The following is a 72089-nucleotide window of genomic DNA, read 5'->3' as shown; positions in this document are numbered from 1 at the left end:
GAGCTCTGCCCCCTCCCCAGCCATCCCCCTCCTCCTCTTCCTCTCCCCAGCCCCATGACAGCGCTGTGGCCAGCTCCAAAAATCTGTCAGCTGGAGTTCCTGCTCCCTGAAATGATGGGGGATGTTTTGTGGGATGGCCGAGGCCTGCTCAGTGTTACCTCCCTGTCACTTCTGGTTTGCCCTTTTTTAATCAGGGGATGAACTTGAGCAAATCCCACAAATTCCTCTGCTTTCCTCTTTTAGCCTTCCCATCTCATCTCTCTTTTGCTGCACCTCTCAACCAACCCCTTCTCTGTGGCATTCCCATTTTCTGAAAAATCCCTTTGCCCAGGATTTTTCTCCTGGGAGGCTGAGAAGCCTCAGAGAAAAGGAAAACAATTCTTATCTCATTTGCTTCTCCTGTGTTGTGCTCATGTGGAATGTGTTTGGAGATTGTTTACCCACAGGTGATTGTTTCATTGGATTCTGCTGTGAGTTGTTTTCACTCTTTGGCCAATCAGGGCCAAGCTGTGTCAGACTCTGAGGAGAGAGTCAGGAGTTTTCATTATTATCTTTTTAGCCTTCTGTAAGTATCCTTTCTGTATTCTTTAGTATAGGTTAGTTTAGTATTCTTTAATAAAATATAGTATCATAAAATAATAAATTGACCTTCTGAGAATATGGAGTCAGATCCATCATTCCTTCCTTCATAAATACAATACTCCTCTCCCATCAAACCCAAGTCAAAAATCACAATTAAAACCAGCAGTTTTAAGCAGTTTTCACGTGTCTGAAAACAACCTCAACATCAAGGTTATTCCCTGTTGCAGAAGGAGTGGAAATGTTGGGATGGAATTTATACAGCAATGGGAGCACCCTGCTGACAGTCAGTAATTTTTTTTTAATTTTGATCTGCACAATGGGATCATGAAGGCAAAACCAAGAAATCCTTGTCCCCCTTGCTGTTACCTATCTCAGGTCCAAAGCAGATGCCTGCACCAGAGAGAAGGCACAGCCTCCACGCCCAGCATTCAGAAATGGAATTTATTTTTTCTCCTTAGGGGAATTCTGCTGCTTGAAGGCACTGGATTGAATTACAGGTCACATCTTTATTTGGGGTGAAATCAGGGGTTACATGGATCCCCATGACCTGACAAGCCAATTTTCATTTATCCAGGTCATTATCCATCCATTCCCTCCCTGCCTGCCCAGCATGGTCTGGTTTGAGTAGAACATGTCTGATGTCAAAACATGGAGGGATCATTTGGAGGAGAGAAGTTGAGATCATGGATGGATCACAAGCTTGCTGCTGCATGCATGGAATATTTCAGCAGTGTGGGAAGCCAGTGTCCAGCAGTGCTGGAGTCAATGGTTTCCTGAACCCAGAAATTACAAGAAAATGTTGTATTTATTTTTATTTTAAAAAATTTAAAAATTATTAAATTTTAAAAAATTTTCGTCCCAAATGGATCCAGTAAATTGTTTGTTGTGACCCTCAGGCTTTAGACTGAGAATAAATTGACATTTTATTAAATTTAAGAACATATTAAATAAAAATAATTAAATGAAAATTTTATTAAATAAAAAATTCATGAAATAAAAAGTCCCTCACATTACCATTTTATGTTCAGCCCAATTTTTCAAGAAGCAAGGTCACCATCACCAATTATCCACCTTCTTTGCATTGACCTAAAAAAAAATATATATATAATTAACTTACACTTCATTGTTTTCTTTAGAAAAGAAACATCACCCAGCCACCAGCATCCCCATCCCTGGACGTGTCCAAGGCCAGGCTGGATGGGGATGAGATGATCTCTGAGGTCCCTTCCAACCCAAACCACTCTGGGATTCTATAAATGTGCCACTGTTAGGTTGGACACGATATATACACACATGATCAGGGTCTGAGAAGAAACAAGTTTTTATTCTGCGTGTTCTCCAGCTTATACACTCTTAACAAAGCCTGATCTTAAGTCATTAACTACATCACAATAACTTATTATATTCATTGGTGCAAAGCAATTAACATCAATATAATTGGCAAAAGTTTTACAGAAATTTAATAAGGCATGTATACACATCTACTCATGCACATAGTCTAGCTTACAAAAATTGTCATGTATTTTTTCTAATCTGTTTCCATGCTGACAGCCTTGTCTTCTTCCTTGCTATGGATACACTCAAAAATCACCAATTGTTATTTCTTCTATTAACTCAGCTTTGCTTGCAGGCCATCAAGCCCCTCCATAAAAAGGTGATTTTCAAGTGCAGCACTTGGTTCTGGATTTCTGCAGGCATGACTCATCCAGAGCTCCCATCCCATCCCATCCCATCCCATCCCATCCCATCCCATTGATCCCATCCCATCCCATCCCATCCATCCCATCCCATCCCATCCCATCCCATCCCATCCCATCCCATCCCATCGATCCCATCCCATCCCATCCATCCCATCCCATCCCATCCCATCCTCCCCTCCACATCCCATCCATCCATCCCATCCATCCCATCCCATCCCAATTGATCCATCCCATCCCATCCCATCCATCCCATCCATCCCATCCATCCACCATCCCATCCCATCCATCCATGATCCCACTCCCAATCCATCCATCCCATCCCATCCATCCATCCCATCACCATCCCATCCCATCCATCCCATCCCTTCCATATCCCATCCATCCCATCCTCCATCATCCATCCCATGTTCCCATCCCATCCATCCCATCCCATCCCATCCCATCCCATCCCCATCCCATCCGTCCATCCCATGATCCATCCCATCCATCCTCATCCCAATCCCATCCATCCTCGATCCCATCCCATCCCATTCATCCATCCATGATCCATCCCATCATCCCTCCCATCCCATCCCATCTCCATCCCATCCCATCCCATCCCATCCCATCCCTCCCGTCCCGTCCCTCCCATCCCATCCGATCCCATCCCATCCCATCCCATCCATCCCATCCCATTCCCATCCACCATCCCATCCCACCCCATCCCATTCCATCCCATCCATCCCATCCCATTGATCCCATCCCATCCCATCCCATCCCATCCCATCTCCACCCATCCCATCCCAGTCCCATCCCAGTCCCGTCCCATCCCATGGATCCCATCCCATCCCATCCCATCCCATCCCACCCCATCCCATCCCACCCCCTCCCATTCCATCCCATTGATCCCATCCCATTGATCCCATCCCATCCCATCCCATCCCATCCCATCCCATCCCATCCCCATCCCATCCCATCCCATTCCCATCCCATCCCATCCCATCCCATTGATTCCCATCCCATCCCATCCCATTGATCCCATCCCATTCATCCTATCCCATCTCCCATCCCATCCCATCCCACACCCATCCCATCCCATCCCATTCCCATCCCATCCATTTGATCCCATCCCATGATCCCATCCCATCCCATCCATCCAATTATCCTGGCCTCCCACCACCACCCCATCCCATCCCATCCCATCCCATCCCATCCCATCCCATCCCATCCCATCCCATCCTCCCATCCCATTAATCCCATCCCATCCCATGGATCCCATCCCATCCCATGGGAATTCAGCCCACGGCCTTTGTCCTGCTCAGCCTGTGAGAGCTTGTGGGGGTTTTTGGAATCTGAGTTTATTGGACGAGTGTGATGAAGGGCTTTAAAAATCCATTTGATCTTTGATCCAATTTATGAGGGTTTGAGAACTCACCTGGGTAAAAATCAAACCTCAGGGATCCTTGTGGGTCCCTTCCAGCTCAGGAGATTCCATGATCCAGGGATTGTCTCAACAACCTGGCTGCTAAAAATGGAATTAATTATTTCATTATCAAAACCAACCAAATGTTTCAGTTCTTTTGGCATAAAAGTGCAATTTTCTTCTGTAATTTATTCGACTTTCATATGAGCACTTTAGTGTGGGCTTAACCTGAAGCTCATTTTCAGATCCTTTGCTGAACCAAGGCTTTGATTGAAATTAATTTTCTGCTTCCCTCATATAATTTCTCATTCTCATAATTTCTCTTATCTGCTCCTTCTAATTTCACTTTGTTTTCTATAAATAAATCCTAAATCAATGCCATTTTTTCTCTATAGATAATTGTTTATGTTGAACCAGTTTTGCTGTTGTTTTAGAGTTGAAGGCATCCATAAAGATCCATGTGCAGAACCCCATAGCTCAGTGGATTAAATTCAAAATATTTGGATGGATCCAGTCAAATTTACATTAAATAACTGTGCTCCCCAACTATTCTCCTGCATTTTGTCCCTCTACCTGTTGCTCCTTTGTTAAATAAAAACATTTCTTGGTTCATGCTGCTTAAATTTGAATACAGAACTGAGGTGGGCTTTGCTTGGCAAAGGAAAATATTGCAAAGGTTGCTGAAAACTGTGATTTCTATGTGGTTTTTTTGTATTTTCCCCTCATAGGTGAATTCAACCCAGGTCTACAAATGAGGTGAGTCTAATTTAAACTCCTAACTACTTTATCAGTGAAATGATAAATTTGCTGGACCTGTTTCCTGAGGATATTTGGGTTTTTTTCCCCATTTAGGCTGAGAGTTGGGACATTATTTTTCTGTAGAAAGACCACTTCCAGCTGAAACTTTGCTAAAATATAAATTTGTTTCAATGACTTCTACAGAAAAAGAAATAATAAAAAATATCCCCTGAAAAGGGCAAGACCTTGATCAAAATTTGTTTCCATGGGCTTCATGACCAGCTTTGCCACAAATTCCCTCTGTGACTTGGGAATGTGATGTTACCTCTTTACCTTATTTATGAATTGATGGGAAATGTGAAAAATGCTCCCTTTGTCCCATCCCTGTGCACTGACTGTTTTGCACTGATTTGCACAGGTTTTATAATAACTGTGTGTAATTAAGTGTCACTTAAAGGTCCCTTTATCAAGGCAGAATAATGCACACATTTATATTTCTATTTCTATATCTATAAGAATCCAGCCTTTCATCTTTTGGCGCCTTGATCTGCAGTGACCATGATAATTGTTGCTTTGTGGCCGGGCTCTTTGATGCAGGGAGATTTCCAGCTCCATCACGGTTGGGATTCCCTGGCTGAGTGAGGACTTTGTTCTTTGTTGGGCCAACCACAGCATCCCCTAAAACACAGCAGATGTCTCAGCTCTCACTCTAAGGTAGGGCTGGAACCACCCCTGGCCCATTCACTGCCCAAAATTCAATGGGTTCCTCTTAGAAAATGGCCATTAAAGTTAAATATTATTGACACAGTTCAGGGTTTTGCCCCTGGGTAATTTTCTGAAAGCTGCTGGAGAACAGAAGAAGCCCTTTCCTTTCTGACTGCTCTGTCACACTCATATTTCACCCCAGAAACGTCTCAGCCTTTCTGCACAGATGGACACACAGAAAATTGTGAGGTTGGGACGTGCCTTCAGCAGAAAACTGAGCTCTGCTCACTTGGATCTTTTGCTGTGCACATGAACCAGAAGGAGAAACCAATTTTGCATTTTTACAGAATTTAAATTATGTTTGGGATAGAGGGAGAAGAACCCTGAATGGAGAAATGAAGGGCGGATGTCACCACAGGTCATCATGACAAAATAATAATATAAATTCAAAATTAAAAAATAATTTTTCAGCTCCAAAATCCTGGTCCAGACTCCATCAGCTCCCCTGCCTGCACTCAGATCCCTGCTGCCATCAAATCCCAAGGTTCAGATGAAGTGTTCTGGTGCAGGCCCATCTCTTTTTCACTTCTTAGTCAGTCCCATGATACTGCTGAAGTGAATTGGCAGTAATTTAAATAATAATAAAATTATTATTAAAAATAAGGATTTTCAGATCAGATTGCTTTTGGCACTAATTTAAATAATAATAAAATTATTATTATAAATAATAACTTTCAGATCAGCTTGATTTTAAAATATTTTCCTGCATTGTTCCCCTTTACCTTCAGAATATGGAATAGTAATTAAAATATGTCAAAATAAGGAAAAGAAAAGCAGCTAAGCAGAAACCACATTTAACTTCCTAATTTCTTGCTGCCCTTTGGGAAGAGAAGGAAAGGAAGGAAATTATTTTTTTTTTTCTGTGAGCTTTCACCAACTTAAACTGATTTTTTTGCGTGTAGTCGCTACCATGAGACACAGTGATCACACCGAGCATCACTTTGCTGTGCAGGTGACAGGATTTCGCCTGACCAAATAGTTAAATCCCAACACCCTGATACAAACCCTAAATAATTATAGGTTAAACCATATTTGAAACCTGTTTGGCCACAGACAGATGAGGATCAGGGACAGGAGTGACACCAGCCCTGTGCTGCCCCAGTTTCCACCTCTGAGTGATTCCCCTGCCTCACTGGGATGGTAGGGGCAGCTCAGCAATCCCAGACTTTTGACAGCTCCTCTTTCTCCTGAACTCAGCAGCTTTTGGAGAGGGTTTCTCCAAATCCCTTTTTCTCCTGGGGAGGGTTTCTCCGATCCCTTTTCTCCTGGAGAGGGCTTCTCCAGCCCCTTTTCTCTCAGGGAGGTTTTCTCCAATCCCTTTTCTCCTATAGAAGTTTCTCCGGCTCCTTTTCCCCCTAAAACTCAGCATCTTTCCCAGGAAGAGTTTCTCCATCTCCTTTTTCTCCTCGACAGGGTTTCTCCAATCTCTTTTTTCCTAGGAAGAGTCTCTCCAAGCCCAATATGGTTTTCCCCCTAAAACTCATCAGTTTTCCCAGGGAGGGTTTCTCCATCCCCTTTTTCTCCTGGAGAGGGATTCTCCAATCCCTTTTCTCCCAGGGAGGGTATCTCCAGTTTCTTTTTCCCCTAAAACTCAGCAGCTTTCCCAGGGAGGATCTCTCCAATCCTTTTTCTCCTGGAGAGGGATTCTCCAACCCCTTTTCTCCTAGGGAGGATCTCTCTATCCCCTTTTTCTCCTGAGAAGTTTTCTCCAGCCCTGTTGCTCCCGGGAAGGGTCTCTCCAGCCTCTTTTCTCCTGGGGAGGGTTTATCCATCCCCTTTTTCTCCTGGAGAAGGATTCTCCAATTCCTTTTCTTCTGGGGAGAGGCTCTCCATCCCCTCTTTCCCCTGGGGATGTTTTCTCCAGCCCCTTTTCCCCCAAAAACTCAGCAACTTTTCCAGGAAGAGTTTCTCCATCCCCTTTTTCTCCTGGAGAGGGATTCTCCAATCCCTTTTCTCCTGGGGAGGGTCTCTGTAGCCCCTTTTCCCCATAAAATTCAGCAGCTTTCCTGGGGAGGGTCTCTCCAATCCCTTTTCTCCTAGGTGGGTTCTCCAGCCCTTTTTCCCCCAAAACTCAGCATCCTTCCCAGGGAGGGTCTCTCCAGCCCCTTTTTCTTCTGGGGAAGATTTCTCCAATCCCTTTTCTCCTGGAGAGAGTCTCTCCATCCCCCTTTCCTCCTAGGGTGGGTTCTCCAGCCCCTTTTCCCCCTAAAACTCAGCAGCCTTCCCATGGAGAGTTTCTCCAGCCCTTTTTTCCTGGAACTCAGCAGCTTTCCTGGGGAGGGTTTCTGCAATCCCTGTTTTCCTTAAGAGGGTTTCTCCAGCCCCTTTTTGTTCTGAAGAGGCTCTCTCCAGCCTCTTTTCTCCTGGGGAGGGTCTCTGCAGCCCCTTTACCCCTAAAACTCAGCAGCTTTCCCAGGGAGAGTTTCTCCATCCCCTTTTTCTCTCGGAGAGGGATTCTCCAATTCCTTTTCTCCTGAGGAGGGTCTCTCCATACCCTTTTTCTCCTGAGGAGGTTTTCTCCAGCCCTTCTCTCCCAGAAAGAGTCTTTCCACCCCCTTTTCTTCTGGGAAAGGTCTCTCCAGCCCCTTTTCCCCCTAAAACTCAGCAACTTTCCCAGGGAGAGTTTCTCCATCTGCTTTTTCTCCTGTAGAGGGATTCTCCAATTCCTTTTTCTGCTTGAGAAGGGTCTCTCAAGCCCCTTTTTCTCCTGGAATTCAGCAGCTTTCCTGAGGAGGGTTTCTCCAAATCCCTTTTCTCCTGGAGAGGTTTTCTCCAGCCCCTTTTTTCCTGGAACTGAGCACCTTTCCTGGAGAGGGTCTCTCCATCCCCTTTTTCTCCTGGAGAGGGTATCTCCAATCCCTTTTTCTGCTTGGGAAGGGTCTCTCCAGTCCCTCTTCCCCCTAAAACTCAGCAGCTTTCCCAGGGAGGGTCTCTCCAGACCCTTTTTCTCCTGGGGAGGTTTTCTCCAACCCCCTTTTCCCCTAAAACTAAGCATTTTTCCTGGGGAGGGTCTCTCCAGCCCCCTTTTCTTCTGAAACTCAGCAGCTTTCTTGGGGAGGGTTTCTCCAAATCCCTTTTCTCCTGGGGAGGATTTCTCCAGCCCCTTTTTCCCCTAAAACTCAGCAGATTTCCTGAGGAGAGTTTCTCCAGCCCCTTTTTCTCCTGGACAGGGTTTCTCTAATCCCTTTTCTCCTGGGGAAGTTTTCTCCAGCCCTTTTTTCTCCTAGAACTCAGCAGCTTTCCTAGGCTGGGTCTCTCCAGCCCCTTTTTCTCCTGGGGAGAATTTGTCCAATCCCTTTTCTTCTGGGCAGGGATTCTCCAGCCCCTTTTCCCCCTAAAACTCAGCAGCTTTCCCAGGGAGAGTTTCTCCATCCCCTTTTTCTCCTGCAGAGGGATTCTCCAATTCCTTTCTCCTGAGTAGGGTCTCTCCATCCCCTTTTCTCCCGGGTAGGGTCTCTCCAGGTCTGTCTCCCTGCTGTAAGCTGAGCCAGCCGGGCAGGAGGTTTTATCCCGCCTGAGGAATTTGGAGGAAGGGTTTTTAAGCTCCTCAGCACAGAAGCCGTGCGAGCATCTGGCCCTCAATCCCCTAAGCTCGGGCACTTAGCGGTGATACAATAGCCCTGGATGGGCTGCTGGCAGTGATGCTGCCCTGATGCAAGGGCTGGAGCCTCGGGGCGGCTCCTCGGGCTTTGCTGTCCCGGGAAAAGTGGCAAATGTGCGTTTTCCACACAGCAATTCCTCTGGCAGCCGCCTTTTGGAGCCCCCGAGGCACAGAGGGAACTGTCGGCATCCTGTGCCAGGAGGGTTGGGGACAGCAATGCTGGTGTCCCCAGGGCACAGCTGAGCTTTTCCCTTCTTATCCCTTGGCTGAGGATGGGGACAATCCGTCCAGCCTTTTCATCCCTCCCTGTGTGGCTCAGGGAATCAGAGGATGACAGAAAATCCTGAGCTGGAACACACAGGGATCATCCAGCCCAAATCCTGAGCTAGGACACACAGGGATCATCCAGTCCAAATCCTGACCCTGCACAGGACACACAGGGATCATCCAGTCCAAATCCTGAGCTGGAACACACAGGGATCATCCAGCCCAAATCCTGAGCAAGGATACACAGGGATCATCCAGTGCAGCTCCTGATCCTGCACAGGTCACACAACGATCATCCAGACCAAATCCTGCACAGGACAAACAGGGATCATCCAGGCAAATCCTGATCTGGAACACACAGGGATCATCCAGTCTGAGTGATGGACAGGACACACAGGGATCATCCAGCCCAAATCCTGAGCTGGGACACACAGGGATCATCCAGCCCAAATCCTGAGCTGGGACACACAGGGATCATCCAGACCGGTTCCTGAGCTGGGACACACAGGGATCATCCAGTGCAGTTCCTGAGCTGGGACACACAGGGATCATCCAGCCCAAATCCTGAGCTGGAACACACAGGGATCATCCAGTGCAGCTCCTGATCCTGCACAGGTCACACAACCATCATCCAGACCAAATCCTGCACAGGACACACAGGGATCATCCAGGCAAATCCTGAACTGAGACACACAGGGATCATCCAGTCCAAATCCTGAGCTGGGACACACAGGGATCATCCAGGCCAAATCTGGGACACACAGGGATCATCCAGTCCAAATCCTGAGCTGGATGAAACACACAGGGAACATCCAATGCAGCTCCTGCACAGGACACAAAGGGATCATCTAGTCCAACTGCTGAGCTGGATGGGACACACAGAGATCATCCAGTGCAGCTCGTGACCCTGCACAGGACACACAGGGATCATCCAAACCAAATCCTGAGCTGGACAGGACAAACAGGGATCATCCAGTCCAAATCCTGAGCTGGGACACACAGGGATCATCCAGTGCAACTCCTGAGCAGCACAGGGCACACAGGAGTCATCCAGTCCAAATCCTGAGCTGGATGGGACACACAGGGATCATCCAGTGCAGCTCCTGAGCTGGGACACACAGGGATCATCCAGTCCAATTCCTCAGCTAGGACACACAAGGATCATCCAGTCCAAATCCTGCTCAAGACACCCAGGGATCATCCAGTCCAATTCCTGAGCTGGATAAGACACACAGGGATCATCCAGACCAAATCCTGACCCTGCACAGGACACACAGGGAACATCCAGTGCAGCTCCTGAGCTGGGACACACAGGGATCATCCAGCCCAAATCCTGAGCTGGGACACACAGGGATCATGCAGTCCCATTCCTGACCCTGCACAGGACACACAGGGATCATCCAGTGCAGCTCCTGATCCTGCACAGGTCAATCCCAGGAATCCCATCCTGTTCCTGACAGTGCTGTCCAAACACTCCCGGAGCTCTGGCAGCTTTGGGAACGTTCTCATTCCCTGCAGGCCACGATGTGCAGGCTCTGTGTTTTGTGTTGGGTGCCCATCACCATCCCAAAATGCCATTCACCATCCCAAAATGCCATCCCCTCACACCAAACCCAAAACCTTTATCCCGATTCACTCCTATTTGGTGAGGAGCCCATCCTGGCATTTCCTAGCGGGGCTGGCTGAGCAGCACCACCCCCTTCCTCCCCTCTCAGATGTCCCGGGGCTGAAGGGGCTAATCCTTTACATTAACCAGCCCATTAACCATTGTGCCTGTAAAAACACCCAGCCTGTCACAAAGGCCGCTGGCTCTGCTCCCTCCTGTCCATCAAGTTGATGGAAGATAATGTGTAAGGGGATAGCCCGGCCCGCTGCGTGCTGTTGACACTGGGAAGAAAGATCCCGGGGCTGGAGTGGCACTCAGGTTACAGATGAGCTGGAAAATCCACCCACTCCTGAGAGTGGTGACAGCTTTGTACACAAACCCCTGCTGCCCGGGATCTGCAAGGGCTGGGCTGTGAGGAACCAGTGGGGACGGGCTGGGGATGCTGCTGGAGGTCAGCTGGGGCAGCTCCTGTGGAACCTGGGTGGTGGAGCACGAGTGGAGTGAGTTATCAGCTTAAGAAAAACCAAACAGGGGGATCTGCTCACTCTCCTTTCTGGGCTGGTCAGGGGAGGAGCTGGATGCACACCAACGTTGTGGTGGCTATGAGTTGCTCTTGCAAACACCCCAGGCTGTGGTGGATAATTCATAAAAGCCATCCCTCTTTGCTGCCAGAATTCTGGCATCCCAGCCATGGCATCAGGGCTAGCAGTATCCCACTGAGAAGCTCTGCACTGTCCTCCTGCTCTGACACCAGCACTTCACTCTCCACTGCTCATCTCACACCAGGAGTTTTATAAATGCTTCAATATTATGTTATTTTCAAGTTTTCCAGATGGGTCATCTCCTTTTAAACCTTGTTTGTGGAGTATGAATGGAGCAAGTCATCAGCCTGAGAAAAATCAGACTGAGGTGTTGGAGATTTTTCAGAAATGGCTTAGAAGGCAGCTGTGAGGAGCAAATTCTCACAGCCGGTTTCTGAAGTTCTCAGGTTGTTTTTAATTACTAGTAAATATCTTGTCCTTGGATAAGGTATGGGAAAGTAAAAGTGACAAACATGAAGGCCTTGAGAACATTGCATACCAGAGTTATCAGTCAGTTTTCTCATAACAGGTAGATATTCTATCTTTGGCTGTTTTGGGAAAGTAAAAGTAAGTTTTGAGAACACAAATCTTGGTATTGAAAACAAAAGGAGGGGTTGGTGTGTTATCTCTGACCTATTGTGAGCTCGGGTTTTGCAATATGCATGAAGTGAATTAACACTGTTATAAAAAGGGACTGATTGAGTCAATAAACGGAGTTGATGCTGAACCAACAAAGGTGGGTCATCTCCCTCCACTTCAATACTGAGGGATCTGCTCACTTTCCTTTTAGGGCTGGGCAGCACAAGGGGCAGGGGAGGAGTTGGATGCACACCAATGTTGTGGTGGCTCTTGCAAACACTCCAGGCTGTGGTGGGTAATTCCTAAGGGCTTCTCCAGTCTGCTGCCAGAATTTTGGCATCCCAGCCATGGCATCAGGGCCAGCAGTGTCCCATCCAGGACACCCGCACTCCACACTCCACTGCTTCATCTCACACCAGGAGTTTGATAAATGCTTCAAGGCAAGGCTTCAATATTAACTTTTTTCAACTTTGCCAGCTGGGTCATCTCCTTTTAAACCTTGATGTTGGAGCATAAGTGGAATAAATTATCAGGATATTATTATTATTAGCTTAAGAGAAATCAGACAGGGGTATCAACTCACCCTCCTTTGTGGGCTGGGCAGATGGAGGATCTGGATGCACAACAGTGTTGTGGTGGCAGTAATTCCTCTGCCAAACACTCCAGGCTGTGGTGGATAATTCCCAACAGCCATCTCTGGGATGTGTGGCACTCTGCTGCCAGAATTTTGGCATCCAACCCAAAGCACCAGGACCAGCATTGTCCCTCCCTGGGACAAGCCCTGCCTTGTCCTCCTGCTCTGACACCAACACTCCACTGCTTCCCCTCACCCCAGGAGTTCTATAAATACTTCAAGGCAAGGCTTCAATATTAACTTTTTTTTAACTTTGCCCCCCAAAAGTGTGTTTTTCTGATTTTTTTTTCTCCATGGGAAAAGGTTAAAAAGTCAGCTTCCAACCTGCGGTGGCTCAGCCCGAAGCAGAACATTTCAGTTTTATCAGCTGGCACGAAGGGATCTGTTTCAAATCATTTTTGACAGCATATTAAGCTGCATTTCTATCCCAGCTTGAAACTGGCCCGCCCATTGTCATTCCCTTTCTCTGGAAACAACTGGCTTTTCTCCCTCTGAAACCCAGGTGTCTTGGTTTGGAAAGACAGGAGTCTGGTAAGGAAGGCAGGAACCTCCCCTGAAATGGAAAATGTAAACCCTCCCCACCTCTCCGAATTGCTATAAATTTTAAATTAAGGGGCTCTCAGGCAAAAATATGGGAGCAGGAAATAACAGTTCTTTAATAGGGAAAAGAAAAGAAAAAAGGATAAAATAAGCAATGCAGTACACCAGAACAACACTGACAGAGTCAGAACCCAGCCTGACACCCTGTGGGTCAGGGTGTTGGTGGCAGTCCCATTGGAATTGTGGCTCAGCCCTCCTGCAGTGTCAGGGCTGGTTCTGCTGGAGCAGGATCCTGTAGAGAAGGATGGATTCTTCCTCTGAAGATCCAGTGGAAGGAGAGGCAGCTGCTGTTCCTCTGGGGAATCCAGTGGAGAAGCCGTGCTGGTGTCTCAAAACCTCTGGATTATATCCGGGTAGGAATGCTTGGCTCCTCCCTCTGGGCTCACATCTCCCAATGGGATGCTGTAGTTCTTATCAGCCATGCAGGGACATTCAATAGCTGTTATCAGCAATGTCCCCTCCCAAGGGAGGAGTGATTGTGGTCACTCAAAGAGAGCGATAAGGCAAACTGCCCACTTGACAAAGGTAATCTGCCATACAGATGGTAACGAAAACCAACTTGTGTGGGATCTCAGCACCTCAGGACTGAGGTGCCGAGTCACCGAGACCACCCTTGGGGGGCTCGGGAGTCCTGGAATGTTCCAGAAGTGTCTGGTGGCTGGACTTTGATCCTACACAGGAGACGACACCTGTATGAGGACAGGAGGGTTTCACCGGGGTGAATGGTGAAGGGATTGGTTAATTAGAGAGTGAGACACAGGGTTTAGGATTTCTGTACAGGGGGGTTTAGAGAAGTAAGATGGAGGAATTGGGGCGTGTCCTGTCCTTCTTCTTCTTCTTCTTCTCCTCCATCTTCTTTGGTGATGGTGACACTTTGGGATTGGTCATTACTGAAAGTGCACCGGACAATAAGAATAAAAGGTATTGGGGAAAAATGATAAATATTGTACACGTAACCATGGGTATAAAGATAGGTGACCGCCCGGAGGGCAGCACAGTGTGCTCATGGCTGGCTGCTGAGCAGAGCTCTGTCGGGCCGAAAGAAAATCTTTTAGATAAACAATTAATAAACATAGAGACCGAAAGAAGAACTGAAGCCTCTTCTCGTTCTTCGATACGCGGGCTGCCCCAAGGCCACCCCGGGCCTTTCCAGGCCCTTCAAACAGCCGAAAACCAGACAAACTTGCATTGCAATCTTCAACACCAGGTGAAAGAGCTGACTGGGGGAATCATTGGGACATGAACTTGGCTCAGAGGAGAAAAAGAGGGGCTTGGATTCTCAGAATGTGGATCCAACAAAGGAGCAGTTTGATTTGTACTTGGTCTGAGAAGACCAGCCAGGTGGGATAAACTGAAGTACAACACTGCAGAAATCCTGCATGTGCCTTGACTCAAACATTTATTCACCAGCAGGCATGGCCAGACTTCACTGCTGGCTGTGACATTCCAAGGAACCGCACAAATATGGAATAAAAGCCTCTGAGTACTCTAGGAAGGATGCAGTGTGTTGGGATTATGTGCAGTTTTTAGAATAGAAGCTCAGAGAGAAGGATTGTTTATTGGAATATTGGAAAATTATTGAAAAGGAAAATATTGACCAAAACTGTCTTTGCATTTTCTCATGCACAGCCTTTCACTGCTGATGCAGCAGCTCCTCTTACCTTAGAGAATGGAATAATAGAAAATTATCACTGGTTTTCCCAGAGAAGTTGTGACTGCTGTTTCCACAGCCCTGGAAATGCTCAAGGCCAGGTTGGAGTGGGCTTGGAGCAACCTGGAATAATGGAAGCTGTTCCTGCCCAGGGCAGGGACTGGAACAAGAGTTTTAAGGTCCCTTTCAATCCAAACCACTCCATGATCCTCATTCCAAGATTTAAAGAGTCTGGGGACTGTTGTGGCTCTGACTGTGGGCGATGGGACAGAATTTGTGTTGAGATCTAAACTTTCTCCAAGGAAATAGCTTTGTGTAATGAATACTCCCCTCAATAATTATGTTAAATTCTTTTTCCAATGGTTCATGTAGAAATAAAAGGGACTGGTGGTGGATCTCTGGTTACCTAAGCCAAGATGTCTCTGTTCAGCTCCTCCTAATTTATGTCAGGAGCAGGAGTGGTGCTTCCCTGCTCCTGCCCCATCAGCCATGAACAGTTAATGGCTTGTGATGAGATGCCAAACACTCCATTTCAGCAGTTTGGATGGGAACCAGCAGCTCAAGTCAAGAGCCCCTTAGAACCCGAGATCAGACTCGCTGGTCCTGTTTCAACCTCAGAGAAAATCTGGTTTTATTATTTCGCCTGCATGTCCAATCCCATAAAACCCTGACTCTCCCTGCTTTATCTCCTGGTTTCAACCAGATTTTCTTTCCCCAAAGGGCAGGGATGTTGCAAAGTCCATGAGGAAACATCTGGAATGTGGTCAGCAACCACAGCAAGGTGCACCCAGCTGATTTCAGCAACTTATTTCCCTCTATAACGGGCTCTGAGGGGAATTAATTTCCTAGAATGAACTTCCTGAAGCCAGAATTGCCAGTGACACCTGTCCTTATCAGTGGAAATAATAAAGCAAGGGATGCCAGGAGATCATTATTGCTCAATCCCCCTACATGGGGGTGCCCTTTTGGGGAGTGAACTGCTGATAAATCTCATTTCTTGCCCTAGGGAGGAAAGTAGGTGAAACCCATAAAAAATGACTAGGTGAAACCCATAAAAAAACCAAGCTGGTGGACTTGTTAATATTTTAATATTTTTTATATTTTAATATATTAATATTTAACACTTTAATAATTTTGTTCTAAATATTATATCACTTTAATAATTTTGTAATTTAGCTCTTTAATAATTCCGTGAGGACAGTGGGCATTACATGGATAGGTAACAACATCAGCTCAGCTCTGGAGATCTCAGTGAGAAAGGTTAGAATGAGGAAAACTGAGGGAGAGAGAGAGAGATTTATAAAAATAAAATAACACAGAAAGCAGCAGCATTGCATTACAAGCCCTTCACCCTGAAACCTGGAAAAACATGGAGACTTTTGTTTTACAGATGCAGGAATTCGACTTTATTTTTGTTCCCTTCTCCTCCTTTCGCAAGGAATCCTGAGTTGAACTCCCTGCCTGCTTACAGCGCGCTGCCTTTGGCTGGCTTTTCCCTGCAAGCCCTGCAGTGCATGGTTTAATCCCTTGGACAGGAGCTGGGGAAGCTCTGGAGCAGCTCCCTCATTCCCTGGGCCAGCCCACGCATGTTCCCGACTCCAGCGGGATCCGTTTCCGTGTGCTCCCCACATTCCTTTGGCCACAGGGGTGTAGGAAACCATCCCATTGCTCCTCTTACATAAGGAAATGCCCTGGCAGAGCCGGCCTTGGTTTTGTCACTCAGCTTCCACGCCTGCTCTCCTCTTCCCCTCTCTGAGCTGCTCGTAAAAGCAGCCACGAGGCCACCACAGGAATCACGAACCCAGCGAGGTGGGGAGGTCTCCGTGCAAATGTTGCTGACTTGGGCTTTCAGCAGAGGCTTGCAGGGCTCTTCTAGCCTGGGCTTTCCCCTCCAGGGCTTGGGGCTCAGTGCTGGTGGACACAGGAGAGGACTTGGCCTGACAAAATGTAGGAATTGGTGGTTCCAGTAACCACTGGCTCCAAGTGAAGACAGAAAGCCAGGAGGGGAGGCATCGGGAGGGAGGAATTTCCACCACAGCGTGATGTTGGCTTTGTGATTCAACACAATCAACGTGTGGGGATTTTATTTCTCCTTTTCCTTCTCCTTCTTCTCCTTCCTCTCCTTCCTCTCTTTCTCTTTTTTCTCTTCTTTCTCTTTCTTGTTCTCCTTCTTGTCCTTCTCTTTTTCCTTCTTCTTCTTCTTCTTCTTCTTCTTCTTCTTCTTCTTCTTCTTCTTCTTCTTCTTCTTCTTCTCCTTCTCCTTCTCTTTCCTTTTTCTCCTTCTCTTTTTCCTTCCTCCTTCTCCTTCTCCTTCTCCTTCTCCTTCTCCTTCTCCTTCTCCTTCTCCTTCTCCTTCTCCTTCTCCTTCTCCTTCTCCTTCTCCTTCTCCTTCTCCTTCTCCTTCTCCTTCTCCTTCTCCTTCTCCTCCTTCTTCCTCTCTCATTTTCCCCCTTTTTCTCCCTCTTCTCCTTCTCTTTCTTCTCTTTTCCTCCTTTTTGCTCCCCCTCTCCTTCTTTTCCTCTCTTGGTTGAAAGTGGATGTGGTGTCCCTACAACAGACACCAAGCTCCCTCCAAAGATCCAAGGCCAAACCTGCCACAGCAGGAAAAGCACCATGGACACCCATCCTGGTCCTTCTGAGCTTTAGGTGGCTCAAAAACCACCTCCCACTTGCACATTAGAGCAAAAAACCATCACTTTGAGGAACAGGTAAAATATTTTTCCTCCAAAGCCAAGGTGCTGGTGGTGGATGTGTCTAGAAAAGCCATGGAGAAGCTGTAGCCCCACACATTCCATTGGTTTTTCCATACTTACTCCAGGTAGCTGGAGCTCTGGAGTAATTTACACCACCCAGAACGTTACCTCATGGTGGGGTGGCTTTACAGAACAACCAGGTTTATTTTTCTGCCACTGCCTTCGCTCATGGCTGGCACTTCCTGAAGAGACAGCTCTTTCTGTGATGAAAATAGGGTTGGTATTTTGAAATGTTTTTTTTTCACTTACAGAAAAAAAAGCTGTGTCTGGAGCAGGGTGAATTTTGCAAACATATGTGAGTGTCTGAGCATATGCAAATGTAGCATTTTGTGGGATGGAAACATTCTGGGTTAACCTTTGTCAGAAAACAGAATTTTCATGTCGTCGTGACTTTCCATTTTGAGGATTGTTTTCTATGCTGTAAAAGCGATCATGATTCCTTAAATCATTACAGCAGGCCTTATCTGTTCCATACATGTGAGAGCTTTCTATTTCTATCTACGTGTTTTTATTGTGTCCTCTTCCCTCAAAAAAAAAAATCATTTTCAGGTTATTTTCATATTGCCAACAGTGATTTTCTTCTTGAATATTTTGAGCTATTTCAGAAGAGAAAAGTTCACATTTTTATGAGCACCTGGAAGTGTCTCAGAGGCAGACAAGGAAGAGGAATTACCATGGATGTCAGGAGTGTGGAGCTGTGACTGGAGGTGTCTGGTGGGCATAGGAAGGGCATCAGGAATGTGGTGGGAAGGCAACAGAGGATCTCAGAGCATGAGGATGCTGGATGGGAGGTGAAGATCATCTGCAATGTAGATGTGCAGGTCTGGGCAAAATATCCCACTTATCATGAAACATAATTATCATAATATAATCATAATAACAAGACACCCCATTTGTAATGTTCATAATGATCATGGAATGAGTCAATACTCAAGGATGTATCCAGGGTGAAACTCATCCCCCAAAATATGGCAGAAAAGATGGATGAGCACTAGAAGGGACAGGGAATCTGAAGCTGGAGTCTGTCATGCATTGGGAACCATCTCACCGGGAGGATTCCTTGGACTCACTGTCCTTAAGCTTCTCCACGTCCCTTATGATCTCCTGAGACCCTGCAGGAAATAAATATTTTATCCATACCAGCAGCTGCAGGAAAACAGCTCTTAATAACATCATGGATCATGGAATTCTGGGGTTTGGGTATGAAGGGACCTTAAACCTCAATTTTTTCCACCCAGGGACACCTTCCACTATCCCAGGCTGCTCCAAGCCCATCCAGCCTGGCCTTGGACATTTCCAGGGATGGGGAATGATGACTGAGGAATGATGGTTGCTTGTTTCACTGACAATTTCTCTCTGAGACACTTTTGCCAAATAAAATCCCATCCAACGTCTTCTATTACTCCTCATGGTGCATCACTACTCATGAGAAGTGATTCTGACCATGAAACCCATAAAAAAGTGACATTGCGGGCCAGACTGGTGACTGGTGTCAGTTGGAATCCCCAGGGAGATGCTGATTCACTCAAAGCTGGGGACACATGACTCTGTGTTCTGCTTGGAAAATCAGACAAGCCGTGTACGGGAAGGCTCAGTCTGGGATTTCCCGTCTGGAAATGCCATCTGGGAAAGGCACCTCAGTGGCACCTAATTCACTGGGCAACCACAGCCTCACGGTGATGACCGCAGGGAAAAAGATGTCCTTCCCTTTCCAAGGATCCTCTGTAGTCCTGAGACTGCTGCTGTCTCCAGAGGGAAATGACTGCGAAAGAAAACATTCCTGCATCCATCTCTGTCACAGACATCTTTTATGGAAAATCCTTTCTTTCGAATTTTTCCTCCTGAGAAGCTGAGAGGCCTCAGGAACAAAATGTGAACATTGATTATCTGCTGCTGTGGAATGCAACAGGTGCATCTGGGATTGGCCCATGTTGGACGTTTGTAATTAATGGCCAATCACAGTCAGCTGGCTTGGACAGAGAGTCCGAGCCACAAACCTTTGTTATCATTCTTTCTTATTCTATTCTTAGCCAGCCTTCTAAGGAAATCCTTTCTTCTATTCTTTTAGTACAGTTTTAATGTAATATATATCATAAAATAATAAATCAGTCTTCTGAAACATGGAGTCAGATCCTCGTCTCTTCCCTCATCCTAAGACCCCTGTGAACACTGACACACTTCCATCCATCCTAAAAATTCCCAGAGTTCCAGGATTTGCCATGTCCCAAACTGCAGGAAGTGGCCCCAAGGGGTTTGTGGTGAGCACAGCAGTGCTGGGTTGAGGTTTGGAATTTGTGAACACCATCACACATCTCCTGGCTGGCCTTTTCAGGTAAATAACCCTCTCCCCACTTCTCATCTGCAGCACAGCTCCAAATCATCCCAAGCAGTGCAAACTGCCTGTTTTTCCACCCCCTCTCCCCAGAAACACTGGCAAATCCCCCTTTCCCAAAGTGCCAGGGCCGTGATCCTGGATTGCAGCGGCGCTAAGCCTCCTGTTGGTCTCAGCACCTGACTGGGAGCCCCGGCAGCCAGAGAGCTTTGCCCGGGCTCCAGAGCCCAGCACAGCCCGAGCTGGGGCTCAGCAGTGACAGGGCCCTCCTAGCATCCCCTTCCCTACCCCCTGAGCTGCCCTGGCACAGGATTTGCCTCCTTCCCTCCCAGCAGCAATGTACAGGCTTGCACCGTCCTGCCGTGAGCTATCCCGTAAACAACAACAAAATGAGCTTATAACTTTAAGCCTCCCAATGAAATAAGAAGCTAATTTGCCCCATCACAGTGCTTGCCATCTGTAAGAATTAGTCCCAGGGGGAAATGAATAGAGCCATTATTCCTACCGGGCTCTTGGCTGTGTAATTCCTCCAGTGGTGAAACAGTAGACAGCGAGAGGAAAAACATAATACTTGTGTGACCAGGCTGCCATTGGCTAAGGGAGTTTGTGTGGATCTTGTTCATGAAATGAAGAGTGGGGCAGGCAGCTTAAGGGGTGACAGACCTCGCTGTCCCAAATGCTTCTTAGGCACCAAGTAATTAAACCACGGTGTGGGGGGATAATAGGGCCAGGAGAGAAGGTAAAGGTGCATTTATTGATGGGAATGGCTCTGCTGCAAACCATGGAAAATACCAGCCTCGCGTTGGAATTATATTTATGCTCCCTCCAAAAGCCTCTCGCTGCCTCTCTGTGCTCTCCTTTAGCTGGGGGTGATGTTAAAAGGGAAGTGTGGCAGCCCCTAAACCCTCGTGGGTCCATCTGAGCAGTTCTGGCCAGGGAGGGTTGGATTTTTCCCTGCTGGAAACTGGCCTGGTTCCTGTTTTATACTACGTGAGGATGTGGCCTCTAATGTTTTCAGCCGAGCCGAACACAAGCCATGAAGTAAAAGCTTCACGAGGATTTTCCAGCCTTGGGTAAAAGTTACTTTATCTGAGAGGAATGAACAAGGAGGAACAGGAGCACCAGGGGCAGGAGAGCAGAGAGACACTCCTGGCCAGGGGGGAAAAAACGGTGTTGGGAACTGTCCCTGGACACCACCAAATAACTGCTGTCTCCTAGAAAAGTCAGTATTATATCATTTCAGTATTATACATAACACTGAAAAGTCAGTATTATATCAGTATTATACCATTTCAGTATTATATGTAACACTGAAAAGTCAGTATTATATCAGTATTATACCAATATTATATCAGGAGAGCATCTGGGAACTCATCTGAACTCAAATCTTTCCAAACAAATAGAAATACCTTTATTCCTGATGTCTGTGTCGAGGAGTGAGCCACAATCAGAGAAACTCCTGACATGTGTCCAAGACCTGCCCAATGCCACACAAGAATTCCCAGCTCAGGGAATTTCCCCCCAGACCACAAAAGGTTTTCCTTTGTCCCATTTATTCTGATGCTTTTTTGTGCTTTGCCAGTGAAGAAATAAATGAGTCTGCTCATGACAGGACCTCCCTGGTTCGGATTAGATGCACCCATTTTGCATCCAAAATGGACAATCTTGGAGTCTGTAGGGCAAAAAATAAAAAGCATCATGGGACTGTCACCCCTTCAGCCGGGGGAAAGGCTGCTCTGGTAGGAGGGAGGGAGTCAAATTTGAGGACTTAGTAAGTGATTCCACATGATAAGCAGCTTTTCTTGTGCAGCCCAGCACCACTCCGTGCAGGCACTGGCTCCTGCCAACTTTCTGCTGCTGACACGACTTTCATAATTTTTGATTTGTTTTTCTGCCTAGAGGCAGAATAATGGGGGAAATAATGTCTCCATTGAGGCTGCTGACCTGCCCTGATACTTTTGTTTGCTCTTTTCCTTGATGTTCTGTGTGGCTTTTTAGTTTATTTGATGCTGTAGCTGGAATTGTCCTTTTCCCTTCCCTTCCCTTCCCTTCCCTTCCCTTCCCTTCCCTTCCCTTCCCTTCCCTTCCCTTCCCTTCCCTTCCCTTCCCTTCCTTCCCTTCCCTTCCCTTCCCTTCCCTTCCCTTCCCTTCCCTTCCCTTCCCTTCCCTTCCCTTCCCTTCCCTTCCCTTCCCTTCCCTTCCCTTCCCTTCCCTTCCCTTCCCTTCCCTTCCCTTCCCTTCCCTATTCCCAAATCTAGGGTGGAATCTGAGCATCATTTTAAGACTGGAGCACCTCAGACACTGAATTAAAGACAAGTCCAGCATTTGCACTGAGAACATGGAACAGGAGCACCAGAAAGGAAATGAGGAACTTTTGCTGTGTTTTCAAAAAATCCTGGAATCTCAGGCTGGTCTGGGTTGGAAAGGACCTTAAAGTTCATCCATTCCCACCCCATTCCATTGGCAGGGACACCTCCCACTATCCCAGGGTGATCCAAGCCCTGTCCGACCTGGCCTTGGACACTTCCAGAGATCCAGGGACAGCCCCAGCTTCTCTGGGAAATCCATTCCAGGCCCTCACCATCCTCACAGGGAAGATTTTCTTCCCAATATCTCATCCATCCCTGCCCTCTGGCAGTGGAAGCCATTCCCCCATGTCCTGTCCCTCCTTCCCTTGTCCAAAGGGATGTCCAAGTCCCTCTCCAGGTCTCTTGGAGATCCTCTAAGCACTGGAAGGGGCTCCAAGGTCTCTCTGGAACCTTCTGTTCTCCAGGATGAGCAATCCCAGCTCTCCCAGCCTGGTGCTGTATTTAGAGCTGATGTGTTCAGCCCCAAGAGCACCTTGATGGCCCTCAAATTTCTGACCCACAGCACATTTTGACAATTTCTTCTTCACTTTTTCCTTTGAAATAGATATTTTGAGTCTCGGTGAAAACACCAGCAGAGTTAGAGCTTCAAAGGAGAGAGTTTTGTATGTTTGAGTCTAAATGACCTGAGAATCCAAATCTTTTCCTGCTGTAATGATCAGGAATAGAAATTCCTTCAGAGCAGGAAAGGCTCCTGAGGCATGGCAGGTTCCAGAGGCTTTTCATGCCCAACAGCTGCCTTGGCTCTCCGTGTCCAGGAGCTGAGGTGCTGGAGTTCTGCACAAATGCTCTGGATGGGGAAAGAGCAGATTTCACGTCTCCTCCAAGACCAGCAACTCCCACAGCTTCAGCTCCTAAAAAAAGAAGCCTTAACCAAACTAATTGCTTATCACATTGGGAGCTGGCGAGGGCTGTTTGGGGGTGAAGCGAATATTTGATGTCGAGAAAGAAAAAGTATTGTGTTACTGACTCAAGAAAAACACTTTGCAGCCAATTTGCACAGTTTGAGCTCGTTTCCATGGAGCTCCTGCAGGAGTGGGAGTAGATAGGAACTTGCTGTGGGATTTGCAAGTGCTGAAGCCCTGAGGTCTCTTTCTCCATCCACCCCACAAATTCGTCCAGCTACGAGTTGCGCAGGCACGGCTTAGCAGAGCCACTAACTTTTGTTAGCTAATATTTAGACTAACTTTTGTTAGCCTAATATTTTTGTTTGCTCTTTTCCTTGATGTTCCGTGTGGCTTTTTAGTTTATTCAGTGCTATAGTTGGAATTGTCCTTTTACCTTGCCTTGCCTTGCCTTGCCTTGCCTTGCCTTGCCTTGCCTTGCCTTGCCTTGCCTTGCCTTCCTTCCTCTTCCTTCCCTTCCCTCCTTCCTCCTTCCCTTCCTTCCCTTCCCTTCCCTTCCTTCCCTTCCCTTCCCTTCCCTTCCCTTCCCTTCCCTTCCCTTCCCTTGCCTTGCCTTCCCTTCCCTTCCCTTCCCTTCCCTTCCCTTCCCTTCCCTTCCCTTCCCTTCCCTTCCCTTCCCTTCCCTTCCCTTCATCCCAAATCTGTGATCCACGGCTTTATTGGGAATCCCAGGACACAGCAGGGATTTCAGGAAGGGCAGCAGCAGATCCAAGGCTTTCCTGGGAATCCCAAGCAGGGATTTCAGGAGGGCCAGCACGTTGACTCGGGCGAAGCCCCACGAATTCCCACACACACAAGCAGTGGAAAAACGGAGGCTGGGTTGCTCCGAGCTGCCCATGACGTTAACAAGATGGCTCCCTGCAAACCTGTGACCCCAAACTCAGATGTTCCTACTGGGAGTATCACGGCACAGAACATTACCTCAGCCCCACGCAGTTCCCCGAGAGCGGCTCTGCCTTTCCGCTCGGCGTTCGCTGTGTGTTCCCCCTGCCTCTCATCTCCTGGAGAATTACCAGCACTGCCTGTTCCAGGCATGGAAAGCTGCCTCCAGATCCTAAAGCCACCTCACACATCCCACAGAACACTTGTGCTCACAGGGGTGGACGGCATCATAGGTCAGGGAAGCGTGTGGCTTGTGCTGCCTTCTCCGTGCCAACCTGGTGAGGTGATGGTGACCTTCTCCTGTCCCTGGACCTGCTCCAAGGGTGTGAGAAGGTCACCACCACCACCAGGGTAATGAGATGAACGGGAGGCTGAGGCAAGTGAAAGCTTGGTGTGGAGAAATCTTCCTGCAGCAGAGAAGAAATTTAGTGAAAACAGCAGAAATGTCCCTGGAGATGTGATGTAGGCAGGGTTGTATTGCCAGTGTGATTTAAAATTGGGTTTGTCTCAGTGTGCAGGGTTGGTGGGGTCAGAGAAAGGGAAGCTTGTTTCAGCCCTTTGGAGGAATAAGATCCACACGGGAGAAGGTCTCACCCTCTGTAGGAGATTCCAGATGGATGGGTGGGAGCACCCATCCCAAATATCTCAGGTTCAGTCCAGGGTAATACACTGGAGCAACAGCAGATTTGTCTCATCTCACACCCCATTTTCACAAGCCACTGTCAAACAATACGACCCTGCAGCCACATCTAGGTTCAAAATGTGACATAAAATGCTTGGCTGAACCAAGACCTGGATCTCTTTGAATCAACATCCACGTGTGGCTCAGGGTGGCTCTCAGGTCTGGATGCAAACATTGGGAATCCCTGTTCACAACTGATGCTCCTGACTCCCAGCCTGGCTGGAAATGTTCAAAGCCATGCTGGAAAGGGCTTGGAACAACCTGGTCTAGTGGAAGGTGTCCCTGCCCATGGCACAGTGTTGGAACTGTGTTGCAGACATCTTTTGTGGAAAATACTTTCTTTAGGATTTTTCTTCCTGAGAAGCTGAGAAGCCTCAGTAACAAAATGTAAACATTGATTATCTGCTGCTGTGGAATGCACCAGGGGCATCTGTGATTGGTCTCATGTGGTTGTTGCTAATTAATGGCCAATCACAGTCAGCTGGCTTGGACTCTCTGTCCGAGACTCAAGCCTTTGTTATCATTCTTTCTTCTTCTATTCTTAGCCAGCCTTCTGATGAAATCCTTTCTTCTGTTCTTTTAGTATAGTTTTAATGTAATATATATCATAAAATAATAAATCAGCCCTCTGAAACATGGAGTCAGATCCTCATCTCTTCCCTCATCCAAGAACCCCTGTGAACACCGTCACAGAACTGGATAACTTTAAGGTTCTTTCCAAGCCAAACCATTCTGTGATTCCATAAATCCCTGTCTCTTTCCACGGGAGACGTCTGGATCTGATGCCTGAAGAGTGGATTGCATTTAGCTCACCTGTTAAAGGGCACGAAGAGGATGAAGATGCTCCAGATGGGATTTCATGGTGCGACAGGGATGAATCATCCCAACCACCCACTCTGCAGAGCTCCTGGTGCCCTCCCCATGTCTGTGGAGGGAAGCAGTCACAACAAAAGGATTTGGCTCCATGAGTAGGTGGTCAAGACAGTCCCACCTTCCTCCATTCCCTGGGAAAGGAGCCAGATTCTGGGAGCCCTGACTGATGGATGGTTTGGGTTCTTACTAGACTTTTCATTACCAGATTGAACATCCCTATTTTTGCTACCTGAATCCCGCTGAGCACAGTTCAACTCCTGAAATATCTGTGTGGCTGGGTTTGTCTTTGCTGCCTGGGCCAAAGTCTGAGCTGGGTTGGACAGCACTGTTCATGCTGGAAGCAGGGAAGGTGTGCAATGATTTCCCTATAAAAGGGAAATCAGTAAGAGTAATGCTGCCTTGTGTAGCATTTTATTTATCAAAAGTCTTGCAGAGTGTGGAATGGAAGCTAAAAATTACTTTGACAGGGCCATTTTGGGTGGACATTCCAAATTGTACCAAGTCCTCAGTGGAATCAGGAGGATGTGGGTGGGACCCACTGTCCAGAAGAACAATTCCAACTGTTCTGGAATAATCTTGGGCTGAAACAAAGGATGGAACATCTCCCTTCTCAGATACAGACTCATTGTCCTTGCAAGAAGCTTCTCTGCCACTTCCAAGTTTCCCTCTTGGACTGACGAGGGAGGTGCAGCTTTTTAGCCAGCCCAGATAGAAAATCAGCCCCCACCCAGCCCATGATCAGGGCCCCTCTCATTATTTTAATTTTGGGTTTGCAGTGAGACGAGCTGGCAGCCTTGCGCCGCGCTTGGCACTGCAGAAGAGTTTAATAATCACCTAATAAAACTTTTCATCTGGCTTCCCACATCTCTCCCTTTCCCAGCTCCCTGCCCTTCCCTGCACTCCATATCAGGGATGTGGGGTTTGGAATAACACACATCACTGCTGTAGCAACCAGCTTCTCCCTCGCTGCTAACACAGGTATTTGCAGGTACCATAATTCCCAGAAATCCCAGAAATTCCAGGCAAAATTGCCTCTTGTAATCTGTCTCTGTGAGTTTCGCCATGCCCATTTTATGGGGTTCCTTGCTGTCTCTGAGGATAAAGAAAAATTTGGATCTTTATGTTTGTTTGTCAACAGCACTTGGGAGGGGTTCAGTACTGAGATGGCTCAAGGTGTCCTCATAATCCTGAGTTTTCCAATGAAACTTTGAACTTCCCAGCCTGGATTCTTCCAAGGAAGGCCTGAGAGTTCTGGCCTTGAGAAAAATGATGGATTTGGAGCCTAAAATCCTGATCAATATCAGCCTGTGACTGCAATCCTGTCCCTTAGGGGCTACAGGTTCCCTTCTCTCCCTTGCACTGGTAATGTCAGGCAGCAGCCTCTAAATAAATCCATGCAAGGGAACAGCTGGAAAATGAACTTTTTTATTTTGAAAAAAAGGGGGAATGGCACTAAAGATGTGCTAAAATTGACAGGTCTTTACAAAAATTGCAGCTGAGCAGCAGGAGACAACTCTGCTTGTTCGTCTTGTATGGGATGCTCCCCTTTGGGCCAAGGAGAGGAAATGGGAATTGCAACCCTCCTGAAAGCAGCAGAGCATTCCTAGGAAAATTTGGAGGGCAGGGAGAGAATGAGACACAGGCAGGGGCAGAAAGAGGCTGGAGGGAAAGCAGGGAGCTGGCTGGGGAGCAGAGCAGGGCTCCAGTGTGACAAAGACAAATTCCCCAGGGCGCCAGAGGGGACTGAGTGGAATAATTTGCAATCCAGGATGCTGCTGACAGTTCCTGGAATGAAAACAAGCCCCTGCAGAGAGGCTCCTCAGGCCACTGGGACCAGAGGGGGCAGGTGGAGAGTCCTGGTTACAGCTGTTGGTGTTTCTGATCCTGCTTGCTTTGAGTTTCCCCTGATAAACCCCAAATGAGGAGTTAATTCCTTTTCAGGTTCTGAGTTTTTGGTGACTTTGGGGAGAGTCAGTGGCACAGGACAGAGGAAAATAGGGCTGATTCCTTCATGATGGTTTAAAATGCCTGAGGGGCTGAGATCATGCTAAAACTGACTTCAGGCCTCCTGGAAATGCTGCAGATTCCCACAAATAAGCTTATTTATGAATTTTAAATGCATTTATTTATGAACTCTATTTTTGAATTTATTCAGCCATTTTTCTTAGCCAGTTGATGGAACAGCACTATTTTCTTCACTTTAAAGTGGCTGCATTCAGCAGATCTTGCGTCTTACATCCAAAGACTTCTTTTATTGACTCCAAGAAGAGGTGAGATTTACAAGCTCAGGTAGATTTCTACACCATAAACATCCTTATTTTTGCTACCTGAATCCCACTGAACACAGTTTAACTCCTGAAATATCTGTGTGGCTGCTGCCTGGGGCAAAGTCTGAGCTGAGTTTGACCTGGAAGCAGGGAAGTTGTGCAAGGATTTCCCTGGAAAAGGAAAATCAGTAAGAGGGATACCTTGTGTACCATTTTATTTATCAAAAATCTTGCAGAATGTGGAATGAAAGTTAAAAATTACTTTGACGGAGCCATTTTGGGTGAATATTCCAGTGTTGGGCAAACTGTACCAAATCCTCAGCGGAATCTGGGTGGAACCCACTGTGCAGAAGAACAACCCAGCTGTTCTGGAATAACCTTGGGCTGAAACAAAGCTCACTGCCAGTGGATGGAACAGCAGCACCTTTGATGGGCAGTGGGGGTTTCTCAGTGAGGAATCCCATCCAACCTCTGCCCCGGGCTGACCTTGCTCAGTTTGTGAAATCCGAGAGGATCCCGGCCCTCGGTGGCCCAGCGTGTGTCCAAGTGCACTTGAGGAATGCCAGCAGGCAGAGAGGCTGGGTAAATGTCTGAGGAGGCAAAGTTTCCTGCTCTGTTATTGTTAAAAACACTTCTGTAGGATCCTTTCTTGGAGTCTTGGAGAGGTCATTCTGATTTGTTTCCTTTTTTTTTTTTTTTGTTCAAAAGTCGCTTCGGCATCTGATACCTTGTGCAATGTATAATCCCCGTGGTCCAAAGAGCTTGAGAGCGCCAGGAAATCCAGAACTTTGGCATGGATAACACAGGGCTGCCTGGCTTCTCTGTGTTTGTGGGATGTCTGTGACACCAGGGTCCGTGGTGTGCTCGGGGATCAGCTGTGGGACCCTGGCAGGGGATCCCCCACCCCTGCAGGAGCCCTGCACAAAGGAGGTTTGTTCTTTAAATGAGGGCTGGCAGGAATACGTCGTAGGAAGGGGACCAGGACACCAGCTGGTTCATCACAGGTCCAGTTTATTGGAGAAAGTATCAAACACTTATACAGCAAATAATAAGCTTATGAATATTCTGTAAGCCAAGCAATCTATTGGTTAAACTGGAATCATCTACCCAGGGAGGTGGTAGAGTCACCATCCCTCGAAGAGTTTAAAAAAAGACTGGATGTGGCACTTGGTGCCATGATCTGGTTGAGGTGTTAGAACATGGGTTGGACTCGATGATCTTAAAGGTCTCTTCCAACCTAGAATTTCTGTGATTCTGTGATTCCATACCATGAACTCTTCCTCATTCCTTAGGGGTTACATCTCTCTTTTCCCATGTCTCTTTCACTATTTGTTATCCTACTACAGCTAGGCCCAAGGACACGCTATCTTGCCAGGTGCAGGACTTGGAATTAGCCACGGCTTTGTATTTTCCAGTCTCTTTTCAGCTAAATTCCCAACAGGAATAAAACATTGACTGCTGCCCTCCTTGAGGGGAGGGGGAGAGAGGTGGTGGCCAAAGGATTGATTGATCACAGCACTTTGGGTCCTGCAAACATCTCTGCAGTGGGAGCTGGATAAACTGGGGATGGGCAGTGCTGAAGGACGGGCCTCCTGCAGGTTGTGGAGCCATGGATAAATTACATTTATCCTTCCATTTCACCTCCATGAGCTCCATAATTCATCTCTAGGCCGACAGCAGCTCAGCCTCTGAGCAGCCTGGGAATTCCTGATTGGAATTATCAAAGGTGCTGCTCTCTGCTCTCCCAGGTAAAGTGCTCTCCCCCTTTTCCTCTCCAGAGTGGCCCAAAACTCAGGGGGATCCAAATAACATCTGTGTGAAACGGCTGCACCACACAGGGAGCGCTGAGCAGGATTATTTTGCTTTATGGAATACAGACATTTTGATGATATTAAAATTATTTCAATTGATATCCCCTTTGTGGACAGGACAAAATATTGCAAGGACTCAAACAAACATCTCCTGTTTTAAAGCAGTGAAAATGTCAACTGCCAAAATTCATTGATAAAATCAACTGTCAATAGTCAGTGATAAAATCAACTGCCAAAATTCATTGATAAAATCAACTGCCAGTGATTTTATTACAGTGATCTGGTAGGAGCAGATGGTATAAAATGGAATTTGGACACGTGGAAGAATTTCTGGTTCCCATCAGCTGAGGATCTGATCCCTGGGAGTTTCTCCTGAAGAAATCTACCTCAGCACTGTGAGTCCACAAATATCTCCTTGGTGGACCTAGAACCCCCCTTCTTCCTTCAGGAGACTTTCAGAGCTGGAATTCCACACTTGGGAGTCTTCCTTTGCCCAGGCAAATTATAGCAATTAAAAACAAAATTCAAATTATTAATTGTAGTCATGCATGGAGAACACTCACAGGAGCAATGCAATTGAAAAAAGCAAATACTGGTGCACATGGAGAAAACTCAGATTAATGGTTCCTAATTATTCAGAAATTTAGGATAATATTTTTTCTCTCCCTCTCTCTCTCTCTAACCAGAATTAGAGAGAAAGAATTTTTACAGGACAAGCCTGATGTTAAGTAAAGCTGAGATTGGCAACTTCCAGTCCTGAATAGAAACTGATAATTGATATGAAACCAAATCAGTGAATGAGAAATTATTATATTTCACTCATCTGTTAAAATGGGTAACTCAGGAAGAAATAGAAATCTAAATTCTCTCCAACTTTGGGAAAATTAAGAAGTTATTCTGGCATGATGAAACCCATTTTTCTTAAGCTAGAAAATGGTTAAAGCCAGTATTTCTACAAACATGAAGTATGTGATACTGAAATGGAAAGAAATCCTTGATTTCTGTTGGGAAATGGATCCTAAATGTCAAATTCATCTCACCTGGCTTCATTATTCATCTCACCAAGGTTCTTTTTGTCGTCCATGGAGTGGGAGATGCGTCCCTAAAAAGTGATTCTGCCTCTCTGGAGGTGCCTGGACTTTTCCTCAGAATAAAAATAAAGCCACGAGTGACCAGCTAAGACTTAAAAGTCCCATCCAGATTCCATATATAATGGTCAAAGTGACTTTGAACAGAAAAGGGCAGGAAAACCATCTTTATGCAGAGAAAATGGGAGAACCTGGTGAGTACTAAAGGCAGGGATTTTCACCAAGAGCTGAAAGAACCTCAGCTGACCCTTCCAATTCCAGTTTTGTTGTTTTTCACATTCAGGAGAGCTGAGTGCCCCTTCTACTGAGATAAGGAGAGGCAGAAGTGGAAAGATCCCGTATTTCAGCTGGAAAACCCCAGCCAGGGACGTGAGCGTGGCTCCCAGTGCATGTGCCCTGAGCCCAGGATGGGCAGGATGCATGACCATGATTTTATATTCCCTGTGCTGAGAGTTTTACCTGCAAAACTCAACCTTTCCTGATTCTGTGCATCCACAAATCACCCAGGCTCTGTTAATGTCATTTTTCCAGTGCAGCAGAGCTGGGGAATTTTTTTGTCCCAGAATTGAGAATTCTGCAGCTGCTGCTCTGGTGGGAAGTCCTGGCTAAACGGCCAAATTTTAATTTTATGTTTGATGAAATTCAGGGGGAGCTGAAGAAGACATTTCATAGAAAGTGGAAAATTTGAAAATTGATTTTTCAGGAGGCAAGGAATGGAATGGAATGGAATGGAATGGAATGGAATGGAATGGAATGGAATGGAATGGAATGGAATGGAATGGAATGGAATGGAATGGATAAGACAGGGAGTAAATGTTCTGTAAAATTGCCGCATGGGGTGAGGGTTGTGCCTTTTGACCCACCTGCATGCCTGGATCCTCTTTCAGGATACCCACTGGCCCACCTTTGTCTTTGGCTCACAAGACAAGATTACCTGGGGCTTTAAAACACTCCAGAATGCAAATCCTCACATATCCAAGGCATGGCATCCCAGGGGATCTGCAGCACGGAATTCCTGGGGCTGAAGCTTGAGTTTTGACAAGAGAAAAATTGGTGAACCTTGACCTGCTCATCTCGGGGAAGAAGTGGGAAATCTTTGGAGCTCTGCTCGGTGATTCATGGGGGTATGAATCTCCCCGTGCCTGCGAGGACCAGGCAGCTCTGTCAGCAGGAGCAGAATCAGGAGGAGCTGCAGGAAGAAGGGATAAATGTGCTTTAACCCAACCACAAGCCATTGGTTGCATTCCTGCAGGGGAACACAGGAACCAGCCCATGGCATCACCGGGAATCTGATCCCCATCATCAGTTTATTAAAGCTGCATCTTAGAAATGCACGCACATAGTGGGGATAATTCCTTCCATTCCAGGAATCCCTGGGTAAGGTTTCCAGGCTGAGTTAAGAAAGGTCAGGGTGGATGATCGTAGGGTGTCTGCTGGCTTCGATGGCTCCAAATCTCTGCAGGGATTTAGAAGGAGCCAACACATTTTCACTTGGAAGTCGGGATTTAAATAGAGATTTGTTAACGTGTTCCCCTCTCTCTTTCTCTCTCTCCTCTGTGTATCAGCTAGTCAGCATCAGCACAGAAATATTTCTTGTCTCTCCCTCACATTGCCCCACTCCTCATTTCTCCTTCCTCTGTCTTTCAGAGCCGTGACAGCAAAAAACCCCACAAAACTAAACCCCAGTCCCAGCAGGGAAAGCAATTCAATCCCACACCCCCTCTGCCTCCCTCTCTGCCCCAAATCCGCTCCTGACTCCAACTGAACGTGAAATATTCCATTATTCAGCAAAAAGCAGACAAGCTGAATATTTATTAGTGTTTCCAAGCTCAGCCTGCCCAGCAGCACTATCCCAAGGATTAGAGAAACCATGGAAAAGCTGGGCAAGGCCGGGGAGTGATGCCACCTCTTTTCCTGTGCCTTCATGAAAGAAGGGCCTTGAAGGTGCTCTGCTGTTTCCCCTCTCTTTGGAAAATGGCACCTGGCTGCGGAAAATAAGGACAAACTTTCTGTTAACTTCAATTAACGAAAAACTGAAAGGTTCTTGGGTACCTGAGAGAAGGCAAAACTGTGCAAAGCTCATTTGTGATCTTCAGCAAAGACATGGACGCATCTGGGGGAATAAATTTGGGATATCATTAAGGCTGGTGGACTCCTCAGTGATAACATAAATTCCAAGCTGTCCCTGCTGAAAACCATGAGCCTGTAAAGGAGTGGGTTTTAATTTTTTTTTTTCCTCTGAAATAATCCACATTTGTAGCTCATGCTCACATCGGGAAAAATTTAATAGCTTCGGGTTGATGCCAGTGACGGTATTGAGCAACTTGGCAAAGACCCCTGGAAAAAAGCCAAAGCCTTTAAAAATAACAGCACCACCAATAATAATGCAAGATTCCAATTAAACTGCTGTGCCACTGCATGGGAGCAATCCACTGGCCACGGGCTACTGGGAATTTAGGGAGCAACTGGTTGGTGAGCTCTGATTTATTCAGCAGATCAGCTGCAGTCACTCCGGGACTGAACACCAAGTTCTCTGCTTGCCCTCAAGTGAAATTATTATTGAGGTCAGCAGAGGTATAGAGATCCAGGCCAAGTGGGAATCTGGCACAGCAGTTCCCAGTACTACGGCTACATTTTCCATGACTTTTTAATTTTTTTTTAAATTTTTTTTTTCAGCAGAGAGTGCAAGTTTCAAGGAGAAAATGCTGCTTTCTGTGAAAAAGGAATGACTCAGCACATGGGAGGCAGACAGAAAGAAAGACAGATAATATGGGGGAAATCAGATGTGTCAGCCTTGGCTGACAGGGACTGGAACATTTCTCTGTCCTAAATCAGTCGAATTTTTGTCAGTTTGAAACAAACACGATGAGCTGACACTGATGAGCTGTTTATTGTGGAAGCCAAGGAGTCTCCAGCTCTTTCCTTGCTCTGGATTTTCAGGTGAATTCTCTCAGCATTCCATTAAAGATTCTGCCTCTTTTTTCTTGCCCCAGGCAGCTTTTCCTTCTTTTCCTTGCTCATGTATATCCCAAAATAAAGGGATAAAAAATTAGTTTGTTCCTGTGCCTTTTGTCCAGACCTGGTGTAGGACTGCAGCTCCAAATCCTCAGGACTTGGAGGTGGGAATTGAAGCCTAAAGTTTTGGTGACAAAAAAATTATTCTTTAGCATATCAGGATCATCTCCTCCAGCCAGTCCCTAAATCCCACTGGTTTATCAGTCAGGAGAAAATTCTCCAAGGGGTTTGTCCAGAGGAACAGCAACACTCCAGCCACCAGATGGGCCAAGCCCTAGGTCAGCAAGGAAGATGTTTGTGGAAGTAGGAGAAAAAATTTAATACTTTATTTTTTTTAATAGGTTTGAAAACATTTGACCCAATCAAGGGTAAGTTTTTCATTTAGTTCTTCATGGGAATGTAGTGGACCTGAATATGGGGGATAATCAAATTTTTGGGGTGTGGTTCCCTAGAGGTGAAACTGAATTTTTTGGGGTTGTTTGGGGATGGAGGAACAGAGGATGCTAAAACACCCAAAGTTTGGGTTTCCCCTTTTTTAACACATCCAAGCCTGACCTATTCTCTCTAAACCTCTACAATCAGTTCCAAACTTGGAATTCTGGGAATACAAAAATAGGGCAGGTGAATCCCAACCAGAACATCCAATATATGTATGGGATTAGCAAATATTGAAATGTGCCATCTGCTTTTTGTCTTTGGCCCTGATGTTTTTATCCCTGCATGATTTTGCAACTTGAATTTGTAACTATTGGCAGAAGGAAGGTGGATGAGGGATGGCAGGAAAAATTCATCTCTGTAAAACTTTTATAACCTTGTTAGCAATGCTATTAAAAATGTTCTCCAAGTAGTTATCAAGGTGTTTTGCTTCCTGAAATTTGGATTTATTGAAACTTCGTGACAAAAATAGTTTGGAGAAGTGAAATTAATCACTGCATTTATTAAAAAGAAAAACAGCTCCCCCCCAGAAAAAGCAAAGAAAAGAATTGTGTGAAAATATAGAAAAGAATTAAAAATAATCTATATTGAGGCCTGGGAAATGTTGGTATTTCTTCTAGAATGGTTTAAAAAATCTCCTTACAACACAAACAAGGTTTTGCTAAATGTTTAACTAAAACACCTTTTGATTTCAGGCTTCTGAAAGCTTTCAGCAGGTTTTCTGGGGGATCTGGAACCAGGACAATTCTGCAGGAGGGACTGTTTTTATAATATATTTGGGCTTGGGAAATAGAAATCTCCAAATCATGTGAGCTCATGTGGATTTCTCCTGTGGATTCCTGACCCACCTTTCAGTGCAGCTAAGCCAACTTTTCATCTGGTCTGTATCAATGTCACAGAGGCACCTCCAGCTTCTACCTGAACCAAAATACTCGCCCTCTAAAATGCAGATTAATCATGGGGAGGTGCATTAGTTGGCTACTGGTGCTTCCCAAGGAGTTCTGTGCATTTACAAGCTCAGCACGAGGATTTATTGCCTTATTTTCCGAGTCCTTTTTCTTTCCATTATCTCAGCGCCTTGCCCAAGTGACCCTCTGATGGTGATACACATAAATACAGCCCAGACATGCCCAGCCCGTGATTAAATACCCTGATAATTCTGAGGCCCTCCAAGATATAGGATTTCACACTATCACAAATCCTGCTGCAGCCAACCAGTAGCCACAATCAATTACTGGGGGCGGCCGCGCTCGCGTTCCTCCTCCGGAGTTTCTTGATTAGGTGCCAGCAGCGTTCAGCAGCGCTGCTTTCCAACGGGGAAAAGAGCAAATTCCCTCAGAGATATCCTCAGAAAGGCTCTGCCTGCAGGAGGGGCAGTGGGACAGCCCTGACCGAGGGGTGTCCCAACAAACGGTTAACCCCAAAGCCATCGCGCGTCCCGCTGACGGGCTGAGGGAGCAAACTTGGACAAAGCACCCAAGTGACTGACTGGGAGCCACGGCCAGTTCCAAGAACACTCCGGGACCAGAAAGCTTTGGCTGGGTAGGATTTCAAGGTCTTGTCCACAAGGATCCACAATTAAAATTTCTCGTGCTAAAGTTTCACGGTGAAATGAAAACCCTGAGATTCCAACGCTTCCCCGCTCTCCTCCCCCTTCCAAACACCGCTCACAATGCTCGGTGGAAGGAAAAGAAAACCTCCAGTATTTTGGCAATTGGCTCTGCCCTCTTTTACATATTTCAACTCCATCTTTTTGGAAGAGCTGTAAATCTTTCCTCCTGTTTTTTCCCCCCCTCCTTGTTCTGTCTTCAGCCTGCTTGGCCGTGTAATTGCAGTGTTCATGTTACTTGCATGCATAGGAAATGATGTTTAAAGGGAAGGGAACTAAAGGTTTTTCTCCTCCTTTCTCTCCTCAACTTTATGGATTCACTGATGAGTGCTGGGAAGTGATAATTGGCTTGTACCAGCAATTATGTGGCTAACAGGGTCGGGGAAGGGAGCATTTTCCTGTGCTGGGCACAGCTGAGGCCACACCTCAAATCTTGGGGTCACTTTGGGATCTCTCATGAGCAAAAGGACATTGAGGGCCTGGAGCATGTCCAGGGAAGGGAATAGAGCTGGGGAAGGGGCCTGAGGACAAGAAGGGAGCAGGGAAGGGGCTCAGCCTGGAGCAAAGGGGGCTCAGGGGGGACCCTGTGGCTCTGCACAGCTCCTGACAGGAGGGCACAGCCGGAGGGAAAGGGCTCTGCTCCAGGGAACAGGGACAGGAGGAGAGGAAATGACCTCAAGCTGTGCCAGGACAGGTTTAGATTGGAAATTAGGAAAGTTTTTATGGAAAGGGTTGTCAAACATTATAGGAAGCTGCCCGTGGCCAGCAGAAAAAGAAGACAATTTATTGTAATTTATTCACAACATCATTATTATAATTCCAGAGGGACTGGGAGCCCTTTGGGAGCATCCTCTGCAGTAGGGCAGCCAGCGCTTCTTTGCTCTGCAGGTGGGAAAACCAAATTATGGATCACAAGTCAAGGCTGCAAATGGCTCACGGCTGGGAATTCCAAAGGACTCCAGAAGGTGAAGGTCAGCTCTCCCTACAAGGTGACCTCAATCCTTGTCCCTTATTTGTCAGTTTATTTAAATTATTCCTCTCCCTTCCTTGGAGATGCACAGGGGGACTCTACAGGAAAACCCTGTGTAGGTTATGAGCATCAAGGAATGTTTTTAAAGTTCTATGGCTACTCACATTCAGGATCTGTGGGTCCAAAAAATTCAGGAAAAAACCCCATGCCATATTTTCAGAATAAAATATTTTTTTTCCTTCCCATTTATCAGGTGAACAAATTTGAATCCTCTCAAAACATGATGGGATTTAAAGCTGATTTTGGCCTTTTTGTATAAGACATTTAGGCAAGAGCTACTGATCAAATTCCTTGTTTTATTTCATTTAAATGTTTAACAAGGAAGATTTTTTTTTCCCTGCAGAGATGTTCCAGTCTCCACGAAACTTTCAGTGGGAAACTCTTCTGCAGTGGAGAATGAAGTGACCAAATAGAGAGAATGAGTCATGTCCCCTCTCGTGTACAAGCTGGGGTCAACACAACCCCATGGGATGCAGCAGAACCAACTTCAAATCCCTCACCGGCACAGCTTGGACTTGTTCTGCAAAAAATTCCTTTCTGCACCCCCAGAGCAGCGAATTCCTGTCAGCTGTAGCCCAAATATTCCCCAAATTCCCCCTCAACCTGCTGTGGTGGTTCTGCTGCTGTGCTTTGGGGAAGGTTCAAACAGGTCCTTTCGTAAGCGCCTTCACTCCCACGTTATCCATCTGTGGGAAGCTCATTCCATGGCCTCATCCCTCGCTGGCAACTTTGGGGAGGTTTCTGGCCAGCTCCGTGATGAAGTGGTGGATCCAAGGTGTTTGGATTTGCCCTTGGCCCCGGCTTCCCTGTGACGTCCTCTCCGCTTCCAAATTAATGTGCAATTTGGGAGGGTGAGAGAGCCTCCAGCTGCCAGGGGCTGTGGGGATGGGATAATTATCCTGAAGAAACTCCCGACAAGCCAGAGCTGGAAACTGTGGCCTCGATGGAAAGGAAAATCATTGTAGCCGTGTAAACATGTGCTGATGCCCTTCAGGACTGGCCTGTTTTTAACCTATTTTTAAGCTTGTTTAGCTTTGAAATTTGCTTTGGATTTTTGGGGCAGAAGCTCGGGGTGCAGCAGAGGGGAACCTGTCCATGTGTTTTGTGGAATGAAACATCAAATAAATGGAATGAGGAGGAAGAGATGAGGAGAAATCAGATCATAGTAAAATGACACTTTATCTGTGACAATCAGATTAATTGGGAAAATTAATGTGACTGTTTGATTGGAGCCTTGCTGTAACTCCCTGTTTATATGCAAGATCTGATGAGTTGAAGAACCAGATCCATTTTGAGTCTCTTTCTGGACAATGGAATTGGAATCCTGGATGTCAGATATGCAAATAAACAATCATCTCTTTCCTCTTGTTTTGAATTAAAAGGTCAATAACACCCAAGATTAATTGAGGGGTTCAAAACATGATGATATTGAGTACCTATAAGCAGATGAAATCCATCAGCTTGGAAGAGGAGGGAATTTTCCTGTTGGTTCCTCCACTGAGGCAAAGGCTGCAGTTCAATTTCAACCTTTTGTTGAAACCAGAGAATTCACATGTGGTGACAAAAGGACAGGAAGTAGTCCCAGATGGAGGAAAGAAAATCAACCTCCAAAAATAAATTAACTTCATCCTCAAAATCAACCAACCTGACCTTGAAAAACAAGAACAATTTGTCTGGCCTGATGGTCCTGGTGGGTCCTTTCCAAGGCACAATATTCTACAATTCCAGAACCTGAGATCTTTGTTTCAGTCTCTTTAAAATCACTCTCACCAAAGGCCTCTAGCACTGAATTAATCTCATCTTTTAATGGAATCCTGCAATAGATCCAAGGATTCATCCCCCCAAAAAAAAAAAAAAATCCTAGTGGGGATAAAGGGAATATTAAGGGAGCTGAGGACACAAATATCAAGATTTTAGCGTGAATTGAGATAAATTTCTTCTTTTGCCAAGAATGTACCAGTTTCTCCTTCTATTTCATCTTTCCCATCCTTCAAGAATGGTTTCCAGAGCTCCAGAATCAAAGGGAAGAGCTGATGTTGACAACCTTGTCCTTTGCTTTGGACCAAATTCCACGCCAGTCACAGCAGAGCTTTACCTAATCTGGATTCCTCTCGCATCAGCCACATCTGGTGTTTTCCATCCTGCTTCCCTCTGGGTGGGGTTTATTCCCAGAGGAGGATAATCACGACTTTCCAGCCTCATTTTCCAGCTGCTTTTTGGCCTTTCAGTTTAGAAGGGCTCAAAATTCTTCTTTATCAGAGCTTCCTCTTGTTTGCTGCCACTGCCCAAGGTGACAGGTCCTTCAGGTCACCCTAATACTGATTTGACTTCACAAAATTCATGTTGCCTTTCCCATAACCTTCTTCTCTTAATTCCCAGTGATCATTTGGTCTGAATTTGCAAACATGACTTTATTTGGCTGATGTCAAGTGCAAGAACCCTTCACCACACACAGGAGGGAAAATCATGAATCCTCTGCAGAGTGAATATGCAGGTCCATTGATTGCTTTGCCTTAACTTTTAATTTTCCTTAATTCTTATAACACCTCAACAAACTGTTGATGGGCCTGCTCAATGAAATGAAGAGAGTAAATATGCTAAAAAATGTAAATGTTTTTAAAAAAAATGTAAATGTTTTCAAAAAAATATAAATGTTTTCAAAATCCAATGCACGCGTGCAGGCAGAAATTAGGTTGCAGTGTTTTAGTGGGGGACGTGTCTCTCTCTGCTGTAAAAATGTGCTTTTTGTAAGCATTTTTCCTCATTTTGCTCATTTATTCAGACGCCCAGCACTGGGGGAGGGAGCACCGCATTTGCAGCATTACAATTCTGTCCAAAATCAAATGTCGGGCTGTATCTGTCAACCTTCATTTCGCACGAACCCGGCGTTGCAAGGAGAGATTTCTGCTCAGGATTTGTGGCTTGGCTGCTTTTCAGCCCATCAGGAGTGAGGAGGAACCCTCAGCACTGGCCTCAAACGGGGTTTAAACCCCCTCAAGGACCCAAGCTGTGACAGATAAACCCTTCTGTGTGGTCACAACGGTGTGGGTGAGGGCACTTTCTGGGAGGAAAGCTAAGCAGCCATGTGGGCACGGTTTGTATTCCCAGCAGAGCTGATTCCTTAATCCCCTTCTGCAGTTATGTGATGCCAGGACTCCTGTGCCTTACCTGGGACGGCAGCTACACCTGAGCCAGGTCTAAGCACGCCGCAGGCTCGGTCCAAGGCAGAAATCACATCTCCCTTCTAAGGTTTCACTCTTTGTATGGCTGGCATGGAGAACCCCTCAGGAACGGAGCCAATTGTCGTATTACATGTGCTGTTTGTCCAGGAGGAATTTTCTTTGCTTTCTCCTCTTTCTCTAGGAAGTAGCCACAAATGTCCAGTGTAGGGTTACTGGGCCCACGCAAAAAAGAAAAAAAAAAAAATTATCAGATTTTAGCAGCTATTCCTGGAATTACAATATTGTTTTGTCTTTTTTTTTTTTTTTTTTTGAACAGAAATGGCAGCAGCTCAGGTGTCAATTTTCACATCAGGGGCTGTGTTCTTTTCCCCAGGAGTTCAAATTTTACAAAGATGACAGAATTTACAGGGAAAGGTTTGGATGGTGGAGGATCAATTTTCTCTTTTTTTCTTGGCGATAGAGCTGAATATTTCTTTCTAAAAATCAAAGTTCAGTAATGATTATGGTTCTTTTTTGGGGAAAAAAATGGTTCTCCCACAAGTGTGAGCTGGAGGAAGAGATCAGGACAGACTGAGGATATTGTCAGTGTCTGTGAGGTGTTTCATGGAGAGTGAAGGCACAGAGCAGATGGGCCTCAGTTTTTCCTCACCATTTCAGGAAAAGAAAAGTTTACAGAGCCCCCAAAATACCTTTCTTTGCTGTGCCATTTCTTGCCTTAACTTTTAATTTTCCTTAATTTAATTAATTTAATTTTCCTTAATTTAATCCTTTAACATACTGTTGATGGGCCTGCCCAGTGTAATGAAGAAATTAAATATGCTAAAGGCGTTTCAAGGGTGAGATGTTTCAAGGGTGGCACTTTTGGCTGATTCCAGGATTCTACACAACCCCAGAAAATCAAATCAAATAAAATAAAATCAAAACCTCCTCTGCTTTACCCATCTTTGTAAAGAGTGTGAAATGAGAGATATTGGTCTTATTGTGGCTCACCCTTACATTTCAGATCAAATGAAGACGACACAAAGACAAATGTTGACTTTTTGGAATGAGTCCAGAGCAGGTCCAGGAGTTGCCCCAAGGGTTGGAGTCCCTTCAGCTCTGGAGCCAGTCTGAGAGAGCTGGGAATGCTCACCTGGGGAAAGGAAGGCTTGAAGGAGAGCTCAGAGTCCCTTCCAGGGCATGAAGGGGCTCCAGGAGAGCTGGAGAGGGACTGGGGACAAGGCATGGAGGGACAGGACAAGGTGGAATAACTTTAAACTGAAGGAGAGTAGGTTTAGATTAAATATTAGGCATTTTTCCCTGTGAGGGTGGGGAGACTCTGGCAGAGGGTGCCCAGAGCAGCTGTGGCTGCCCCTGGATCCCTGGATTGTCCAAGGACAGGTTGGATGGGGCTTGGAGCACCCTGGGATGGTGGCAGGGGTGGAAGAGTATCCCACTGCCATGGTAGCCCTGATTCTTCCATAGATTTCCATGTCAATATTGGCAAAAAAGCCTAATAAAGAGGTGGCTTTACCCCTGTGAATGAAAATTCTTTTAAGACAGCTCAGGAATATTTCTGAAATGCAATTTTTGCTGTTGGCTCGATTACTCTGCTTCTGGCATTCTCAGTTTGCTTTGTCACACACAGGTCACTTGAATTCATCCCTTCAGCTCCTGCCCCAAAGCTGAGATGTCCTGAGGAGAAGGGTGTTGGCTTTCCCTGCCCACACAGCCAAAAAAGCAGGAGAAACACCTGCAGCAGAGGTGAGAGCTGCCTCTGCTGAGGCCTCTTCCTCTCCAGAGGGGTTAGAACAGGACCTGAAGATGGAAAAGCTCCCAATGGAGCACCCTGAGGTTAAACTGGGATCAAACTGGGATCAAGCTGGCCCGTTTGGCACGGAGCAATCCACACTTTGGGAAATGGGAGGGAGCATGGACACAAACAATGCCCTTTGGTTTAGGGAGTAATCTCAGTGCTCTGCAGCTGGGACAGACTCCAACTGTGCGAGCTGCCCTGGTCTGTTGATTGCTGGTTTCAGTTTTTTCTCTCTTGAGCATTTTCCCCCTTCTTTTCCTTCCCACTCCGAGTGAATCTCAGCAAATGTGACAACCCCAACACGCCCCAGCCTCGCTACCCCTCCTGGTCTGATTGAAATGCCTGCCACTGCTGCTGGTACCAGCACTGAAAAAAGAACTGGCTCCTGTTCAAGCCCTTCTCCTTTCCAAATGTTTAGGGATTTGGAGCCCATACATACAATTACTGTGTGCTTCTCGGGAAGAGAAAATAGCCAGCAGCTGTTCAGTGTCTGATCAATTATGAGTTGAGGAAGAGGAGTGGAAGGGGTGGGGGGGGCTGTTGGTCAGAAATCTGCACACAATTAGGAAACAATGCTGGGAATGGGTGCTTGGGAGGTGTGGGAAGGACAGACACCCTGCGAGCGAGCGCTGAGGCCGACAGGTCTGCAGTGCTCTGCTCAACAGGGAGAGAAAATCGCCTGTTACAGGTTGTAGGCGAATTCTCTATGGATTTGGCAAGGTGAGGAGGAAGAGCAGCCAATCCTGGTGTGGGAACATGGACAATGGAGAGGGATGCTGGTGAGAGGGGGTTTTGGAGCAGATCTGCCCCAGCCAAGCTCTGCTTTGATGGCAGCTTCGACACCCAGCTCCATATTGGAGACACAAATAAATGTGGGCAGCTCGGTCTGCAGGACAATTCCTGCCCCCACACAGGTGCTCAGTGTCATCTGGGAAGGGGAAGACACACAGGGCTGGCAAATATTGTAAAGTGCCTTCAAATAAATATTGTAAAGTACCTTCAAATGCTTATTCCTTAGAAGTTTTGAAAGGGACTTTGAAAGAGAGTTAAATCCAGAGACTGGAAGGTTTTCCAAATTGCGGTAGACTCCCACCCTTGTACAAAGAAATTCAGCCCGAAATCTCCATTTCATTTGGGATAAAGAAAATATTTTATCTCATATTTTACCTGAGGTGACTTGAGATGATAATGAGGTGATAGATCCTTCACTTATCAGCATTACCCAGCACCACATCATGGAATCAGGAATGGTTTGGGTTGGAAGGGACCTTAAGGATCATCCAGTTCCACTCCTGCCATGGGCAGGGACAACTTCCACTGTCCCAGTTTGCTCCAAACCCCTTCCAACCTGGCCTTGGACACTTCCAGGGATCCAGGGGCAGCCACAACTGCTCTGGACACCCTTTTCCAATTTATATTCCCTTTAACTCACAAGTCATGGTGTGAGCAGCCTGCCCTGACTCAGATCATGACTGAATGTGTGTTTGGATGATGCTCACCTTTACCTGAGATCCTGGGGGCACCTCTTCCACAGACAATCTGTGTCTGAGAGCCAAAGGACTGTTGAACAGCATTTTATATCACAGAAATTTGGGATGAAACTGGAGGGAGCTGTTTGTTGGTGACTAAATGAGCCCATAAACCAAATTTTTACAGAGAATGTGGGCTCATCTTGAGTATGTCCAAAATTTTGATGTATTCTAAAGCATATCCTGCCCATTTTTGACTGAATCTCAGCAATGTCAGAGGAACTAAAGCTGTTTCCCCAGAATCCCAATCCCAGCATAGCTGGGATTGGAAGGGACTTTTGGAGAACATCTAGGCCAACCCTCATCCTAAAGCAAATTCACCTGGTTCCACGGGATCGTGTCCACTTGTGTTTTGACTCTCCAGAGGAGACTCCCCAATGTTTCTGTTCCAGCCTGTCCCAATGCTCTTCACCCTCCAAGTAAAGAAATTTTCCCTCATATTTGGATCAGACTTTGTGCAGCAATCAGTGATAAAATGAGCACAGGAATTTGCATCCAGTTCCAGTGAATGAGGATAAATGCAAACCATTGGTACCTTAAGGGCAAAAATGAAAACGTTTTCAAAATTAGTCATTTCTTGGGAAAAGGCTGGGTAAAACCTGACGGTTGAAAATGTGTCAGCGTGTGGTTAGGGGCACTGAGATCTCTATAGCTGATGGATTTAATTGCATCCAGCATCCAGAAACGTGATTCCAGAGTCACATGAAGCTGCAGAAAGACGGAATCTGTCCCTCCTTCCCACAGCAACAGAGGCATTTGGTAAGTTCTGCTCAGCAGTGTCATCACCATGGATACATTAAATGTTTGTGTTGTGACACGTGGAATTTTACCTGAAGTCTCCATTCCCTTGCAATTACATAAGATTATTTATCTTCATTAAGATTATTCATCTTAATTATATATAAAGTGCTTTTGATCAGGAACACCTGAAAACGTGACCAAAAACACTTTGAGGGCTTCAGAAAAAGAGATTTGTACGGCCCTAAAATAGATTTATTATCTCACCTAACTACAGTAATATAAAATTTAGATGTTTAGTCAACAGAACCCTCTGCATCACATATATTCAGTGGAAAAAGCTAAAAAGTATTAATCTGAACCTAAAATATATGGGAAGAACCTTCCTCTGGACATCCCAGCCTTTCCATTGTCTGGAGACTTGCAGATGGCTGGTTTTGAGTAGACATCCAACCCTCCGATGGATCAGGTTAGGTGAGAATCCACCTTAATTCCAATCTAATTTCTTCCCAGGCTCTTGGTGGTGGAATTCATCCCCAAGATGAGGAGGAAATCTGCTGAACCAGATGTCTCCTCGGGCTACGTGAGAGCTCCAACGCATTTTCCCCCGGAGCCCCGGCCTGGTGCTGAGCTCAGTGCAATAAAACGGGTCGGGCACGGGTTTTTTAGATTAGAGCTGCAATTGAATTCAAGCTGATTTCCCAGAACACTGATAGCCCTCCTGGCTCTGCCAAGTCAAATTCAAAGGTCGTGGCTCTCGGTGCCATTCTGATTAAACCCACTCTGTTCTAATGAGCAGGGATCCCCAAACACTCAGGGAGCTCCAGCCACTCATGGAATTTTGTCCTGGTTTCATCATGACAATGCAAAGGGGAGTCGAATATAATTTTCTGTGTTTCGGGCCTAAATAATGTGTCTGTCGGAGAAGATTTGTTTCAAAATACTTTTTTTTTTTTTTTTTTTTTGCAGAGATTTCAACTTTTTAAAACTAACTTCTGATATATTTTGGCTGAAGATGTGGTGGTAGACTCAATCAGCCTGACCAAAAAATTCTCAATTCTTTTATGTAGATGTTTCTTAGGAAAATAAAGTTGGGATTTAGATAAAGGCAAGTGAGTTAATTTCTTAGCTTTTGTTATTGAAGTTGCAAATAAATCATTTTAGCAACTTGATTCAGAAACATGCAATATCTATTTCTTCGACACCTTTTTTTGAAAGCTGATCTATCAAAGAATGAAAAAAATCCATGCCAAGTTTTTTGGGTAGCCCAGTGAGAAAAAAACACCTCTGGAAGATGATTCTTCCCAAATTCCAGTAGTTATCTAACATAACTAAAAAGAATCATCTCTTGGAGATGTGCTTGTCTCCAGTGACTTTTCAGGAACTCTGTGCCCAGACCACACAATGGGTTGACAAAAATCACATGTCGTTGATGAAATGCTCTTAACATGAATAAAATATTTTTTTTCCAATGTTTTTGGGGCTGATATCCTGTGATTGCTTCCTTAGGGAAATTATAAAAAAATGCCAAACCTTCTTCTCTGGTTGGTCAGATCCCAGATTTTCATCCCAGTCATCTTCTGCCTAAATTATTTCCCTGAGATATGTGAACCTTAGACAGGTGAAATCTTCTCACCTGAACATGAAGATATTTATCAGCCATGCCAGATTTACAGCTCAGGCAGAAAACACCCAAAGCTTTCAAATTCAGATCTTTTCTGGTTGATCCTTTTTTCCCACAGGAGAGGTTTGGGATATGTTTGGCTACAGTTGCTATCCAAAACCCATTTGATTAATTAAAATTACCCCTGTAGCTTAATTTACTTTGCACACCACTTCAGGAATTTTGCCATTTCCTCTTCCTGTCCTTGTGCTCTCCAGCAGATACTTTCACCAGGTTCTTCTTTGTCTTCCATTATTTCCAACTTTAAAGAGAAAATTCCTACATCAAACAATGATTTGGATAAGATAATTTGGATAACCATGGCAGGATAAGAAAAGTTTTGTGTACCAAGGATAACATCTGGGACTGCAGGCAAAACTTGTAGAAAATTGTGGATTTTTTGTTTCAAACCATAGAAACTTCATGTTCCTACTTAATTCTTGAGATTTCCTCTCCATCAGAGAATTCCCATCAATGCAGCTCCCATGGTTCTTGTCTCAATGGATCTTCTTCACTGAGCTTTCACCACCAATTTCTGCTTGAAAATATTTCTGCAGCTTGTTTCCTCTGCAAAATGCCTTTTTCCTTCCAAAAGAAATTAAAGATGTAGCAACAATGAATTCAGAATATTGTAGGACGTGCCCGAGCGGATTTAATTTTTTGTTTCATTATTTTATGTAAAACACATGAGGCAAAATTTCATTTCCTTGGATCACAGGAAATCCTTTGTGTTTAGAAGCAGAAACATTTCTGTCAGAATAGGCTGAATTTTGGAAAACAAGCAAACATTGATTTGTCTTCCCTGCCAAAGAGATGCAACTTCTGGCATCTTTGGCAAAAATTTCAACCTTTTTTCCTTTAAACAATTTTTTCTTGTTTTTCCTCATTTCTGCTCTTGGAATGGTTTTGGAATGAACTTCCCAGTGCCAGTGGAACTCTTGAAGTGCTCCTCATTGGAGAGTTGGTCAGACCTCAGTGGGAATTCATTGGAATCTTTACTAAGGAAGACAAGAAGGGAGCAGCTTCAAAAACATCCGCGTGGAATTACGAATTGAGAATGTGCTTGTCCGAGATAAAACCTTTCTTCCAATAAATCCTTTATTCCAATAAATGCAATATTCCAATGAAAGCTCTGCTCCCAACATTCCCTCCTTTGATCAGCTGGGGCATTGCAGGAGAAGGCAGAGGAATTGTCAATGCTGGTCCCGTGGAAAAACGGATGAGAGCATGGATTGTGGTCCTCTGACCTCCTTTGGAAGCGATCCCTCATTCCTCCTTCCCACCACACCGCCTGGGCTTCAGGGTTGCTCTGCACTGAGTGACTTCCCAGCTGTGAGAGCTCAGCACTGATGTGTCCAGGCCAGAGCAGGGAACTTGAGGGGAAAAATAAAGGCACTGGAAAAAAAGCAAAACACCTCTGGAATTACCCGCGCCACATCCCGGAGCGGCGGCGGTTGGGTCTGGTAGGGAAAAGTGTCACCTTCCAGCCAAATTCTGACTCAGCCTGGCCCCGTCTTTGTGTGCCAAACCCAATCAGATCAACCTGAAATTGCTGAAATTGGGGAAGCGTGGGGATATTCCAGCCAGGATCACTCTGGATAACCATAACACCCCCCAGTATTGGAGATTTCCAGTCTAGGTATGTTGGGACCCAGCAATGGCCTCAGAGTTGATGGGGAATGGCTCAAGGATGGAGAAGGTCAGTGCTAGAAAATGAAATAAGGATTGTTCAAAGAAAAAGAAATAAGGATTGTTCAAAGCTGTGTTTTTCCCTTCACAGCTGGATTAAAACCTTAGGCCGAGTGTAAATCTGAAATCTCCCCAAAAACAGGACCCTGGAGTTAATTTTAGGCAGGTTTGTAGGGTGTGCTTCCTCAGCAGAAAGTTTTAGTGTGAGCAGAACTCATGGGAAAAGTAGAATTCACCCCTGGGAGCAATAATCCATTTGTATATAAGTGTTAATGAACCAGGCCATGCCACCTTTTAATTTGAGCCATGCAGGTGTCAATGTCCATATTCTCACCAAAGCAAAGTATTCCAAGATTTCTATATAATTTTAGAAATTCTTTATTTCACCCAGAGCTTTGCAGCTTTCTTCCCTCTTTATAACCAAAAAAAAATTTTTTTTCTCACTTTTTTTTCTGTAGCAAAGTACATATTTTACAAACTTTTTTCCAAAGTGAGGAAGCTCAATTAGGATTGTTTCTTTTAAACTCCCTCCACTTTTGGATTATTGATACTGAGGAGACAATTTTTTGACCTATTCTGCCTAAAAAATTTCAATTTGGCTTGGTCAGAAGAACCAGGTGAAGGCAGAGCACATGAACACCAGAACCTTTCCAATTTGTGGTTTTAAGATAAACTTGGAACGGCCATAACGTAAATCCAGGGAATTTTTGCTGGTGGAATTGTAATCTGAAAAGAAAATTGACGTATGGAAATCATATTACCGCTGTCTTTCACATTTCTCAACGCTCTTTTATTTCAGAGTTTTTAACTCTTGACCTCATGGCAAATTTATCCCTCATTTAATACTTAAGATGTTTAGACCATTAGGTAAAAACAGCATTGTTATTTAGGTTACGTGTTGGAAGTCACAGTGCCTGGAAAGAATTCCACTTTGTGGTTTCCAGGCTGACTCCAGAAAATTAGAATTACAGCAAGGCCGTCCATGGAGTTCAATTTAAAACAAAAATCCCAACCCCAAATCCAGACTGAACCAAACCTTAACAGTGCAAAGGTTTCCAAATTTTTGCTTCACTTCATCAACATTTGTTATTTCCTAAAGGGAACCAGACAGGTTAATTGTGCAAAATATATGTGGATACACGGATATTTCACACATAAATGTGTGTGCAAGTCCACGCCTGTGTATTTATTAATTTTTTTCCCCCGTTCTTCTTCATATCAGACTTCACCACATGGCACTAAAGCCATCGTTTAATGTGGAATTCTGAAGCGAATGGAATGTGGAGAATGAGCTCTTGCTTTCCTATGGGTCACCAGGCTCCCCTTTAGCTGCTGGGGGAGCACCAAACCTATAAACAGGTCTGCGACCATAGAAACCCCCTGATCAACTTTTCAATCTCATCACAGTAAAATAATTGGCTTAATTTTTTTTTTTTCTATACATTAGACAGGAAAAATGCCTGACACGTGTGTTCAGATTTATATCTTGTCCAAACCAAGGTATTAGGGTTCAGAATTTGGATGGAACTCACAAATCAGGTCATTTCTCCTGGTGGGAAAGGCCAATTTTTCTCTCCATCCAGGCTTTAGGATCTTATTGAGATACAAGTAGAATTCAGAGCAAAAATCTCTTTTATCAGTGAAGTTTTCCACCCATTCCTGTTTTAGGACTGCATTCACAGATTTGCTTCCCACTCTTACTGGATTTTTCCCATTCACTTTCCCAGCTCTCCATACACAGATTGTGCCCTGATCCAGCTGAGTTTTGAGGATATTTTTCATTAGTCCAGCTGTAATTTCCCTTTGCACAACTTGTGACTGCTCATCCTCATGCTGCACCTCTGAGTAGCCGCATCCCCATCACCAACCTCATTTCTGCAATGGAAATCTGACTCAAATAAGGCCAGAATTGCTAAACCCAAGCTTTTTTGGGTTTATTTGATTTGCTTTGTCAGTATTTAATAGAAATAACTTCCTTCTCCCCCCCTTGCTTCTGTCACAGCTACCAGAGGCTTTTTATACCCCTTGACACTTCTGCCTTCATATTTGGTACATCACAAGAGATGCACCAAGATAAAATAGGAATATGGTCCACTCTCCATAAAAAAAAAAAAACCAACCTCAAATCCGATTTTTCACTGCTGTCCCTAGAATGAATCCTTTTTACCAGCTGTCGTTTTGTTCCCAGTTTCTTAACCCCCACCCAATCCTCCATCTATCCCAAATTTGATGATGTTCCAGCTTCCATGCCTTGCTCAAAGATAGTCTTCCTATTTAACACAAAAATACAACTGCTTGTCTTCCAGCTTCATCAAGATATTCATATTTCTGCCTCCTTTTTTATTTTCATGCTTATTATTCACACGATCATCTCCTTTCTTCCACAACTGAATATTCAGCCTTACTTTTGATGCCTCAAAGAAGAAAATAAGTTTCAGTTAAACAAGGTCATTGGAAGTTGGTCTAAATGTCATGGAGAGCTCCACTGATCTCTGCAGGCTCGGGGTTAAAGTCCACATTTAGAACTCTCATGATAACGCATTGATCAACATTTCTTTAAGCTCATTATCACCCCAGACCCGATCAGTTCTTTATTATCATTAATACCTGCTGTTCAACAGCGGTGCTACGTGACCACAGACAAGATCCAGGTCCTGGAGCGACCCAAGGAAAAGCAGAGCAAGGGGCAGACTTTGCCCTGGAGAAGTTAGAACGGAGCAGAGGGCTCAGACAATGAAACAGTGACCTTTTTCCAGCGCTGGCAAAACCAACTTTACAGCCAGGGCTTTGTCTGACTCCCTGTGTACCTGGAATGTGCCAGGGAATATCAGAGCTCAGAGCTGTGGCTCCTACAGAAATCCTCATTTATTATTTACACAAATAAAGAGGCACCAGTTGGAAAACTTGATGCCAGTAGAAATTCACATGAGGTTCCAGTTGGAAAACTTGATGCCAGTAGAAATTCCATGCTCATTTCAAGCATATCTGCCACTAACACACTGACTAAAGAGAGCAGGCCCTTGGATCTTTTATAGCCCATGGGTATTATGCTCAAGCACAGCATGATTAGGGAATATCCATGGATTTGTCCAATTTTCTACTTTGGAATGGGATGGAGTGCATCCGCTGCCACAAATATTTCTGACTAGAACTCTACCGGCTACCAAGGGAGACCAGAATGGCCAATTTCAATGGAGATGTCCAAATTAAATATGTGATGAACACAACATCCCCTTCCTTGGGATCTGCTTGGAGTCCCAGCTTTCCATTGGTGCTGGAATTTGCCACCACAAATCCAGAGCTGCCCAGGAAAGCAGCACCAATGTGGCCCTCTCTTTGCTCTGGAGACAAGATTTCCTCCCTGGTGATCGTGTTGCAAACAAGTTCTGCCTCAGAGACTCGGGGCACAAAGAACAAAAAGGGATTTGAGCAGCCAGGTGGTGGGAGAAGGGAAGTGGAGGGAGGAGGGGGCTGGAGTGGCAAAGTGCAGAAACAGTTTTAAATATTTGGAATCTGCAATTGTATTTCCCCCTCCTTCCCCTCCCAGAGCTTCATTTTTTTTTTTTTTTTTTTGAGCCCAGATTAACTATTCCCCCTACAATGCTTTTTCATAAAGGGATCAAGCCCATTGTTTATAGAATTTGCTAATAACAGCCTCAGTCTCTCTGTCACAGCAGAGTGATTCAATTACAAGACTGGACAATAAAAGCTCAATAAAGAAACTCAAATCCTTATTAAATTCTTTTTTTTAATTATTATTAAAAAAAAAACCAAAAAAACCTGAGCAGGCTAGGATTGCCAGATTGGGAATTTGCGTGGAGCAGAAGAATGATATGATCTCTCTGAGTAGCACGGCGCAAATTAAAAGAGGTTTAGCGTTAAGTGCTCATGGCACAAAAGCAATTTTAAGTACCTGCAATCAGCTTAGGGTGGCTAAGCCTAAATATGTACAAATCGTGTAATGGGCAATATCCCTGGCAGTACCACGCAGAGCTCCCGCTGCTGGGTGCTCCGGCCCTTCCCCAGGGTCCCTGGGGGTGGCAGGGGGAGTGGGCGTGTGTGGGACAGCCTCTGTGTGCCTTGTGGGCCACCTAGTGTCCTGCTGGCGACTGCACCAAGGGTTTGCCTCTCATTCCTGGTGGGACAGCATGGAAAGCAAAAAAAAACCCAAAAAAATCCCAATTCGATCACCTCTGTTGGCACAAAATGGGACAAAGAGAGCCAGGGTTTGGTGCACCTCACTTTTGTCTGCTGCTTCACTTGAGGACTCCTCCATAGAATTTGGTCTCTATTGAAACCCCTCTTCCATTGGGAAATCCATTATTTCCCTTGTTGGCATCTCCATTTCTTGTTACCTCTGCTACACGGAATTTAGGATTTTGGGGGCGTTGGGGGTTTTGTTGTTGTTGTTGATTTTTCCAGCCTGGCAGAATGAGGTTGTAGGTTTATGGAATGGTTTGGGTTGGAAGAAACCTTAAAATTCATCTTGGGACACCTTCCACTGTCCCAGGCTGCTCCAAGCCCCAATGTCCAACCCGGCCTTGGACACTTCCAGGGATCCAGAGGCTGCCATAACTTCTCTGGGAAAGCTCTGCCAGGGCCTCCCCACCCTCCCAGCCAGGAATTCCTTCCCAATATCCCACTCTAAATCTCCTCTCTTTCACTCCAAAGCCATTCCCTGTGTCCTGCCCCTCCATCCCTTGTCCCCAGTCGCTCCCCACCTCTCTTGGAGCCCCTTTAGGCACTGGAAGGGGCTCTAAGTTCTTCCTGGAGCTTCTCTTCTCAAGCCAAAGAACATTTTTCAAAGTCCAACAACCTCTCCATTGTGAGGAATTTGTGTCCTGTAGAAGCCCTGAGAGCCAGTGACTCAGACCCATCCTAATCTCAGTTTTTTGGTAAACAGTGGAATTTTCTGGCTTTCCCATTGCAGTGTGGGATTTCCAGGCTTTCTGAATTCTTCCAGCCACTCTTGGATTCATTTCCATCCCACCCTCAGATCCCTGCTTTGCCACCCGCAGGGCAGTAAAACCTGATTTATGGCAGAGGACAAGGAATTTCCAGGGGAAGATTTTGTGCATTTGAGGTGTGTGAGATGACTCCTGCTTTTAGCTGCTTTTCTGGCATCCAGTAAGGAACTGCCCTTACAGGACCATTCCATCATCCTAAGACTTTTTTCCAAGGTCTGTACTGACAGGAAAAGGGTCAGGAGTCAAAAACTGGGAGAGGTTGGGTTGACATTAGACATTGAAAAGAAGAATTATTTTTATGATGAGGATGGTGAGGCACTGGAAGAGGTTGTCCAGAAAAGTTGTGGATTACGATCAAGTTTTGAACAACATGGTCTAGCAAAAAATGTCCCTGTCTATGGCAGAAGGGTTGGACTTGATGATATTTCAAAGTCCCAAATCATTCTGTGATTCTATAATTAAAACAAAACAAAACAAATAAACATAAAATACAACATTGGGAGCTGGTCCCAGCTGGATCCAGCACTGGATGAGGAAGCAGAGCCAGGCAGAGGACAGCAAAGCTGGAGAGCCCTCCCTGATAATATAAATAATGAGGAGAACATGACACTGCTGCTGGTCTTTGGGAGGGAGATCATCACCCAAAATTTACTCTGTTGCCACAGACCCCTCCGTGGGATTCATCCATCCTTAGCTAATTGCCCAAAATAGATGGGATGAGTGCCCTCCTGAGTGACCTTTCCCTGATAAAAGCAGGAAACCTGGCTTAAAGCAGGGGCTTACATCTGAAATGGCTGCAGTTAAGGGAGATTAATTCTCCCCTCAGCACTCGGCTGAGTTAATCAGCACGGCCCTGGCTGGCAGCTCTGGGAAGACATGTGGAGCATTCGCCCCGTTTTTGGGTGGTGATTTATGGTTGCTGGGATAAACTGTGCTCCCAGGAGGAATAAAGGAGCTCATCAGAGAGGTGCTCCAGTGAGTTTCTTAAAGAATTGAGCAGGATGAACACAGGCTTTAAATTCCTTGGAACAGAGGCCCAGAGATTTGTCAAGAGCTGCATTTGGGTCCTGCCTTGGTCACGCTGTGAAATTTTGGATGTCCCCAGTTTTTAGGGATAAAATGGGGTGTTCATTCCTGATGGAACAAAAAAGTGAAGTCTTTGCCCTTCAGGATGAGGAATGACCTGAACTTCTTATTTTCTCTCCTAATTTAAGAAATGTTTAGAAAGAACGGTAACGGTGAGGCAAAGGTAGGATTTTACCCCCATTACATAAATATAAACTACACAGGCTTTAAATTCTTTGGAACAGAGGCCCAGAGATTTCTCAAGAGCTGCACTTGGGTCCTGCCTTGGTCACGCTGTGAAATTTTGGGTGTCCCCAGTTTTTAGGGATAAAATGGGGTGTTCATTCCTGATGGTGGCAACAGCCATTGATGCACTTGGTTTGGGGTTTGCCATTTAAAATTTAAATGTCCAATCGTATCCTGGATTGAATGTCTAAGACTTAGAGTAGAACAAGCTCGCTCCAAGTACCCAAATCTGCTCATGGTTCATGGAATCACGGAATCAGAATATCCTGATTTGTATGAGACCCACAGGGATCATCAAGTCCCACTCCTGCACAGACACCCCAACAATCCCACCCTAAGGGAAGGTGTCCAAATGCTCCTGGAATTCTGGCAGCCTTGGAAATGTGGCCATTCCCTGAGGAGCTTGTGAAAATCCTTTCCCCAACATTCCTTTCTCCCCAGCTTGGACTGAACTTCCAATTTTTAGGTGGCCACCCTTAAAAAAGTGAAGTCTTTGCCCTTCAGGATGAGAAACCTCTTATTTTCTCTCCTGATTTAAGAAATGTTTAGAAAGAACGGTAATGGTGAGGCAAAGGTAGACTTTTACCCCCATTAAATAACTATAAATTGCACAGACTGATCAAATCCAGCCAACTGCTTTGGACAATATGAATTTTCCCATAGAAACTCCTCCAGAGTGGAATGAATTTCCAGGCTCGCAGACACGCAGTTTTTAATTAAGAGCAAAGCATTTATTAGGACGGATGAGAGCACTAAATCTGACCCAAATGCCTTTGAAGCTCCCAGCCCCCTGCTTGATTCCACGGACTTCCCCTCCCTGCTTTATGTTTCACAGCATCCATGACATGGATTTATCAAAGGTCACTATGGCAACACCCAGGCAATGCCAGACAAATACGGGGCCGAGCCTGGAAACAGCACAAAACAAACTGAAAGCGGCCCGTTCCCACCCGGGCTGCTCCGCTCCGAGCTGGGATGGATGCTGGGATTAATCCTGAGCCCACAGGAGCTCACTGAGGTGGGAAGGCAGCAGAGGGGGATCGGGCTGGGAAGGGCACGGGGGGGTTCCTGGAATGGCGCTGTTTGGGTTGGCGGCGTTTCCATGGCAATGGCGGCGCTCGCCATTGGTTCCTGGGTTATTGCTGAGGCTGCACCCCCAGGGTTTGGGGAAGGGGAATTCCCGATTGCTCAGGAATTGCAGGACTTCTATGGGTATTGTATATGTGAACCTGAACCTGCTGATGGTGGAAATGAAAATATAAAGATATAAAAGTATAAAAATATAAAGGTATAAAAATGTAAAAATATAAAAACATAAAAATGTAAAAATAAAAATATAAAATATAAAAATACATAAATATAAAAATATAAAAATGTAAAAATAAAAAATAGAAAATATAAAAATACATAAATATAAAAATATAAAAATATAAAAATATAAAAATATAAAAATATAAAAATATAAAAATATAAAAATATATAAATATATAAATATATAAATATATAAATATATAAATATATAAATATATAAATATATAAATATATAAATGTAAAATATAAAAATATAAAAATATAAAAATATAAAAATGTAAAAATATAAACATATAAAAAATATATAAATGTAAAAATATAAAAATATAAAAATATAAAAATGTAAAAATAAAAAATATAAAATATAAAAATACATAAATATAAAAATATAAAAATATATAAATGTAAAAATATAAAAATGTAAAAATATAAAAATATAAAAATATAAAAGTATAAAAATATATAAATATATAAATATATAAATATATAAATATATAAATATATAAATGTAAAAATATAAAAATGTAAAAATATAAAAATATAAAAATATAAAAATATAAAAATATAAAAGTATAAAAATATAAAAATATATAAATATATAAATATATAAATATATAAATATATAAATATATAAATGTAAAATATAAAAATGTAAAAATATAAAAATACAAAAATACAAAAATACAAAAATACAAAAATATAAAAATATATAAATATATAAATACATAAATACATAAATATAAAAATGTAGAAATATAGAAATATAGAAAGAAATGCATATATTTTATATAAATATATACATAAATAAGTATATAAATATATGAATACATAAACATATAAATATAGATAAAATATATAAAATTATAAAAATGTAAATTAAATTATATATAGAATATATATAGAAATAAATATCTATAATGTACATAGATATAAATAGAATGTTATTATATATAACAATAATATATAATATATAATATAAATATTAAATTAATATATCAAATAGATTAATACATAAATATTAATTGAATTAATGAATATAAAATAAAATAAAAAAAATTACATGTATTTATAAAATATAGACCATATATTTTATAGTATTCTTAATGACAATATTAATATAATTAATATTAGATAGTAATAACTATATTGATTATACATTATATGATACACCTATAAATATAAATATACGAATATATAAATATATAAGGATTATGAATATAAATGGAATATATGTATTTATATACATATATGAATATATATTCAACACACATATTTAATATATAAATATATAAAATATTATATAAAATATTAAAAATTATATAAAAATATATATAAATATAAAAATATAATATAAAAATATATAAAATATTATATAAAATATTAAATATATGAATATATATTCAACACACATATTTATAAAATATGTTAATATCACATCTATGATAATGTATATCATATCTATATCAAATGAGACACTCAGAATCACAAATCTCCACCCTGATACTGAAAAGCATTTTCAGAAGTGATGAAGGACCTCAAAATATCTCAAACTTCCTTTACTAACAATAATTACAGCCGTTTTTTCGAGGTTCCCAACCACTGTTGACTTTACTTTTATTTTTGCTTTATTTTCCTCATTTTGGAAAGCAGGCCACAATTAAGACTTTATTGTTGGGAAAGAAGAAAAAATATCCAGAAGGTGAAAGAACTGGGAACATTTTTTGCTCTCTATTCTTGCCTAATTCTCGTCTCTTCTTGTCTAATTTTTATTATTACATTTTTTTCCCACAATGCCCACACAGCCCAACACAAATTTCGGTGATAAAACCCCAATGGACTGCCAGGTGCAAAGTGAATTTCTCAGTAATTAAGATAAGCCAGAATAAAACCACCTGATGAAACCTCACCTTTCTCCTTTTTATTGCACATTATCTTTGCACTTAATGATCCAGCAGCCTCCTATTCTTAAATGGGAGCCTCCCATGGTGAGAACCATGCCCAGATAGCAGCAAATTCCGTTTAAAATTGGAATTTATTCTGCAGAAGTTGCTTCCAGAAATATTTTCTCCCCATAGTTCAAAGGCTGTTCTAAAGACAGAACAGTCCATTTCCTCCTGGGCTTTATTGAATTTATTGTTTTTAGCATTCCTGAATGGTTTTCCAGTGTCAATCATCTTTGGAAAATCCCTCTGAGATGGGAACATTATCCTGATTTTTATTCATGGGAAGCCGATAAATAATTGAGATTAATTTGAAGATATCCATTTATTTTGGTGTCCAGGCTGAGCTTGGAATTCCTGCTTTGGCAAAGCTTCCAGCTTTTTTACCTTATTAATCTTCCTCCAACTTTATCTGCCTAGAAATAATTTATTTTTCTGAGCTACTCATTTGCACTGGGGAGAAAAGAGCACATTCAGAGGTGCTTGGGATAAGCTAAATTCAGCTTGGGATAAGATAAATTCCCCTCTAAAACAGATTAATCCCAGATTATTTATTTATTTGAGGACGTTTCCCTTGATTTGCAGTTGGGAGTGCTCCACACTTCATTAGGACACTGAAAATTAAGGATTTCAGGGACCTTGTATATATTGGGAGTGGGAGATGATTTGGCCCATCAGCCCCTCTGTCTGCCAGAATTCCAAAATTCAAGTGCCAACACATAAAAACTTGGATTTCTGATGTTTGCACTAAGAAAAAAAATATAAATTCTCAGCCTTCTTCGCTGGAAGTTGATTTTGTTTGATTTTTTTTTTTGTTTTCTTTGTGAGAGGATCGTCAGCAAATCATTGTGAGGTGTGTTGGAAGTTAAATAAAATAATAAAGTGGTGGGAAAGGGATACAGGGAAAAATTCTACCTCAGTGGAAAAGAGTGAAATGGATTCTGATATTTCACTCACTGAAATGAGTGAAATGGCTTTTAATATTTCAAACGTTTAAATATTTTTAAATATTATTATATTATAATTATATTTAATAATTATAATAATTAATAATAATGCCCACATATATTTAATAATTATACATATATTTAATAATTATAATAATTATATTATTATATATATATTTAATAATTATAATAATTAATAATTAATGCCCACATCAGACAAGGTTGGGGAAGTTTTCCTCTCATGGATTCTGGACTGAGCTGAAGATCTCATTTAACAATCACACAAACACAAGGTTCCTCTTCCACAGGCATGGAAAAATCCCAGTTTTCCATGAGTTTTCCACCTGTGTAATTACACAGTTAATTGATTTGGTCATTAGGGTCACGTCTTATCGTGTTCAGAGTGACCACTTGAGAATGGGATTATTTGTGAGGACGTGGAACTGTTGGATTAGTTCTGAGATATTTTATAAACTGAAACCACACCCAAAAAACCCCTAAATGTCTTTTTCTGATCAGATTAAACACAGAGAAAATGCTTGTACAGACAGATATAAATAAATATAATCAAACTACTGAAAATGAGATTATTTTTGAAGAATGTCGAGTTATAGATACTATCAATAAAACCTCTAAAACCTTGCTGTGCACTGGTTAAATAAGATTTCAATTGGGAGAAAACGAGGACAGGGTTGAAGGTTTCTGTGAATTCAGTGTTGGCCTCCACACTTCAGGAAAAAGGGGTGAACCAACCATTCAGAGTTAGAGGAAAACAATGGGAAGGATCAGAATTCCAGCTAAATTTGCCCATGAGGGAATTACACTTCAGTATTCCTAAAACATGAGTCCATACATGAGTTTTAATAAAAACAGCACTTAAAAAATTAAATTAATTAGAAAAATTAATACTTTTTTTCCATGCAGTATCTCTAATTGCCCTAAAAGACTCCAATTCCAAATATTTTTCAGCTGTTACTCATGGAATAGCAGGGATCCTCGTCACTGCCTCCAAATATGCCATGACTTCAAGAAAAATCCTCCAGAACCATTTTTTTCCTAATTCCACCACTCCTTTCCTACCAAAAGGAACATTGGACACCTCAGCTTTCCAGGGAACAACTTGCAGCTGTTCAGGCTTAGGGAATATGGGTTGAATATCCCAAAGTCCCAGGATACAGGGATATTCTTAATATTAATTAAGAATAATTAATTCTTAATTCAAATTCTTCGTTTCAGACTCTCTGGGGAATCACGTCCATAATATTCCTGACCTAATAAACGAACCAGATTTATTAATGCACTTATCTTTTTTATACTTTTCTCAATAAATCTCTGCCTCAGACTCCACTACTGGTCCCTTCCTTGAAAAAAAAATTAATGATGGGAGGAATTTGGCTCTGGGGTTTGGCTGTAAAAGTTTTACTGTATTTGAAATGCAGAGCCTCCTGACAGCTGGAATTCACCCTCGGACAGGGTATTGCTTTCCTGGCATGTTGAAGCTGATTAAATTATTTTCATATTATTCTAAATGAGTCTTGGAGAGTCTGGGGGGGGGTTGGATGTTTCTGCGATGCCATAAACTCAGACACCTGCTTGGCAGCTGGGAAATTTGGGGAATTCTGGAGCAGTTTTTGATCAGTGCAAGGTGAGGAAAAAATGACTGGGGCAGGCAGAGTGTTAAGAATTCCTCAATAATTCCCTTTTTATTATTAACACAGTTCATGACCTGAGAATGAGCTCCATGTCAACATCAGGGTGGAGTTTTCACCTGATGGATGGAAAAGGGAACCTGGAGGGGGAGGCACTCATGAGGGCCACCAAGGTGATCCCAAGGGATGGAAAGTCTGAGAGAATTGGGAATGTTCAGCCTGGAGAGGAGAAGCTTTGGGGTGATCCCAGTGTGAGCTTCCAGGACCTGAAGGAGTCAGCAGGAAAGATGGAGAGAGACAATTTCTAAAGGATGGAGGGACAGGACACAGGGAATGGCTCCCACTGCCAGAGGGCAGGGATGGATGGGAGATTGGGAAGGAATTGTTCCCTCTGAAGGTGCTGAGGCCTTGCAATGCATTCCCAGAGCAGCTGTGGCTGCCCCTGCATCCCTGGAAGCACCCAAGGCCAGGCTGGATGGAGCTTGGAGCACCCTGGGACAGTGGAAGATGTCCCTGCCCATGGCAGGAAGTTTGGAATGAGATGTTCTTTCCAGTCCCTTCCAACCCAAACCATTTGATGATTCCATGACATTTTTTTCACCAGTAAATCCTGGATAAAACACCTGAGGTGTGAGGTGTTTGTAGGGCCAAATGAATCATTTTCCACCAACCCACAAGAAGCTGCATCATTTGTTTGTTTTCCTTCTCCTTCCCCCCTCTCTCTCCCAAACCAATCCTATTTCCTGCCTTAATGGGAGGATTTGAGACTCTTAATCAGCAAAAACAGAGTTTGAGATAGCAACCATGGCAATCAGAAATGAATTTGGCTTTCAGGAGCCACAGGAGTGGCCACAAAATGAATTCCCCCAGGGATAACAAAGTTACTGTGAGCTGTGGCCGTGTGTGGGATCTCCTTCCTCAGGAAATCTTTTAGAAATGCTGGAAGATCAAATCTGCACAAAATGATTTTCGTGCTCTTTGCCTGAGTAGATCATCATCCTCAGGGCTGTCACTTTCCAGAGTCAAAGATGCACTGGCAAGGGGTAACCAAGCAGTGGGAGAGAGGAGCCAAAGAATTCCAAGCCACAGCCTCTCCTGTTCCTACCCGCTGGATTACAACTGCAGCCAACAGAGGGATGTGGATGAAACCAGAGAGCAGGAGAATGTGGATGCTGTGCCCAGAGATATGGGAAAGAGACACAGATTAGGGATGGCTTGAAAAGGGGCCCAGAGAAGCAGGGAGGCCAGGAAAAGAGGGAAAAAGGGAGGATTTTGGAGCCTATTTTCCAATGAACATCACCTGGTGGCCTCAGGGCTACCCAGATGGGAAAGTGACACTGGTGAAGGAGTCTGTGACACTCCTGGGGTGGTGGAGGAGCAGGAGTCTCTGTCAAAGTGATGCCTTGAGAAGGCTGATCTGGAGCAGAGCTAAAGAATAAAGCAGGGATTTATCCAAAGGATCTCCTCCATGGATGCACCTTGGGCAGCACCAGAGCCCAGCCAGGGCTGCACCCAAGATGAACCAAAATGGCCCCAAAATGCACGAGCGCTCCCGGGCTCTCTCCCTGGGATCAGTTCTGCTCCATTTGCACCTTGCAGTTCATTGTCCCATCCCAGCTTTAGCCCAGGCAGTCCCACCCTGCTTGTTTTTCTCTCTCCAGCCCACGGGGTTTGTGCTCCTGGGCTGAGATTTGGATCATTTGTCCTTGGTGCCCAGCTGGAGCAGGAATTGTTTTGTCTCCCTGCTCTGTGCACAGAGCTCACCATGCCCTGATGTGGAGCTCAGACCCACACACTAAAGCAGCACAGAATGGGAAAATATAAAAGCCAAACCTGAGGCATCAAAAGAAGGATTCATTAAAAACCAGAGCTGTGAGGAGGCACAGGGAGGGTGGGGTGGGACAGAAGATTTCCCTCAGGAGATTTCCCAAGCTGAGGTGGTCACTGCTCCCTCACTATCAGCCCCCAGCCTGACGGGGGTTTGTTCTCCCAGCCCTGTGCTCTATTCCAGCTCAGAGGAATGACTCAGGCTCCCAGCTTGAATTCCTTGGATATAAAACTCAGCATGAGGTATGAGGGGAGCTGCAGCTCGGTGGAGGCCACCTAGAAAAGCCAGTGTTGTTCTCAGTGAGGTGAGTTACCTCATCCAGGCCAGGAGGTGGGAGAAATCCCAGGATCTCAGCCTTTCCCAGCCCTCAGCATCTCCAACTGGTCCTACAGAAAAACACTGGAAAACTCCCCAAGCTGAAGGAGCCTCATGAGGCTTTCTGAAAATCATAAAACTACTTCTTCCTAACCCAAATTTTTCTTCCTTTTTTATTTTATTTTTTTTAAATTTTCCTTTTTCTGGTAATACTAAGAGGTGATAGGCACAAACCCATTTTCAGGTTGCATTGAGTGCTGATTTTTCAGATTCCAAAGGAAATGGGAAGTTGATATGAAATGGGAAGTGGTTATATTGTTGTTTTTTATCAGAAAGGATTTTCCCAATCTAATTCCAATGAGTGATTGCCTTTTCAAGCAGCTCAGGATTCCATTAAATTTTTCTCAGTTTTCCCAAAGGAAGTGGTCACCCTTGTGATCTTGTCACCAAATTAAATTTTGCTAAATTTGACCACGAAAAACAGGCCTTGTCACCAAATTAAATTTGGCTAAATTTGACAACGAAAATGGAGCAAAATTCAAATTGCTTTTGGGTCACAGCATAAATTTTCTTATTTAACTTTAAAATAGTGACCTTTCACTGCCATGGCTGAGAAATGCAGATTTCTCACAGTTCAACTCCGAATAAGAGTTAAAGCTTGAAAGCCTTTGCACCAAAATAATTGAGAAAGAGTAATTATGACCCATTTTGCAGAAGTCAAGGCACAAACATGAAGGTGTTTGCCCAGGAATCACTGGCACATCTGGAAAGTCAGTGACCTCTGGGAATGAATGTTCCTTCCTCCAAAAACACGTCTGTGATTGGGAAGTGCAACTCAAAGCAAATAAAGCCTTTTTTGTGAGCTCCCCAAAGGCAGAAGCTCGGAGAAAACCCAGACCTTCAAACACCAATTTTTATTTTTCGGTTTTTCCTCTCATCCCTCTTTCAACTTTGCACAACCTCTGAGATTCGGACCTGCCAAGTTTCACACAGCTCTGCTTAATTTTTGCTCAAGGAACGAGTCCTCTGACCCGGAGTCAGATCCCAAAATTCTCCCTTCTGAAGGGCTCCCACTTCCCAGGGCCAGCAGTGCAGCTCCATTGGCTGATGGGATTTAATTAATCCCCCTCTAATGAGGAAGTGGAGCAGCTGAGATGAAAGGCTGAGCCCTCACTGGGACAAGGCATGAACTAATAAGCCAAGCTCAGCTCATAGGGAGATCCGGGCGTTCCCGCAGGGGATTGGAACCAACCTGACTTCTGTGTTTTGATCAAAATGATGCCAAAAAAAATCCCCACGGGCTCCAAAACCTAAAGCAAAAAGTCAACAGTGCTACCACCTGTCTGCTCACTGCTGGTACTGTTGGATATTCAGTGGTAAAAAATGGCTAAATTTACCCCAAATTTCACTGGTTGGCAGAACTCATTTACCTGTTTGCAGAGGAGAAAATATCTTGGAACTGCTGGTGATGAAGAAATCCATTCTGTGTTTAAAACTGCGTGGAGAGATGGGAATGTGAAAGGGAGGAATGTAATCAGAGGAATATGGGCTGAGTAAGTTTGGGATAAACCCTAAAACCAATGAGATTTATTGAATTTCAAGAAAAATCGATCCACTAAAATGAGAAATTTAAAACTGTCCCCAAACCACCCAGCAGAGAACATGCTGTACATCCTTGCATAATGGATGCAAATCTTTTGGAGTGGTGTTTTCCAGGATCTGGAATGGAAGAAAAATATTCTGCTGTTGATGTTATGTGAGGCTACAGACTTTGTAATGACGGTGGTGCCCTCACAGAATAAAACAGCCTTCACCCCAAGGAATTTCCTTCCTCAGACATCAATTAAATACAATTTTTAAGCATGACTTTTCCTTTATGTATCATTCCCAAATCCATCCCTAATTAACAAAGCATGCAGGAGGACTTGATTGAGGGATCAGATCTTCAAGCAGGATTACTCCTAAATTAGATGGGATGGGAGAGTGGGAAACCACAGCACAGAGGGCTGGAAGTCTGAGATGCCAGGGATGACACAGGGGGAGGACAGTTGGAATTTGCTCCAAAGCCAATCCCACAAGTAACTGACAGACAAAAAAGACAGTTTGAAGCACATTTGAACAAGCTGCTGCCAATTAGCTGGAGAGCCCTGACGTGCCATTTTGTGATGTTGGTGGTTTTCTTTGCACAGAGAGATGGGTCCGTGGAAAATTCCATTGGTTAAGATTCTCATTTTCCCCTCAGAGTGAATTACTGGTTGCAGATCACTGTTCCTGTGACAGCGAGCTGCCTGGCCAGGAGTTTCTCCCAGGAATGCAAATTAAAGTGCTAAACTGCATTGCACTGGATTTGGGAATGGCATCCAAGTGAACTGTCTGGGACAGGTATCAAATCTCATTTAAAATCACAGAACCACAGAATGGTTGGAAAGGACCTTCAGGATCACCCAGTTCCACCCTGGATGGACGTGGCACTTGGTGCTAGTTGAGGTGTTAGGGCATGGGTTGGACTCAATGATCTTAGAGATTTCTTCAAACCTCATTATTCTGTGATTCTGTGATTCTGTAATTCTGTGATTCTGTGATTCTGTGATTCTGTGATTCTGTGATTCTCTGATTCTGTGATTCTGGAATCTCTGTCCTAAAGGACTCCAGAGAGCTGTGCATGGGTGAACCAAGCCCACACCATTTCTCCTGAGGGATTTCTCTGGGGTGAAACGACCCAAATAACCCAAGGATTGGACACAATACCTAGATGGTGATGATGGAGGTGGGTGAGGAAGGTGGGTGAGCTGGGAAGGCTGGATGCCACCAACAAGGTGCTGGGAAGTGAGGTGGCAAGAGATGGGAAAAGCTGGTTCTGCCAAGGGCAGGGAGGCCAGCTCGCCATTGTCATGGTGGGACATGGGACAGGGGGGTTTGGATCCTTCAGGCCGACAAAGAGGGACTGTGTTCCATCACAGCCGTGCTCTGCCCCTCCAGCATTTCCAAGGGAACTGCTCTGATCTCATCCCAGCTAAAATAAGTCCTTGGCGTGAGTTCCAAGGCCTTGATCCCACCCCTGGCTGATGCTTGGAGCCACCCACCAAGAAGGGAAGCTGCATCCCATGGCGTGGCCAGCTGGGTGCTGTCAGGGACAGCCCAAACTTCCACACAAACTGTGCAGGACGAAGCACAGCCCCACGTCAGGCCAAGAGGAAAACCTTTTCCCTGAATTCATCTCCTCCACTGACAATGTTAATCAGGCTGACACTGAGCTGGGAGCACGAGGAGAGGGCACTGCTTTGACTCAAATCAAGCAAATCTCCTAAAAAAGTCCTCGCTAATTACGTCTACAGACTCTCCCAGCCTCAGTTAAGGTGCATGAGCCCTGATTGAGTAGTTCCTGTTCCAAATGTCCCCAAAATTACATCTGTGCCAAGGATTTCCAGAACTCTCTGTTGCTCAGGGCTGGCCTGAGCTTTGCCAGCCATCTGTGCCTGGGTGTTTGGAGTCAGGCTGTGCAGGGGAAGCAGACTGGGCTCTGGAAAAAACAGTTTTATTTGGAAAGTGCATTCCCAGTGCTCCCCTCATGTCCCTTCCTGCTGGTGTGAACCACACAGGGCACCCAGAGCGAGCCCATCTCCAGCAGGTGCTGTGCTGCTCTCACAGATAAACAGCATGGAAAAGTCCAGTGGTTTTGTTTTTTTTTTCCCAAGGATGTGGTTGATTTTCCCAGGGGATGCACAGAATCGTTTGAAAAAAAACATCGTTTTCCATTGAAACAAAAATTCTGGACCAGGTGTAGCTGGAGGGAACGGGGTGCTTGTCATGGGAAATATGAAAAGGAACCATGGAATGGTTTGGGTTGGGAAAGGACATTAAAGATCATCCAGTGCCACTCCTGCCATGGCAGGGACACCTCCCACTGTCCCAGGGTGCTCCAAGCCCATCCAACCTGGCCTTGGGCACTGCCAGGGATCCAGGGGCAGCCACAGCTGCTCTGGGCACCTGTGCCAGGGCCTGCCCACCCTCACAGGGGACAATTCCTGCCCAATATCCCACCTAAATCCACTCTGAATTCACTCTCTCTCACTTTTAAGTTGTGACGGTGTTCACAGGGGTTCTTGGATTGGGGAAGAGACGAGGATCTGACTCCATGTTTCAGAAGGCTGATTTATTATTTTATGATATATATTACATTAAAACTATACTAAAAGAATAGAAGAAAGGATTTCATCAGAAGGCTGGCTAAGAATAGAATAGCAAAGAATGATAACAAAGATTTTTGTCTCAGACAGAGTCTAAGCCAGCTGACTGTGATTGGCCATTAATTAGAAACAACCAACATGGACCAATCCCAGATGCACCTGTTGCATTCCACAGCAGCAGATAATCAAATTTTACATTTTGTTCCTGAGGCTTCTCAGCTTCTCAAGAGGAAAAATCCTAAAGAAAGGATTTTTCATAAAAGATGTCTGCGACAGAAGTCACTCCTCACTGCCCTCTCTCTAAGTTAGTTCAGCTCATTAAACCAACCCTAGGGGAGCTGAGTTCTCAATCCCTGTTTTCCAGTGAAATCCCAAAGGCTGAAGGACTGAACTTGAACTCTCAAAGCACACAAACGAAGAATAATGGGGATAGATTTTATCCCAATATATCAGAGATTACCTTCTCCCAGGGCAACTCTGCTTTTGTTTCTGACCTCAGAGCGCAGCGAGCCAAGAAGTGACTCAGATCTCCCACTTGCAACCATCACCAGGATTCAGAGGGAGGTTTATCCTGGATGAAAATGGAAATTCCTACATTGGATCTGCACTAAAACAGATGGATTGTCTGAAAATTCAGTGATGGTTGTAGGTGTCGGGCCCTAGCTTAGGATTCCTTCTGGAATGGTGTCTAGTACTGGATTGCCCAAACGAGAGTCGTTTCCACCAAAATGTTGATATATTTTCCCCATCTACAGGCAGGAGAAAGAAATTTCCTCAATCCCTATAGCCAGTGGTGGTCCTGAATTCCTTGAAATCCATGAAGAACCCTAAGATTTCCATTTTAAAAAATGGCCAATTTGCTTTTACATTTGGTCTTTCCTTTTTGCTGCAATACTGTTGATGGTGCTTTGCCTTTCTGAGGTGTCACCTCCGTTTGTGGAGGTGAATGTCCCCCTCTACTCCTCCCTCGAGAGATCCCACCTGGAGTGAATTGTTCAGATCTGGAAAAGGCCCTGGAACTCTTGAGTGAGTCCAGAGGAGGCCATGGAGATGTTCCAAGGGCTGGAGCCAGGCTGGGAGAGCTGGGAATGTTCCCCTGGAGAGGAGAAGCTCCAGGGAGAGCTCAGAGCCCCTGGCAGGGCCTGGAGGGGCTCCAGGAGAGCTGGAGAGGGACTGGGGACAGGGATGGAGGGACAGGACACAGGGAATGGCTCCCAGTGCCAGAGGGCAGGGATGGGTGGGACACTGGGAATTGTTGGGAATTGGGAATTCCTGGCTGGGAGGGTGGGCAGGCCCTGGCACAGAGAAGCTCTGGAGCGAGTCCTGAGAAGGCCACGGAGATGCTCCAAGAACTGGAGATTCTCTCTGGGGACAAAATGCAGCAAAATAATTGTTCCAAAATCTCCTTTTCTTACCCCTCCCTGCCTTCTCCCCATGGTGCCTCCCAAATCCTGATGCTGGGCCAGAGCAGCACATGGAATTGTGGATGATGGCTGGAGAAGGGAAGGCTCCAGGCAGAGCTCAGAGCCCCTGGCAGGGCCTGCAGGGGCTCCAGGAGAGCTGGAGAGGGACTGGGGACAGGGATGGAGGGACAGGACACAGGGAATGGCTCCCAGTGCCAGAGGGCAGGGATGGGTGGGAGATTGGGAATTCCTGGCTGGGATGGAATTCCCAGAGCAGCTGTGGCTGCCCCTGGATCCCTGGAATGTCCAAGGCCAGGTTGGACACTGGGGCTTGGGGCAACCTGGGACAGTGGGAGGTGTCCTTGCCATGGATGTCCTTGCTCCATGTCCTTGTTCCTTGTTCCAACAAGATTGGCTTTGAGGTCCGACCCAACCCAAAATATTCTGGAATTCTACAATTGTGACGTGGAGTTGTTTTCCCTTCTATCGCTTGGGGAAGGGGTTGGGCTGTGGGACTGCAGCTCGGTCACACCAGCACATCCCACACGCTGCTGCTCCTCTTGGCGTTTTGGAAGACATTCAGAACCATTTCATGGAAAAATTAAGAGAATTAAGGAAACCATCACCTAAAGGGAACATCTCCTACAAGAGCAGCTCCAAGCTGCTGTTTCTACTGAGGGCAAGTCCTACCTGTCTATAAAATTGCCTCAAAATTAAATATTTTCCACTTCATAATCTGTGAGAGGCCTGCAGATTCTGGCATTATTTCCACATGAAAGCCCATTTTGAAATAGCAGAATTTCCTTCTGGATGGCCACATTTACTTTTGTTTAGCAACCTGGTAACTCTATTTTTTTTCTTGGGTCGTTGCTTTTGTGCAATGTTGGCCTTTGCTTTTCATTTTACAAAATGATCCAGGAAAGATCACAAGTTCCATAGAATCACCCAGATCTAAAGCTTTAAAATCCAGATACTGAGAAGTTTAAGACTTGCAATAAAATTTTCAAGGTTTGGCAATACAGACAATGTCATAATTTCCTTATGGCTCATTTTTAACCTTTTCTTTGAGTCACAATAAACGTTCCTGCATTTTTTTTATTTTTTTAATGTCTGGTTTTATGTTATAGGAATAATCTGAGCATTCCAGTCTCTGTGGATTCCATTGATTAATCTGGCTGAATTCTTTCACCTCGGGGATTGACTCATCCCGGTTTTTCCTGACTTCCATAATGCCCAATTCCTGACATTTAGATTTGTGTCATAGCAGCCTGAATTCATATTTTCTGGGCCCTTTCCTCTCTGTTCACTTTTGTTGTGGCACCGTTTGGCACAGCAAATCTCAAACTCAGAGTCAGTGTGGAAAAAGCCACGCACGGTCCCTTTGCTGTTCTTTAAATTAGATCAGGATTTTAATTCTTAACGCTCTGGACTGCATCTGACACCTTAATTCACTAAAAAACCCCAAAAAGATAAACCATAAACACACTCTGGATTCCTCTCACTTAATTCATGCCTCTAAAAAATGTCTTTAATTCATAAATAATCCAAGTGGAGGAGTTCTGGGTAAAGATAGAAACATTCAAAAGGTAATTCAAGGTATTTCAAGATTATTTAAGGGAGATGAGATTTTGCCCCTCATTTTTGCCTTCAGTAGCTAAAGGTAACCCAAAACAAAGATGGAGAGAGATTATTTACAGAGTTGACAGGACATGGGGAAATGACTTTAAGGTGGATTTAAATGGGATATTGGGAAGAAAATCTTCCCTGGGAGTTGGTGAGGCCTTGGGATGGAATTCCCAGAGCAGCCGTGGCTGCCCCTGGATCCCTGGCAGTGCCCAAGGCCAGGCTGGAGCACCCTGGGATAGTGGAAGGTCCCTGCCTATGGAATGAGATGATTTTTTACCCTGTGGTACCTTCTAAAATATGATTTTCTTTTGAATAAACCAATGTACATCTGTATTTATAACTGCGAGAGCTCCTCAGCAAGATGTAATCCGTTCTGTTCTGTACTGTAAATCCAGTATATTCCATTGAAACAAAAATTCTCCACCCAAACACCAATTTTCAAAAGAAAATCATTGTCTTTTAATCAATTTTAGAAATTTCTTGCCTGCCCTCCTCCCTCCTCCCTCCTTTTTTTATTTCCTCTTAGCTTTCTATTTTAAATGGATTAAATATATCCCAAAATGGAGTTTTAATATTCCTGGACATCTTTACATGTCCAGATTGCTTCCAGTCTCTGTAAGGCACAATAAATTCCTGTTCTGCCTGTCACTAAAAAATGGATCATTGATCTAGGAAAAGAAAATTATCTAAACATTTATTTTAAATATTATCTAAATATTTATATTTAAAATATAAATATTTACAAATTTTTATATTCATAATGTTTATAATATTTTATTATGGAAGTATTAATATTTTATAGCATTTTATAATATTATATTATTATAATATTATATATATTATATAAATACTATATAATATTTATACATTATATAAATATTATACCATTTTAAAATATTTTAAAAATTATCTGAATATTTCTTTTCTTCTGCTGAATTCTTTTCCAATGCTTCCTTCCCTATTTTCCAAGCCTTCCAGGAGCCTATCTCTCCCCAGCGATTACAGGTGAATTATAGGCCAATATCCCATGGAACGTAATAAAATTTTGATAAAGTTTGGCGAGATAAATCTCCCTCTTGGTGTCTTCAGACCTCCACGTCTGAACTTTCAGCCTGAATGCCAGACTGGGGCGGATGATTGTGGTTGGCTTTTTGCTTTGTGAACATGATAAACAGAATCACCAATCGAGGCAGTATCTCTGTTATTAATTATCTGTATCCTCCTTTCATCTGGGAATTATTCTAACTCAATTCTTTTTCAAATCCTCTGCGTCCACCAGATGGGTTTGGTACATATTTTGATACATGAAGCGAAATTTTTTTTTTTAATTTTTTTAATCTGATTTATCTTATCCCTTCCCAGGGAATTTTACCCAAATCTGCTGAGTGTGCAGCAGAGGGATTCAGATGCCAGCTCACCTGCAGCGTGTCCTCTCCAAATCCCAGGAATTATCTTTCCCTGGGAGCCAATTCCTTTGCACCCCTCGAAATAACTCAGTGTCAGGTACCCAAACTAAAACAGCGTCAACAAAAGCTGGAAAATTATGATCCACTCGAGCAACCCTCAGCACTGATCAGTGCATATTTAGATTTAGTGCATATTTACCAGCGGGGTTTGCAGGAATTATTGCAGGACAAAAGCTCCGTTTGCCCGCATGGAAAAGGCCCTGGAAGATCCCAGGCAGATGCATCATTTTTATGGCTTTGTGGGGGACCTTTTTTACAGAGTTTTGCGGTGATTTAGGCCATTTATTCCACAGCCTCCGTTTCACCTTGTAAATCCGGCTGTAAATATGGAAGCGGCCACACGCAGCAAAATCCAAAAGAAGCAGAGGAACGGCTGAAATTCAGCATTTAAGGGTTTGCAAAAGATGGATTGCCTTCATGTTCCAAAGGAAAAATGAGCTGCTGTCTGCTTTTGCTGGGATTTTGAGGGAATTTACAATTTAAGTGCTGGACTGAGGCACTACGGCAGAAAAAATCCAAAGTGGAGATGCTTAAAATTACTTCTAAATTTAGATCTCAGTTGTGACCTGAAGAAGGATCAGATTTAAGTTAAAAACCTCCAGAATTTTCAACAAAACATTGCAAAAACCTCTAAAGAGAAAAGTAAATTTACAATGAATTTAAAAGTGCATTTTTGGGGAGTAACAACAAAAACTTTTTCACTCGAGTTTTGAAATTATTGGTGAGTGGAGTAAATAGGGAGACAAAAGTGGGATCTAATTAGAATTAATTAGCCCAGCATCTGTTTTATTAGTGAAAGATTTTTTGCATATCCATTGGGATTAAGGAAAAATCTCAATCTGCTGTTATTTTGGAATACCCTGGGAGAAAAACCTGTGGAAGGGAGGGGAAGCTGAACCTCAATCTGATGCTCTCTGGGCACATAAATGGGCTTGGAAAGCAAAATCCCTGGAGTTTTTATCCCTATCAACAATTTCTTATTATCCTTTTCATTGATCCCAGGCACCATCATCATCATCATCATCTAAAAATTGGATTTTGCCCTCAGTTATATTAAAATTAAATATTTAATTTAAAATAAAGCCACTGAGCTGCTCTTTTACATAATATTAATGCAAGACAGAGATGTCAAATCACTCACAAAGGGAGTTACATTTTCTATATTTTGGCAGAATTGAAGTGGCCAATTTATATTTTGTTCATTTTGATTTTCAGCTGCTTATTTGACATTTTTCTCCACCAAAATCCTCAGTGTCATGCAGCGCCTGAATGGCAATTCAAGAGGTGTTCAAATATCCTGGAGCATTTATCCCTTGACTTCTTTTTTCCTAAAGGACAAGACTTTATCCACTTACCAGTCACTTTGGACAGAACTGGAAATTTCAGAGGGATGGGATCATTTATGCTGCAATTCCCAATTTCTTCCATTTATGGTTTTCTCCGTAACTTTGTCATCAAATTCTTCGGCCTCGCAAAGCCAAGGGGTGAACAGGGGGTAGGAAGGAAGAAAATTGACTCACAAAAAGAAAATACCAACCACACTGCTTAAGAATTTCCCAAATAAAAGTCATCAGTGAGATTTAGAGCTGCTATTAGTTTGGGTTTGGGGGATTTTTTAAAATGTCCTATTTTTATTTTTAAACTTTTTTGTTCAAATGCATTTTCTCATGGTTAATTATAAATTAATATAATGGGGACCATGGAATAAAAATGCTTTTGAGAGTCTCTTCCTTGAAGTAAATAATGAAATTGCCACTCTACTTCCAAGTTTTCCTGATTTTCAGTAGGA

Source organism: Zonotrichia leucophrys, chromosome 2, assembly GCF_028769735.1.
Source record: "Zonotrichia leucophrys gambelii isolate GWCS_2022_RI chromosome 2, RI_Zleu_2.0, whole genome shotgun sequence".
Lineage (NCBI taxonomy): Eukaryota > Metazoa > Chordata > Aves > Passeriformes > Passerellidae > Zonotrichia > Zonotrichia leucophrys.
Note: the sequence above shows the minus strand (reverse complement) of the source record.